Source organism: Bidens hawaiensis, unplaced genomic scaffold, assembly GCF_021521415.1.
Source record: "Bidens hawaiensis isolate Kalapana, Puna unplaced genomic scaffold, B.hawaiensis_p1.1 tig00000190_1, whole genome shotgun sequence".
Lineage (NCBI taxonomy): Eukaryota > Viridiplantae > Streptophyta > Magnoliopsida > Asterales > Asteraceae > Bidens > Bidens hawaiensis.
The window spans coordinates 7,661,323-7,733,411 of NW_027491020.1; the positions used below are offsets into that span (position 1 = coordinate 7,661,323).

Sequence of the window (72,089 nt, forward strand, 5' to 3'; positions counted from 1 at the left end):
CTCACTATCACTATCAACCTCACTCTATAGCACAACATCCTCATCCTCACCCTCTGGCCCAATATCACCATCTTGCCCACTATCACCCACTGGCCCAATAACCTACGGCCCAACATTTGCATAAACATCTAGCCCATAATTACCCTCTGGCCCAATATCACCATCTACTCCACCATCACCCTCTAGCCCAACAGCCTGTAGCCCAACATCTACGTCAATATCTAGCCCAATATCACCATCTAGCCCAACAACATGTGGCCCAACATCTACATCAACATCTAGTCCACTATCACATTCTACCCTATAATCAACATCTAGCCTATCATCACCTTTTAACCCAACATCCACCTCTAGTCCAACACCAGTTGACTGCCCAAAATCAATTGACCTCCCAACACCACTTGACTGCATAACAGGGACAATAGCATAAGGTCCAGGCTCATCAATTTCTTCAATAGACAATGATTTTCCTATTTTTGTCTTAGGTGAAGACCAAAACTCTTTAATATCTTTAACCCCATGTTGAGTATAGACATTAATGAGCTTATGCTCTTCCACATGTGTAGCTAACCTCGGCACATCTTGGTTGCTACACATGTCTTCAAGACCATCATCTAATCCTTTTCCAGGATGTAAAAACTGATATAAGATTACATCAACACTGGAATACCCTAACTCACCCATCATTTCACTAACTTCGTGAACTGAGAACATATCAATGTCAATCATGTCCACGAAATGAAAAGTACCTCCTACATATGTGCGATTCAGAGGACTAGTCAACTGACCACCGTGATGAATCTTTAAGCTAAAAATATTTGGATAACTAGCTGCAAAATACCATAATTTTGTAAGTTAAATGCCCAAAATAAAAAACCTAAATATCAAAGAAAAAACTTAAATTTAAGTATGCCATTACCGTATAATAGGTCGGCATCCTCATCTTCCCAACTTTCCCGTATTTGCTGGGTCATTTTTATAGCTTATAATTAAAGATCGTGGAAGAGGATTGTGGGAGAAGACGATGAAGTGAAGAAGATGAAGGATTATAACTGAGACTGAAACGACGGGGGAGGGTTATAAAAGGGGGGAAATGAGCTGGATAATGAAATTACGTATTTACCCTCACGTGCAGGTCATGTGATCAGAGTTAACAAAAAAATCTAACTGGATTAGTGTAAAAGGACGTAACGTGAAACATTTTGGAAACACAGAATATGATTTGAGTCATTAAGTTTTCCAAAGGACGACTATTGAAAAACCATGAAAACATAAATGACCTGTTTTGCCATTTTGTCAATATTATATTACTAACTACTACTGCTAATAACAATTTTGTGCATAGCTCGTGTTTTGAACGAATGTGATATTTAAGTTAAAATAAAAGCAAATCAAAAGCTTATAAATAAATAATTATCCAAAATATTTGAAACATCCTAATCCTATTCTTGCTGGATATATGTTTTTCTTTTGACCCTTATCCCCACCAACTCCATATAATACATAAGTTACAATAAACTCATGGATTCATCGTGATTTATCTTATCAATCACGTTTCTTTTCGGTAATTTATACCCTTTCAAACCCATGATTCTTGAAAACCATGCATAAGCTCGCTAGTCTTGGAGAAATCACCATCGCAAAAGAAGCCTTTGTTCGTTACAGTTTGTAAAGCCATCAAGAATACTAGAGCCGCCGTCAACTACGCGAGGTTAGTTTCTTCTAGCCGTAGCTATCTGTGTTACCCGCCGCGCTACCTCGAGTTTATTTGTGTTCGACCGCTGTCGCAAGGTAAGAATTCAGATCCTACGTTAATCACTCGTGTTCGGTTCTGTTCTGGCAATGCGAATCTTGTTAAATTAGAATTTAATTGTTACCATACTAATAGTTTTGTATAGTGGGAATCTACTCCGACAATCTTTTACTGATAATATTTGTTTATAAGTACCTACACATGCATGCATTCATGGCTTCACTATCTTTTCTAGTAGTTGTTTAGAACACACATATATATATATATATAAGAAGTTTAACAAGCAACCAAGTATTTACTTCTCACTAAATAATCAGTGTCATCTTCGTATACATACAATTGCCTATTTAGCTAACACTTATTTGTTAAATATGCAGTCTATTTTTCAAACGTAATTTTATAAGAATAGATAAAGTAACTAGGAGGTTAGTTGATTTGTAGAATGAAATTAATGATTTTTGTTCGTTTAGGCATTAACCAATGTCTAAACGGTTACGCTAAATAAAAATAATAATAATAACCTTCCGTCGCCGGAATGACGAAGTTAATTAATCTCGATATTTAAGGAAGAAATTAAATTGTAGGTTCTCCTTGTTATTAACGACGAATTGAGTTGTTTTGCCTACTTGTCGGCTATTAAGGTACGGTTTCGGGTTTCTTTCACTCATTGTATAGTGTATTCCGTTACTTTGTAGTACGGTTTCTGGTTTCTTTTACTCATAGTATAATGTATATTTTGTTACTTTGTAGTACGGTTTATGGTTTCTTTCACTCATAGTATAAAATATTCCGTTACTTCGCGGTTTCTGTTTCTGTGTACTCGTAGTATTAATTATATTCCATTTATATTTGGTGTCAGTCACTTTGTAGTGCGGAGGTTTCATTATCTTTTAGTTATAGTTTGAGTTCGGTTTAATTCACATATTATATCTTATAATGATTTTTGTAGCATGCAATAGATTATGTATTTTGTACTCATTATTGCATTTCCCATTAGTAGCATTTTCGTTTCATAATTATATGAAATTAGCTTTTGTACTCTGTCACCCGAGCATGTCTGAAATGTCGTATAGGCGTCAACGGCATGCACTTATCGTGACAGCGCGTAATAAAAGTTCACGGCGTCTCTAGCTTGTGCTTGCGTAGCACTTTGCCCCTAGAGACGAATAGATCGATCTTAGCTCTGAGTTTGCGTTTGTTTTGGGGAGGTGGAATAATGGGTGTACGCCAGACTCACCGTCTCATAGGTGCATGGACTAGCTAGCTGTGTACCAATTTGTTCTGTTTAGGCTCGTGGGTGCTTCCGTTTCACGTGACTTTGAGTTCTTGAAATGTGTAGTCATGTGGTTTGATGTGTGTATATGTTATGACATGTTTCTGATATGCTTCTGTATGCGTTTGATTATGTTCTGACCAAATGTCGGATCATACCTCAGAATTTTATTCAGATTATATGTTTCAGTAAAAAGGTTGGCTTCGAGTTTGAATAAAAGTTCTTAGACTTACTTTTCCTTCGTTTGTCCTTACCTATACTATTGTTCTTTCCGTTACTGGGCAATTTTTTGCTCAGCCATATTTTCTTTGTTGTGTTTTTTTTATTTGTTTACGGTATGCGGGACTCGGGGAAGTTAGTGATGAGAGAGACTAATGAAGTTCAAGCTTTTTAAAAGATTAATTCATTATGGTTTAATAATATAACTTAGGTTGTGTTGACGTTTGTTGTAATTTGGGTTGTGGTTTTGATTTGATATCTGTAATAGTGACATGTCAGCCTGTTCTGGGTTGAGGTGTTACAACAATAGTGAACCGAGTGGCATTCGTTCAGCTATAGATTGAAGCGTATCTAGCGGAGAACAGACGTGACTTTCTACATAAATGAATCCGCCACACAAAAAGGATGGCATCAACATGGAATGGATGAATGATATGCACATTGTAGCCAAGCAACAACCCATCTTTTGTATAGAACCTTTATCTGACAACTTGATGCTACATGTATAATCCGATGTATATGACTAATTTTTTTCACATACACTAGCACTATAAATAACCCACTCACGGCAACATGCGGGTTATAAATCTTGTTGCCATTAATTAGGTCTTATCGGTTGTTTCCATTAAACCATTGTGTGTGTTAATCTCTAATATTTATTCAGTCAATTGCATATCTGATTTTCGACATAGACACACAATCTAATACTCATATATACTTAAATATTATCCTCCGTCTATGGCCTAATAATAAGAGGCTTGGGTTCTCCATCTCTTAAGTTCGAATCTCATTTGTGTCACTTTCGGATGGATATTGGCGATGAAGGATTTGAACAAGGACTTGTGCAAAGGTTGTCAGTTCGAACCTTGAGCCTACCGGGCTTTTTGTCCCACCTTGTGTTACGCAGAGAGTTCTGCTCTTGTGGTTTCACAACAATTATCAAGTGGCAGTCGACAATATATGGTTTCCTGAGGGAACGCCCAAGCCAAACTCTAAAGCCAGCGTGAGCCCAGTTAAAACAACATAGTCTAGCCAGAATGATGCATCGGGGCTCTCCAAATTTGAAGAGTGCAATAGCCTAAATATAAGAAAGTCACCGTTATAAAAAAATTATATATACTTCAATATCATAACTTTACAATGCATAAGAAATAAATAATGCATAAGAAATAAATGTTTTTCTGTCTATAAATCTAATATACAAAAGTTTTTTGTTTTTGTTACTCAGTAATCTCCCTTATTTGATGATAGAAAAACAAAACTACAACCCGGGAAAACTACAACCCGGCTGGCCAGTGATTCCTTTTAATTTAAACTTAAGGGTCTGTTTGGTATGGGGTAATGGAATGGGCTTTGGAATAGAATGAGCGAAGGAATGGAATGGGCAAGGTAAGGGAATGATATATTACCATTCCATTGACATGTTTGGTTACCATGTGGGAATAAAATGAATTATTAGTTTTTTTTTTTGGTAAGCTAGAAAAAACCGGAATAAAACAAACATGGTAGTGAGTGGCGGTGGGATGGTGGTGGTGGGCGGCGAGTAGTAATGGTGGTGGCGGGCGGTGGTGGTGCTGGGCGGCGGTGGCTGTAAGGCCCCGTTCCCGGTAGCCATACTTTAGCGTCGGATTTACTCATAAACACAGTTCTACAAATCAGAGTTTATTAAAACTTTTCACGGAATATAAAACAACAATCATTCGTTACAAAACATTAAATCTTTTCTTTGATACCATAACACAAAACATTATATTTAAAACATCGTTTCTTTCATCTTCAGGTGCCAGCCACTTAATCCATGCCATGTGTCATCCTCATGCTAGCTCTTTAGTTTCCTCACCTGCGTGCATACTAAAAGTCAGCTACGCCGAGTTAGTTCTAGTTAATGAAGCAACTTATCATACAAACACTACATGCATTATATACGTATCCGAACACACATAGTCCACTATCCAACCTGCTCACCTTACCACTTAACCTCTTATTTACCCCTACAGCTTAGTCACTTTAATAACGAATAACGTTATGCCACCTTGCCACTTTAATAACGAATCACGTTATGCCACTTTAATAACGAATAACATTATGCCACTTTGCGACTTTAATAACGAAGTCACACATAGGCTTACCCTACCACGTACTATCGTCATGCCACTAACACCCTTACTAGTTCCTTGCTACTTCTATCACGCCCTACCTCTACTTGTCTACAACACACTTACATCATTACATCATTTACATAATAACCAAGTCACATCACCACATTTACACACACTAATAACCACTTGGGGATCATTCCCGAATGACGGTACGCGCAATATCCGAAGATCGTTCGCACACCGACTAACGTTGCCTTCCCTGTCTACGCGTGCAATATCCGAAGATCGTTCACGCACTAACAGACATCCATTCATAACATATATAAATATATCACACATTATAGCATACACTTACCACTTAAGGTAAGTGTATTCACACTTCACATCGAGTATGCACACAGCCCCGAAAACATAACAAGGAAGTGGGGCTAGAAACTCACCTGAACTCAGTTACGTTCACTGTTTATGGTTATTCCCTTCTTGAGTTGTGCACGGCTAACTGTATATAATTACATGTATCAATTAACTATCACTACTCACCGAATAGTTGAATTATATCCCTCAATGGATGGGGGTCCGGGGGCAGTGCCCTTGGCAGCGGGGTCTAGGGGCGGCAGCCCCTAGCAGGGTCCAAGGGGCAGAGCCCCTGGCTGGGGTCGAGCTGGAAAAATTTTATTTCTATTAACTGTCTTAACACATTTTCCATTAAGATTTAAAATTATTATTTTATTCACCATCACATTTTCTATAATGAATTAAACCTAATTCGTTATCAGATCACAGTCTAATTCGTTATCTAGCACATGATCTGATTCGTTATCCTTCCTTAGCTGATTCGTTATACTAGTTCGTCACTTTTCATAATGAATTGGACCTTTATAACGAACTGGTACTTTAACAAACTGAACCTTTAACGAACTGAACCCCTAACGAACCGGGGGTTCATTCGTCAGTTCTCCCTTAACAAACTTTTTAACGAATTGGGCTAGTTCGTCATCCTTTCCTTAACAAATTGACATAACGAACTAAGGCTAGTTCGTTAAACTTCCGCTAACGAATCAAGACCCATTCATTAAGATCCCGCTAACGAATTAGGTTTAGGTCAGAGAATGTAGAACATTCTCTGATATGAACCCTAACCTCGTACCATCCGACTAAGGCGGCGCCGCCTTCGCCGGAAAAGCGGGATCTCGCCGGAAAAGCGAGATCTCGCTCGTTTCACCACCGTTTACACCGTTTTTCGTCCCGTTCGATCCAGATCTGAGCTAGGGTGATCCCTAAGCTCATCTTAGGTTCGTATTATAACCGATTCCACCCAGATCTTGTGACTTCAACGGTTTAACGGTGTTGGCTCGTCGTTTCGTGACTAAATCTAATGGGTTTGGATCTCTACAATATCATACTATCATTACCTTGGGTCGGGATCGATTCTTCTTCTTGGTTTCGGCTAGAGAGAGAAAGTAGGATGAGAGAGAGCTAAGTGTGTGTTTTGGTGGTGTATGGAATATGTGTGAAATGAATGAAAATAGGAATTTAAGGTTTATATAATTATGGATCATGGGCTGAGGCCCATGGTCTCTTCCTTCTTTCCTAAGTCCATAACCCATATCCATTACCCAACACTAGCCCGACTCATACTAACTCCTACTTATTTAATTATTTCCCGCTAACCCGAGTAAACTTCCTCACTGATAATAAATAATATAATTAATATTATTTTAGAAATTTCGGGATGTTACAGTGGCGATGGGTGGGAAACGGGAGCGATTGTTGGTAGTGGTAGGTTGTGGTGATAGTGGGTGGTGGGGGGCGGTGATGGTCGGTTGGTGGTGGTAGTATGCAGCGCTGATAGGTGGTGTAGGGTGGTTGGTGGTGGCGGCGGAAGTGGGTGATGGTGGTGTAAGCAGCGGTGGCAGTTGGTGGTGGTGGCGGGGTGGTGGTGGTCGGCGGAGGCAGTTGATGGTGGTTGCGGGCGGTGGAGGCGGGGTGGTGGTTGTAACATCCCATTTTCTTGTTTCGGTTAATAAAATAAAAGGTGAGTTATTATGAGTCGAGCCTGTGTTGGGTTGAGTAATATGGGTAATGGACTTGGGTTAATAAGAATAGGAGGAAAAGACCGTGGGCTTAAGCCCATGACCCATGGTATAAATCACATAATTACCATTAATTAATTCATTCTCCTCCATTCCATACACCACTCAAAACACACACTTAAGCTCTTTTTCTTATTCTCTCTTTCTCTAGCCGAAACAGAGGGGAAGAACCGATCCCGACCCGAGGTAATGATAGTATGATATTGTATGGATCCAAACCCGCTAGATCTAGTCGCGAAACGACGATCCGACACCCTAAACCGTTAAAGTCACGAGATCTGGATGGAATCGGGTATGAACCGGTCAAAAGATGAGCTTAGGGGTCACCCTAGCTTATGTCTGGATCAAACTGAACAAAAAACGGTGTGAAAATACGCTTTTCCGGCCACTGCCCGTTTTTCCGGCACGGCGGCGCCGGAAAGACGGTGCCGAAAAGGCGACGTACGAGAATAAGGGAATGTCAGAGAATGTTGCTGACATTCTCTGACCTAACCCTAGTTCGTTAGCGGAAACATAACGAATTAACAAGCAATTCGTTATGCACATTCGTTAAGAAGAGATAACGAATTATAGGCAGTTCGTTAAGTAATTCGTTAACGGATATATAGCGAATGAACCCTCATTCATTACAGAGGGGTCATTCGTTATACAGTCCAATTCGTTATAAGAGTCAGTTCGTTATAAAGGCCGGTTCGTTATAAAGACCTGTTCGTTATAGGATCCACACTCGTTAAAGAACTGAATAACGAACTAGAATTTGAGAACTGGATAACGAATTAGACTATGAAGGAATGACATAAAGGTCCCTGGACTTACAATAAAATGGATTAATTACAAAGAAGCCCTCGAACTTTATGAGTTAGCAAATAAAATAATAAATTAGAATTCTAATGAAAAAATTTGTTAAGAGAGTTAATGGAAATAATTCTTTTCCAAGCTGACCTGGCAGCTCGACCCCAGCCAGGGGCTCTGCCCCTTGGACCCTGCTAGGGGCTTCCGCCCCTAGAACCACGCTGCCAGAGGCGCTACCCCCGGACCCCCGTTCGTTGAGGGTTATAAAAAGACTACAAACGCGATATGGGTAGTAATAGTTAATTGATATGTGTAATTGTTATACAGTTAGTCGTGCGCAGCTAAAGAAGGGAATAACCATTAACGGTGCACGTAACAGGACTCAGGTGAGTTTCTAGCCCCACTCCCTTGTTATGTTTTCGGGGCTGTGTGCATACTCGATGTGAAGTGTGAATACACTTACCTTTAGTGGTAAGTGTATGCTATAATGTTTGATGTGGTGTGTGTGTGTGTATATATATAGGGGATGGATCTTGCGAGAAGTAATATTACAGCGAGAAGTGCGAGAAGTGAAGGTATAACTCCATTAATCCATAATTTCACTCCATTTCATATGATGTTACATACATATATGTAGGTTGGTTGTATTTATGTCTTAATTACACATTCAAACCTACCTACAAACATATAAATGTACCGAGACACATTCAAACCTATGTACCTACACATATACAAACATACTTACACATATACAAACATACGTACACATATACCAACATACGTACCTACACACATACATATGCACCTACACAACACACTTACACATAAGAAAGAGAGTGAAAATTAGGGATTAATGGAGTTACACCTTCACTTCTCGCACTTCTCGCTATAAAAAAACTTCTGAAATGATCCAATACCTATATATATATATAGATGTTATCAATGGATGTCTGTCGATGCGTGAACGATCTTCGGATATTGCACGTATCGCCAAAGAGAATGATTTAGGGTTCTTTTCACCTTTCCCTCACGGTACTTGTACGCTATCGGTCATTGAGGAATACTTAGGCTTAGAGGGTGGTCCCCCTTTCTCGCGTAAAAGCGATCAGAATTCAAACACGCCGCGTTTTACTGGGAAGGATCGAACCATGGGAACGAATCTACAGGGCTATCACCTTCTTTGGCCAGATCTTCCAACCTTTTCACAATTACAGTTCACAGCGCCCTTGACTAAACTAATCTAATAGAAAGTCAAGGGGCTTGAAAGCTTACCTGATTATTAGAGAAAGGTTGGTAATAAGCAGTGTGTATGAATGTTATGTTGTGACTTGTTTATTTTAAGAAGCGTGTTGTAGGCACGTCGAGTTAGAGTGTGGTAGAAGTGGTAACAAGTTGGTAAGGGTGTAAGTGGCATGACAATAGTACGTGGTATGGTAAGCCTATACATGTCTTCGTTATTAAGTGGCACAACGATAATACGTGGTAGGGTAAGCCTATACGTGTCTTCGTTAAATAAGTGGCAATACGTAAGTACGTGGGAGGGAAAGCCTCTACGTGCTTTCGTTAAATAAGTGGCAATACGTAAGTATGTGGGAGGGCAAGCCTCAATGTGCTTCCGTAATTAAGTGGCTAATATGTAGGGGGCAGTAAAGATGTTAGCGGTGAGGTGAGCAGGTTAAATGAACGACTATGTGTCTTCAAACACATATGTCTATATAAATGTATGAAATGATTGTATGGTAAGTTGCCTGATTAACTAGAACTCACTTAGCGTAGCTGACTTTTAGTATGCACGCAGGTAAATATGTATAAGGAGCTAGAATGAGGATGACATATGGCAAGGATTGAACGACTTGCATCTGAATATGGAAGAAATGATGTGTTAAATGTGATGTATTATGATACGTTTTTAAAGACAAGTTGTATGTTTCTAACGAATGATTGAAGTTAACATTTCCGCGAAAAGTTTTAATTAACTATGATTTGTATAACTGTGTTCATGAGTAAATCCGACATGAAATGTAGGGCACCGGTAACGTGGCCTTACAGTGGTGGTCGGCGGCGGAGGTGGGTGGTGGTGGTGGTGACAGGCGGCAGAGGCGGGGTGGTGGTCGGCGGCGGAGGTGGTGGTGGTGAGAGTGCAATGAGTAGTGGTAGTGGGAGGGTGGTGGAGATGATATAGTGTGAAAGATGGATGGAATGAAAAAAAAACATGAGGGTGGATGAAATGAATTTGGGGTGTTTTAGGAGAAATGGAATGGACATGGTAATGGGTGATTCCATTCCATCGACCAACCAAACACATCTTTTTTCATTCCATCGTAATGGTCAATTCTATTCCGTCTCTTATTCATGCATACCAAACACTACCTAAGATTACAAAAGAAGCAAATAATAACAAATTTGAAAATGCATCTAGATGGAGTCTTTTTAATTAAGATTGTGTACGTGTACTTAATTAGTTATGCGTACGCGTATACTCCTCTCCCAAGCCATGCATGTGTTGTGCTATGGTAGCAAATAATACAAATTGTACCTACGCACGCATGCTAATTAATCTACATCGTACAGTAACATATATATCCTTGTATATATGTATGAAACAAAATTATGATACTGGTATATGAACACATAATATATATTATATATTGTCATCATTGGGTCCAAAGGGAACTTTAAACAAAACGTAGTACGTGGTTGAAGACAGACTAGCTTGGTGGTCTATCTTTCTTCTGACATGTCACCGGTTAGTTTGTAGCAAACTTAAATGTTAATTTGCTGTCATCACGTGGTACGGTGTCAACGTTAAACAAAACAGCATGACATTACAGTTGGTTATATATAGTCGTAGTTTTGTGTTTTGATCAAGTCATCAAAACCATGACTGAACGTACGTATAGCCATATTAGTTACACGTAGAGACGTGAATAGGTTAAGTTTCCGTAATATTATAATTTATATAGAATAGGCCGGTGTGATAGATACGCTGATTTGGAAGGAAGGGATCGGAAGGGGCCTCCAGAAGATACCAATTAATTAATCATATCATATCATGCATATATATATATGTATATGTATATATATATGTGTGTGAGTAAATGGTAGAAAAACGACAGGTGGTGGTGATCAACAGCTAGCCATTTAATTAATAATTATAACATAATCAATCCGTGTAGCTAGCTAGGTCAAAAGTAATTGATTTGTCAAATGCTTACGCATCGTGTCTGGTCGGCCGCCGGGAAATCTGTCGTCTCATCACGGGCCACGTGCTCAGATGACGCCTCATATCTCATCTCTCATTTCTCCGACAGCCGGAATCAGTTTCTGTAATAATAATATTATACATAAAAATAAGGTTTCACTAGAAGAAGAGGAGATAAATCAAAGAGTGTAAAACAAACACTCTACCATATCCATATCGTATTTTAGATTTTCATCATGCGTCTAATAATTAAGCTAGGAATATTTACCTGGATTGAAGGCAAAAACTTACTCGCTTTATTATTACGCACGGAATACAATAATTACGCAACTTACAGAGGTATAGGCAATCACGAATAACCGTTACGCAACATGTAAAATAGTTACAAAACAATAAGCTAGTTACGCAATCTATGTTAATATATAGTTACGCAACGTAAAGGCTAATTCCCTCTCTTTTGTTGTCAAATAAAGCTTAGCCCCCGCTTGTACATGCCGGTTAAGGCTTAGCCTCACTTATTGCCGTCGACTAAGGGTTAGTGCCCCTACTTTTTCCTAACGGCTAAGACTTAGCCTCCACTTTTTCCGTCAGCCTTATCCCCTCCACTTTACACATACATTATTTTGATTGGTTGTTTTTGTGAACAGTATTGTAGTTTCAAGTTTTTTTTTTTTTTGTGTTGGCTAACTTTTAGCCTTCTTAGACGCCAACGTCTTATTTGTGTCATCTCCTAGGCCACTTTGAACATGTCATTTATAGTGGAGGTAAAAGGTAAATGTTTATTTTACTAATTTTGTTGATCAAAGTGTCTATTTTATTATTTTCTCAGTAGTTGATGTTATTTACTAACGGACCCATATATATATCGATAAAGTACGAAGTTAAATCGCCCATGTAACTTTCAAGGTCGCTCTACACTTAGAAAACATTTTGATCCTTAATCATATCAAAATGATTTGAAGAAGGAAGAAGAATTAAGGAATGCACGGAAACATTTTCTCACAACTGGTAGAAGATCTAACAACCCTACCCACCATATTTTTGCATTTTTCACAAGGTCAACATAACAAAAAGTCAGTCCCTTTAATCATCCAGCATGTGTCAAAACAATCCAATGGCCTTCAACTTTACGTGGCTAGCAAAAAAACATATATAAATAGAGGCCTAATTTCAACGTTTCACTTATGTACAAGAAAAGAAGAGGAAGAGAGACAACAACAAGGTTGCCAACTCGAGTTGACTTAACTATCACAAACGTGGTTTAACTCAACTATATATGTGGAAGTAGTGATCTTCTCTTTTGGGCCTACAACTCCTTAACACTTTTTCTAGCAAAAAGCACATCTCAATCAATCTTTAATTGTATTTCCCTAGTACTCTTTGGGCATCTAGCTTGTTCTTTAAGGTCATCTAAAACGTTATGGGTAGATCACCATCTAGTGATAAAACCGGACTCAAGAAAGGGCCATGGACGCAAGAAGAGGATCTTAAACTCACAATACATCAGAATACATGGACCTGGCAATTGGCGAACCCTTCCCAACAACGCGGGTACGTACTTTTCCTTCCCAACAACGTTGTATAGCTTAGTTGCTTCTATTGTTTTTAAATTTCACCTAGTAATGGTTATATTGTAATATATAGGGCTTCAAAAAGTTGTCGTCTAAGATGGACAAACTACCTAAGGCCTGATATCAAGAGAGGAAGGTTCTCAACTGAAGAAGAAGAGACTATTATCCAACTACATAGTGTTCTTGGGAATAAGTATGTTTAACTCTCAAATAAGATTACATTTTCTTATAATTTGAATTGCTATAACTATATTTGATATAAACTGTTTAACCAATTTGGATCATATAGTAGTGTTGGATTGGAGCAAGTGTTGACTAGCTAGTTGGATAGTATATAAAAGAAATGCTTAGTGTGTGTTTTTCTTTATTTCTTTTGCTTCACAATCCTTGATTATATCTTATTTAAATTTCCTTTACAAGGATTGACATTATAATTACAAAAACAATTATATATATATATATATATATATGTATGTATATATATTTGGCATTTGGCACATGGCATAGTAAATTAAATCATCTCATGATACTAATTTGGCCAATTAAACATAGGTGGTCATCTATTGCTACTTGCTTGCCTGGAAGGGAAGAACTGACAACGAAATCAAGAACTACTGGAACACACACATCCGGAAAAAGTTACTGCGGAATGGAATTGATCCCGTGACTCATGCTCCACGTCTCGACCTCTTAGATCTTTCAAATATACTCAACTCGGCTCAGTTTAATCTCTCAAACCTTATTAGCCTCCAAACACTTGTTAACCCGGATGTTTTAAGGCTTGTTAGCCTCTTGGCTTCACCATTATCTAATCAAGATAACCAAGAGATGTTATTGAATAATAGCCACATGAACCAAATCCCTAATCAACAAGCCCAAAATTGCAATTCAATGGATTTAAGTCCTCAAAGCCGTCAACTTTTGGATAAAGCAAACCTCAATCATGAATATGATGGGTTATACTTTTCCAAACACTTGGCAAACTTTAGTGGCCAAACTATTCAAGAAAATGTGGTACATCCATTCTCAAATGGTGATCACAATCAGCAACTGACAGAGCAAGCTTCAGACAACATGAGCTTTCTACCATCCAACTTAGAAGATAAAGTCCTTGCTAGCCAGAATTTCGACTTTGATTCTATTTTATCATCACCGATGTCAAGCGTTTCACACGTGAATTCATCGTCAAAGTTCTATCAGTAGCTCTGAAGATGAGCCAGAAAGTTTGGTGATTTAATGTAGACATCGTTGTAATTAAAGTAAACTATTATCTTGTTGTCTTCTAGCATAACCTATTTTGGGCTTTCAGTCTTATTGGAAACATTTAGCATGTATACAACATACATGACCAGTGTGCATAATGCAACTTTGCATTATAAATGTTACTAATTAATTTTTACCATCCATTTTGCTATATTATTTTTATTCTCATGCGTGGCCTTTGAATTTAGCAAATGGCCATCCGGAATTCGACAAAAAAGAGGTACGAATCAAAAGGGACCGTTTTAGAATCCCACGGTAAATTTCCAACGATCGTAATAAAAATTATCTAAGCTATAATTAAACCAATAACAAATTAAGAAATACATATATGGGAAAACATATGGTTGTGGGTTTAGAAAACATCAATGAGAAGAAACTAAAAGACATAACTCCGTTACTTCCAGTCCATGGGTCGGTAAAGCCGAACACATGACAGACTTTCTAAGTCTCGTTTGATGGCCGTGCCAACTGTGAAATTCACAGTCACCGGCTTGGCGACTTACTATCCCGGAGAAGAGTCAAAGCCATAAACTTGACTATATTAAATCCAACCCAATAGAGTCTCAAATCTTCACCCAAATGGAATATCAAATCAACCATACTGCTCATTAAAGAAGGAAAAGGAAGGAGATGAGTTGAATCTTTGTGGCCTAATGGCAACCAAAGTTCAAAGATTTGTTGTTTGAACACAACTTTTTGATGAAATGCCAAATAGAGTTTGGTAACTAAATTGAATCTTCAAATTATGGATGCCGAAATAATATAAAAATTAAACCCAAATGCAAGAATCTACTGATTGTATTTAGCCTTGGTACTTGTACATGATCACTGCTTGAACTTGGACTTAATTTGAATTTAATGACGCAAATTTTTATTGAATAGGGACTCGCACTTAGTTCTTGAGTTGTAACTTTGTATGTTTGTGCTTCAATGCTTATAACTATTTGGATTTGCTTAGTTAGACTAACAAGAACCATTTACTCTTCATTCACACAGATGGATAATAAAAAGAAAATGTTAAATTACCTGAGCAATAGGACTACATGCACCACAAATACACCTTACAATTGGAAACCTCAAGAAACTGTTAACATGCTATAATCATTATTACTGGTCTTTAAGGTCCACATTGTAACAATTAGAAGAAGAAGAAAAAAAAAGACAAATCCTTTCAAGAAGATTCATCTTTGACTAGGAATCACCACTTAAATTGCTATGTACTTGTGAACTCCCGATTAGGAAGACCCGTTGAAGATTGAGGAAGACACGTTGAAGAATGGAACATCCTCCGCGCCATCAACAAAAAACTTTAAAGATTGCGGGAATGGAGGCATGCTCACATCCACAACCCCTTCAAGAATATGTTCCACCTCACTCATTGATGGCCTGCTTTCTTCTTCATCTTGAATACACCAATATGCAACTTTGCAAATTTTTGTGACTTCTTCAACATTAGCTTCCCTATTTAACCTACCGTCTAGAAGACTAAGGATATTGCCTCCCTCCATAACAGCATTTGCAGCCAAACTAGGGAAGAATGTAAAACTCAAACCTTCACAAGATTGTTCAAAATTTCTTTTACCGTGTACAAGTTCAAAAAGCAGCATTCCATAGCTATAAACATCGGCTTTGGGAGTGAGGCACCCCAGATAACCATTCTGGAGCTAGATACCCCCGTGTCCCTCTCATAGTTGTCAAAACCCTACTAAAGTCTCGGCCCACGAGCTTAGCTAGACCAAAATCAGCAACTTTTGGGCAGAAATCAGCATCCAAAAGAATGTTTTCTGGCTTTATGTCACAATGAATTATACAATCTCTGCACTTCTCATGAAGATAAACCAACCCTCTTGCGGTTCCAAGTGCAATCTGATACCTAGTTTTCCAGTCTAAAACATTATCTTGTTTCATATGGAAAAGATGGAAATCTAGAGAACCATTTGGCATGTAATCATACACCAACAATTTATGGTTCCGCCTCCACAAAACCCACGAAGACGTACTAGATTAACATGTTGGATAGTCCTAGTTGTGCTGACTTTGCTTCTGAATTGCTTCTCTCCTTGGCTAACACTTTCAAGTTTTTTCACTGCCACAATAGACGAATCACGCAGTACCCCCTTGAAAACCGAACCAAAACCACCGCCCCCTAGTTTCTCTATGAAATTTTTAGTCTCTATTTGTAAATCTCTGTACACAAACACTACCAACGGTCCCTCCACTATTGTTTTCCTAACTAGTTTACTCTTATGTCTATAGATTATAGATATTATTAAGCCCAACACAAAAACCACGCCTGCAATGAACCCGATAGTAACGCCAACCTTATTCTTTTTATTAAGCCTAGGTGGAAGATCTTTAGCAGCAACTTTGATGTAGATTGTTTTCCCATTAACATCGCCTTCTGAAAGATTCAACAGCTCTACATCCCAAACTGAGCACTTATTGTCTGAAAAAGTGTAAGCATTACACTGACAACTGTTTAAACACGTGGTACGACATTCTTCGCCACTCCCAACCGCCACAGATAAAGGATTTGGAGGGATATTAGCGACTTTAACCGTCAAAATGGAGGTTTCCTTGTTATTCTCACATTCCAAATCTGTTTTTCGGATACACCCACTAGAGAAATCACTCTGATTCCAGTCGTTTTCTGACGTGGGTTTGAAACCAGTCAAGCAGTTACAGAATGGCAATCCAGTCTGTCTGCAAGAACCAAAAGCGCCACACAAAGCATATACCGTACACTTGCTTCTAGGTTGAGCCCAAAACAAATTCATTTCTGTCGTTAGTTGCTGCATTTGACCAGAAACATCGATTGCAAATCCAGGTATAACGGAAGAATTATACACTGAGTAAGTGAAGTAAGTCTCGTTTTCATTTGAAAACAAGCTGAAATCATAAATGTAGTTTATGTTATTTAACCGCATTTCAGGTACTGAGCTAAACATTTGTCCATTCCATGGCCCACTTGTCCAGTATTGTTGGGTCCCATTCCACTTGCTTACATATTCTTTACTAGTAGGGATAAGCTCAAAAGAGAAGAGTCCTACACCGGGATCTTCATCGCTTCTCCATGAAGTAAGAAGTTGGCTTTTATTTGTTCTTTTATCATAACCAAATTTAGCCCCGGGTAACCAGGTATGAACCGGGTGGTCAAAACTTTGCCAAACAGGTTCAACTCTGTCTCTCAAAACTAAGTTAGCACCGTCAAGAAGAACAGCAGTTACAGGATTCAAGCCGGTGGTGGTTACATTTGTGGACCAAATAGGTACCTTGGACTCATTTAAGAGCACTAAGTTACCATTTACGATTTTTAGTTCTGAGGCGAATCTATCAGAGATGGGTGTTTCTCTATTTGCTACCCAAACTACGGTAGGTGGATTGGAAGATACCTTTTTATACCATACGCCTATGTAATAGCTAGAAGAATTACCTGCTCTGAAGAACCCCAGCTCAAAGTTTCCACCTGTGGATATGATTGTTTGGTCCCCAGATAAAGACCGGTCTGCGGATATGGTGTCAGCTCCAGATGAGAGAGAGACACAAAAGGAGCAAAAACCTCATCATAGTACCTAGCTCTTGCCTTGCTGATTATTTTAAGCTCTTACTTTTTGTGACTGATACAAGTATTGTATTACCTGCAGATCCTATTGGAACAACAATTAATAAAGAAGTCAAGCCATGTACAAACTTATTTCAACATGACGTCAGGCAAGTCACATCCTTCTAGCAAAATTGGTATCAAACACATTCCTTGGTCCCACTTTGAATATTTGAGTCTATGTTGTGACCCACTATATTAATTTTCAAATAACCTGCCCTTTATTTCAACTGTCACAATAGATGTTTTTAGACTTGAAATTTTGTTAAAAGAAACATACAATTAAATTTCATGAGCTTACGACTCAGGTTTATATATCTCAGCTCTAGTACAAACTCGAATTCCAGCCACTGTAAGAAACATTAAACAACGTAGTGTGTAAAATCAGTTTTCTTGTTAATGAATGTTAGTAGCTAACCACATGCACTCTTACTTGCCATATTAAGTTAAAAGTGCATATCTTCTCTTAAACTTGATACAAACCCATAAACCACATACTTTACAAACCCATAAACCACACTAAAGAGAGGAGTTGAAAATTGGAGAAACATAAATTTAAACTCTATTGAATAGCTTTGCATTGGCGGAGGTTTTTGGTGGTCATATACAACCATCCAACTATAATATATGGACTTAAGACACGAAACCTTTTGGTATGACATTTAATCTTTGATGCTTCTAAAAATTTGATGTTTCTTGTTTAGTATTAATAGTGAATGTAAATAATCTAAACTGCTGTCCCAAAACAGTTACGAAAAATTAGTCTGAAGAAACAACCACCAAAATTATAAGAGACTATCTAGAAAACTATAGTTTTGACGATCTAAAATACATAAAATAATAATTGTCTTTTTTTAATTCAGAGACATCAAATGTGATGAAGAGTGAAATACTGAAATGTGTACTCTACCAAAACCACATGATGTGACCATAGAAATGTGACCATAAAAACTTCGTTTCCGTCTTAAAAAGAAAATGTAAACATGAAACAAAAAATGCATAATCCAATCACAATCTCCTTTTTATTTTTATAATATTATATAAATAACTCACAAAATATTATATCTAAAGCACATCCTATAATATGTCTAAACGAAGATTAAAACACATGACAACGTAAGATTAAGAAAAGAAAACGTATTCAGAGCATATATTAAACAGATTATCATTACACATGTTTATATAACAACCTAATACTTGAAAACCCCAAGAAAAATCAACAATTATAATATTTGAGCATAAGCTTTAACAACAAATGCTCTAACATAATCCAAATTATTCCTAATTGGATCTCAAATATCAAATACAAGTTAAGCACATATACTTAACCAACATCATTGCTTGTGACCTTTGGTATCTTGGACTCATTTAAGAGCAGTAAGTTACCATTTACAATTTTTTAATTCTGACATGAATCTATCAGAGATAGGTGTTTCTCGGTTTGCTACCCAGGCTACTGTAGGAGGATTGGAAGATACCTTCTTATACCATATGCCTATATAATAGTTGAAAGAATTACCTGCTTTGAAGAAGCCCAGCTCAAAGTTTCCACCTTTTGATATGATTGTTCGGTTTCCAGATAAAGACTGATTTGCAGATATGGTATCGGCTCCAGATGAGAAAGATACGATGAGAGGCAAACACAAAAGAAGCAAAAAATACATTAGTGATCAAATTGTTACTCTTTGTGAACCACTTGACTGATACAGATATTGCATTGCCAGCATTGGGTTTTACAGAACTGGCATTTGAACAGCAAGTATACTAACAGATGAACTATAGAACTCGCTGTTAGAAAATTATAAAAGGAAAAAAATATAATGGGATCATCCTCCTTTTTTCTCCAATTTCACCAACTAATTCACAGCAAGCATGGACCATTGGGCTACAATCAAGATTATACTTTCCTTTTATTTCATATTGCCTTGCAAAGGTTAAACCTTCTTTTTTGTATTTATTGTCTTCAATTGTACAAGAAAAAATATACAGAATTATATCAATAACAATTTTTCTTTGAATATTCATTGAGAAAACATGGTATCAAAGCAGAGTTCTTGGTTCTAGGACCAACCTGCCATCATCTTCCATCCCTACCATTTTATTTCTTGTACGATTTCCAAACAAAAAAGGGCTGCCATGTCCGAGGACGGTAACCCGGGTTTGGATATATCGATCCAACTTGCCGATAGCCTTAATTTCCAACCTCAAAAACTAAAATTTTCCACCTACCGAACCAGCAAACCAAATACAGGAGACACAACCGCCGCCATGGGTGGCACTACTGTCACCATCATTGACGGGCGAATCGAGAAGAAGGATCCGACGGGACTACTGCCACCATCATCTTCAACGACGAGCAAAGAAAAGAACCGATGAGAACAGACAAAGTCGTCGCTGGAGCAACATCGGAAAAAACGTCGTCGCCGCCATGGACAGTGATAACACCACCATCAACAACAAATATGACCAGCTTGGTGGAGGTTTATGTTGCACGGCCACCGGAAATCAGAGTAGTAATGGATCGTCGATAGGTAACGGGTTTGGGGGAAACTCCTCCAACCCTTTTCTCTTGAAACACAATTTTGATTGTTTTATTAAAGAAAGTTTCAGTAATTACAAAACAGTCCTTCAACATAATGGAAGGGCAAATATGGCTCAAACTTTTAATAGAACACAAGATAAATCATGGATATTCGATTGCGGTGCAACTGACACCATGACTTATGAACTATCGGATCTTATCTCATCATCCAAACCCACAAAAACTTATATACGTACAGCAAACGACGGGATAATGGATGTGAAAAAAGGGGGTACAATTGAGATTTCATCCACTTTAAAACTCTCAAATTGCCTCTATGTTCCATCATTGTTACACAAACTATTATTCATTAGCCATGTAACAAAAGAACTAAATTGTACAGTTCTAATGCACCCTACCTTTTGTATCTTACAAGACATCAGAACGGGAGTGATTATTGGGCGTGGTACTGAGCACCAAGGATTGTACTATGTGGACGAAGTGACTCAAGGAGGTACTGTGATGCTTGCTCACGAAACTACTGATAGGGAAGCTTGGTTGTGGCATAGACGTTTGGGGCACCCATCTATCGGGTATTTAAATCTTTTATTTCCTAAACTACATCCTACAAATAAAGTATTTACGTGTGAAGTTTGCACCTTGGCTAAAAGCCATATACACTCATTTAGCCCAAATAACACGAAAGTCGATTTACCCTTTTCCGTGATTCATTCAGATGTTTGGGGACCTGCAGAGGTCATTGGGGGGCAAAAATTTCGTTTCTTTTTACTCTTTGTTGACGATTGTACACGAATGACATGGATTTACTTCTTAAAACACAAGTCTGAAGTCCCTGATAAATTTAAAATGTTTTATACCATGATTCAAACTCAATTCAATAAGAATATCCAAATCCTTCGATCTGATAATGGGGGTGAATTTGTTAATACCTCAATGAAGGTTTTTGGTCAAGAAAAAGGATTAATCCATCAGACTTCATGTTCACACACGCCTGAACAAAATGGTACCGTCGAGCAGAAAAATCGTATTCTTTTAGAAATAACTCGTGCCCTCCTAATTGAATCTCAAGTTCCTACATCATTTTGGCTTGAAGCCGTTGCTACCGCTACTTACCTTATCAATCGTCTACCAACCAAAGCCCTTAACCTAAAAACCCCTATTCAAGCCCTATCTGAATTCACTAAACTACCTGCCCCTCTCACTTTAAAACCACAAATCTTTGGTTGCTCCGTTTTAGTTCACATACCCAAAACTAACCGAACCAAACTTTGACCGTGTGCTGAAAAATGTGTTTTTGTGGGATATGGGATCAATCAGAAAGGCTACAGATGTTATAGTCCAAAGAGGTATCATATGTATACAACAATGAATTGTGACTTCCTTGAAACTGAATTTTTCTATAACTCCCAACACAATGGGGAGAAAGAGTATGACACACTGAATTGGTTACAATGGGTACCATCATCAGAAGAAGTTGATCATAGTACTCAACATGAGTCACCAATCTGGTGGTCCAAGTGCTACAATCCCAAATCCTCCCGACCTAACGTCTGAAGTAAGTAATTCTCAAACATTTGAAAATATAATAAATGAAGGATCTCATGATACTCGTGAAAAAGCATTTGAAAATATAATAATTGAAGGATCTCACGATACTCGTGAAAATATAACTGACAACCATGAGATAGAATTAGAAAAACAATGCAGGTGGAACAAGAAGCATCAGTACAAGAAGAAAAAAGACAAGAAACAATACAAGAAGATGATAGGCAAAAAAAAACCGTCGAAAGATATGTTCTTCCACCAAGAGTCAATAGGGGTATTCCGGCAAAACGATACTCTCCAGACTAACAGTCCAAATCTTCTAAATATCCCATAGCAAACATAGCTAAGGGAACCTTTCAAATGAAGCCAAAGCCTTTAACTCCTCACGTTACACTGAACAAATTTCAAATACTGTGGAAAAAGCACTGGAATCAAAGAATTGGGAGGATGCAATGGATACAGAGATGAAGGCATTAATAAAAAACAACACATGGGAGAAATGTGACATTCCTACGGGAAAGAAACTAGTGGGTTGTCGCTGGGTCTTTACAATCAAACACAAACCAGATGGAACTATTGAAAGATATAAAGCACGATTAGTGGCTAAAGGCTACACTCAGATACGGGATTGACTACTCAGAAACATTCTTTCCGGTAGCCAAGTTTGACACAATCCGGGTTCTTTTTCGATTGCTGCAAATGAAGGATGGCCTCTTCATCAATTTGATGTTAAGAATGTCTTCCTTCATGGTGAATTAGAAGAAGAAGTTTATATGGAGGCTCCACCCGGGTTCACAAAAACCTTCAAACAAAAAGAAGTATGTTGGTTAAAAAAATCTTTGTACGGGCTTAAACAATCACCTCGAGCATGGTTTGGCAAATTCACTCTAGCAATGAAGACATATGGTTATCAACAAAGCAACTCCGATCATACGTTGTTTCTTGAACGAAGGGGTAAACTTGTTACTTGTTTAATTATATATGTTGATGACATGATCATTACAGGGAACGATGAAGAAGAGGTGAAGAAATTGAAGACAAACTTGTTCACCGAATTTGAAATGAAGGATTTGGGAAGGCATAAGTATTTTTTAGGAATTGAGGTGCTGGGATCTAAAAAGGGGATCTTTATATGCCAGAAAAAATACATTCTCGACCTGCTAGCCGAAACATGAATGATTGACTGTAAGCCGGACAACACACCAATGTGGGTGAACCATCAACTCTATATGGAAGAAGAAGCGGAATTAACAAACAAAGAAAGATATCAACTCTTGGTAGGTAAACTAATATATCTTTCACATACTCGTCCTGATATTGCATATGCAGTTGGAGTAGTTAGCAAGTTTATGCACCAACCTCAAGTTACCCACATGGAGGCAGTATTGAGGATTATAAGATATCTCAAAGGGACGGTGGGCCATGGAGTTCTTTTTCAGCAAAACAAACATTTGAAAGTCCAGCTATATACTGATGCAGACTGGGCAGGAGATCAAGACGACCGTAGATCTACATCAGGTTACTTCACTCTGGTTGGCGGAAACTTGGTAACATTGAGAGGCAAGAAACAAAAGGTTGTAGCCTTATCTAGTGCTGAAGCCGAATTCCGAGGAATTGCACGAGGACTGGCAGAAGTTATATGGATCCGTAAACTTCTTACTGAGATAGGGTTCCCTCCCACTGAAGAAAGCAAGATTATGTCTGACAACAAAGCAGCTATACAAATTTCAGAGAATCCTATTCAACATGACCGTACAAAGCACATAGAAGTCGACCGAAACATCATCAAAGAAAAGCTTGATGCCGGGATTATTGAATTTCCGTATGTAAGATCCGAAGACCAATTAGCAAATATATTAACAAAGGCAGTGAACGAAAGAATATTCAGCTATTGTCTTGACAAGTTGAGCATCGGAAACCCCACTACTCCAACTTGAGGGTGAGTGTTAAAAAATTATAAAAGGAAAAAAATATAATGGGATCATCCTCCTTTTTTCCCCTTTCACCAACTAATTCACAGCAAGCATGGACCATTGGGCTACAATCAAGGATTATACTTTCCTTTTATTTTATATTTCCTTGCAAATGTTAAACCTTATTTTTTGTATTTATTGTCTTCAATTGTACAAGAAAAAATATACAGAATTATATCAATAACAATTTTTCTTTGAATATTCATTGAGAAAACAGTCGCTATCATGGAAGACTTGTGGACTATATTCAGCTTGGAAAAAGAAGCACAATTTGATAGTGTAAATGGTTCATAACCCATTTATATTCCACACTACGTTAGACAAGTCACATACCTTATTACTCCAACGCAGAACATTGAATGAGTGTCATAACCCACTGTAATAACAATGGATTTAAGAAAACATCTATATTCTAGAACACTGTCATAGGATAAGATATGTGACAGTAGAATTCTTTTGTTTTAAATTTTGTTATAACACAAAAACAAACACTCGGTTTCGGAGATAACCCGTCTCAACTCTCTTATTAATCCATAAACTCGATACATCCAAAAGGTTTTTACAATGATCTCCCATTTAAAATAAACAATTACTAATCCTAATATAACTCTTGACTTAGTTAAATAAACTAAGAAATCATACTTGATAAACGTAATCTATTTAATTCACACTTTAAACTAATTTCTTTGGTTTATCCTTATCTTCTTACCAGCTTCTTATTTAGTGGCTCAGATGATCCATGTGAACTTGCTCGACTCCGTGTTATTTGGTTCAAAGAGCATACAAGTGACACCATCTTTATAGAACTCAAAGAATTTCATGCTTCTCTCATTCAAACTGACGGATCCTTTTTCTCTTTAACCTCATCAGAGCAATCTTCAGTCGTTAGCTTCGCACCACGGTTCAATTGTCTTAACAAAGTAACTCTGGTTTTATGAACACACAATCTATACTGTTTGATCCTTTTTCTCCTTAACTTCACCTCAGTAAAACTATTACAAGCAACGGTAGAGTTACAATCACCTTCAACCGGTGCCCTTTCTTCCTTGATCGCATGTTTTTGGCATAAGCTCGATGTTCCATAAATGTTGCGAAGATGGTAACACGGATCAACATAAGACACTGATGAAGACACAATACCTTTGATGTTTTTCGAGCATAGAAACTTAACAAACTCCACTATCTCTGAAAAGCAGGAGTGATCAGAATACGGAACCGTGTAGATATAGTGATGGTGTTTTTCTATGTTATTTGTATATCTATTTCGCATATTCATATCAAAATCGTTATCCGTCTCTTTCTTCAATGAAAAAAACACCGCACGATTTATCCTTGCATCCGGCTTTCTTTAGCTTCCTGGGAAGTCCATATGGCATGATCCCAATGGTTGGGCGCATGGTATTTAATCCTTCTAGTGTTTCAAAAGAGAAACTATAGCGAGGAACAGCTCGTACTCTGGTCAAAGTTGTTTTGGTTGTGAAATTGTCATGTAGCCCAAGAAGATGCATGTTTGTAAGTGCTCAGGCCATACCCAGATCTGTAATAAAAATAATAAACAGAACATCAATGATGAAGTTAACAGAGAAAGCGGTTGGTAGTGAATTACCTTTACTTTGAGCATCTTTGAGATGTAGAGTAACAAATCCTCTTTTCCGGGTGTCTATGCCAATGATGATGTCATGCTCAGGATGGGAATTGATGATATTAACTACCAGGTAAAGGGTGATTTATTAAAGTAAAAGATAAGAATTTCCCTACTTGGTTACATTATAAAGCCTGAATAAACTGAACCACCTGTAGAGCAGCAACTTCCCTTGAAGGAAATGAGTAGGACGGGTTGCAGTAAATGTTGTCAATGTAAAGGGGTCAACTCTATCTTTCCGGAGAGCATTAAGAAGCATGTTTTTGACCATTTGTGTAACTTCGCTTGCTACTTCCCAACGGAAATCCCCCGTGTAAAGTGTGACGCCAAACGCACCCCGGAAGAGATACATAACAGCCCCTACCACAAAAACAAAGGAAAGATAAGATAGAATAATAGAGCTTGTTTGAAATGAATGAAAATGATACTAGGGCCGTGGTTGGCTTCAATGGGCATAACTTGAAGCTTAGTTTGTGACAGAAGAGGTAAGTGGTGCCATTTTCCGATGCGGAGAGTTCGAATCAAGGAGGTGTCGAAGCCGGGGAACTTGTGGTGGAAGAGCCTGGCGGTGAGGTGAAAGCACAAGAGAGGGCCTCTGCTCTAACGAGGGGATAGACCCACGGTGTGATTAGCGTGAAGATGAGTGTTAGCTAAGAAATTAGAATAGAAGCAATTAGAGAGAGAATTCGTTAATCATAGCTGCTCTCATTAGCGATACAATCTGTTACATATAACGACTAACAATTTCAACCACTAAATGACTTCACAACTATAGCAATTGACACAAACAGTACCTAGACTTATTACATTTACATTCTTAGTCCCTCTATTTACAATTATATCTAACAAAACCCCCATCTTCAAAACATTCTTGTCCTCAAGAATGAAAGGAGGGAAGCCTGAGTTTAAACTCGTCTTCAAATTCCCAGGTAGCATCTGTTAGAGTGAGACCCTGTCAATGAACCAAAAGCTGCATCACTTGTTTATTACCTTTACGAACTAACCTGCGATCAACCACTGCACGAGGTTGAAGCATAAAACGTGGACCGGTGGGCAATGGAATACTCGGTTGATGCTGGCCATAAGCTCGTTTGAGCAATGAAACATGAAATACAGGGTGTATTTGAGCATCCTATGGAAGATCCAATTTATAAGCCATAGTACCAATTTTGTCTAAAATCAAAAAAGGACCAAAATACTTAGGTCCCAATTTAGTGTGTTTCTATGTTCTGAGTGAAGTCTGTACAAAAGGTCTCAACTTTAAGTAGACCCACTCACCCACATCAAATACTCGTTCACTTCTGGACTTGTCTCCATATTGCTTCATCCTGTTACGAGCAAGATTCAAAGAATCTTTAAGTGTGACGACCATTGCCTCCCTGTCTCTATGCAATAACTCCACCGCATCCACAGAAGTGTCATGAGGAATATAATGAATGTGTAATGGTGGTGGGAAGCCGTACAAAGCTTGAAAAGGGGACATTTTAATTGCAGAATGGTGGGTAGTGTTATACCACCATTCAGCTAAGCTCAGCCACTTTACCCATTGATCAAGCTTTTGCATACATATACACCTCAAATAGGTCTCCAAACATCTATTCAAAACTTCAGTTTGTCCATCACTTTGAGGGTGATAGGATGTAGAATAAGCCAACTGAATTCCTTGTAACCTCATAAATTCTTTCCAAAAGTGACTTAAAAATATTGGTTCTCTATCAGAAACAATGGTCACTGGATTACCATGCAACTTGAAAACGGTATCTATGAATATTTGAGCTACTTGTTGAGCAGTGTAAGGATGAGCCAATGGAACAAAGTGACCATACTTAGACATTCTATCAATGATGACTAAAATACAACCTTTACCTTGAATTTTAGGGAGACCTGAGATAAAGTTCATAGAGATATCCATAAAGATATGCGCAGGAACTGGTAAAGGCTGCAATAAGCCAGGGGTAGCCACAGTCTCATATTTAGCTTGTTGACATTGATGACATTCTTTCACATAGTTGTAGACCTGCTTAGAACAACCCTTCCAATAACAAAAATCTTTCACCTTTTTTAGTGTAGGTAAATAACCAGAATGTCCCCCAACTGCAGATGAGTGAAAAATGGCTAAAATATCTTGCTTTAGCTGCACATCATTTCCCACCCACAATTTATTCTTCTTTCTTAATAATCCATCAATCCATGTAACGTTATGCACCTGCTGTCCTTGTTGCAGAGTCTGAATGATGCCCTGTAAATGAGCATCTCCAAACCATGATGCTTTGATCCTTTCTAACAAAAGAGGATCAATAGAACTCATGCCTAGTTCAAACAAAGCTAAACCAGGAACTCTAGACAACCCATCAGCTACCAAATTTTCAGATCCTTTTTTATAGGCTATTTCATAAGTGTAACCCATCAATTTAACCAACCATGTTTGTTGCAAGGGTGTTGTGATCTTTTGTGAAAGTAAAAACTTTAAGCTTTTATGATCTGTTTTGATCAAAAACTTTATAGTGATAAGATAATGATGGCATTGTTTTACAACCATCATTATTGCCAAAAGTTCTTTTTCATATACCGATAAAGCTTGTTGTTTGACGGATAAAGCTTTACTAATGAAGGAAATTGGGTGACCCTCTTGCATAAGGACTGCACCCAATCCTTTAGAAGATGCATCAGTTTCAACTATGAAATTTTTGTTAAAATCAGGTAAAGCCAGAACTGGAGCAGTGATTAAAGCATGTTTCAGCATACCAAAGGCTTCTTGTGCAGACTCATTCCATGTAAACCCTTCTTTCTTTAACAAATCAGTTAAAGGTCTTGCCAACACCCCAAATGACTTAATAAAACGTCTATAATAGCCTGCCAATCCTAGAAAACCCCTAAGTTGTTTGAGATTTTGAGGAATAGGCCATTGTTGAATGGCTACAATTTTATTAGGATCAGTTTGAACTCTTTTTCCGGTAATAATATGTCCCAAATACTCCACAGAAGCCCCTTCAAATATACATTTAGACCGTTTTGCTACCAATGAATTCTGCCTAAATAGTAGCAGGACTTGTTCTAAATCATGAAGATGTTGTTCCATAGTTGAACTATATACAAGTATGTCATAAAAAAAAACAAGTGTAGTTTTCCTTAGCTGATCTTTAAAAATAGAATTCATCAAGGATTGAAATGTGGTCGGGGCATTAATCAACCCAAAAGGCATGACCACAAATTCAAATAGACCTTGGTGAGTTCTAAATGTTGTTTTATGTATATCTGCTTCATCCATCCGAACTTGATGATAACCAGCTCTCAAATCAAGTTTGGAAAAAACAGTAGCACCCCCAAGCTCATCTAGTAGCTCCTCTATCAAAGGAATAGGAAACCTATTTTTAATAGTAGCATCATTGAGCTGCCTATAATCAACACAAAAACGCTAAGTTCCATCTTTCTTCTTTACCAATACAACAGGAGATGCAAAAGCACTCCTGCTATTTCTGACAACTCCAGTCTCTACTAGTTCCTTGGTAAGTTTTTCTAACACATCCTTTTGATTCGAAGGATACCTATATGCCTTCTGATTAATTGTAACATTTTCATCATTTAACATGATTCTATGATCACAATCTCTCTTAGGTGGTAAGGTATTAGGAACTACAAATATATCTTCATAAGTGGCAAGTAGAGTATCTAAGGCTGCAGAGGTGCCAAACTCAAATATAATGGTTTCATGTTGAAAAAAACCAATTCCCATAGTTTGCAAGCTAAACAACTGAACGTTAGCCATACCTCTAGTATTATGCAACATATACTCCAATTTCTCAGAAGAACATAGAGCTATACTATTTGAATCTATGCCTTGAAGCTCAAAAATTTGATTTCCAACTTTAAACTTCATAGTCATTGCCTTAAAATTCCACATTATATCATTCAAAGTGTGCAACCATTATACACCCAGCACCATATCATAGTTGCTCAAAGGAATGAGCATAACATCAGTAGTAAACCAATTTCCCTGCATGACCCATTGAAAGTTCTAATATAACTGTGTGCAGGTTAATCTATTACCATCAGCTATGGTAATCTTCAGTTCACTAATGTCTTTCACAGGGCACTTCATCTTTAAAGCCAACTCCAAATTAAGGAAATTATGTGTTGAACCAGAGTCAATCAAAATATGTAACGGTTTAGTGCCAATTGACCCTTTAACCCTCATAGTAGAAAATAAGGCCACCCCATAATAGCATTCAATGAAATGCAAGGATCTTGCATCTCATGACAAAAAATTTCTTGAGGCTCATTCATATCACTTTCATCAACTTCTACTATCTCAATGGAGAATAATTGCTTATTTTTACAATTATGAGTTGGAGTGTACTTCTCATTACAACCAAAACACTCACCCCTAGCTCTTTTTTCCTCAATTTCTTTATGGGACAATCTTCTAGAGTTAAAATTTTTTTGGTTTAATGGAAGGAGCAGGTAACAAAGAAAGATTGGAAGAATTAGGTATGGTTGTAGGTTTACTGTGGAATGTTGAAGGATAAGAATTCTTGAAGTTTTTATTTAAACTATTTAGTGTATTTGCTAATGTATCTTCTTTAACCCTAGCCAACTGATATGCCTCAGGCAAACTTTTAGGTCTGAGTAATCTTAGGGCATTACCCACCTCAGGCCTAACTGCTATAAGGAACAAACTCACTGCATACTCATCACACAAGGTCACCCTTGTTAGTTCCAAATCAAACTCTTTACACAAATCTTGTAATGAATGACCATTTTGCCTTAAAGAAGCTAAGGCACCCATGGCATCTAGGTTAGCAGTTAAACCAAATCTTGCATTAACAAAGATTTTATATTCAGACCAAGGCATACCTTCAATAGAACTACCTCTCGATTTGACAAACGACTTATGCCATAGTAAAGCTGCATCATCCATATGAACAATAGCATATCTCACCTTCAAATGACCAGGAGTTGCATCAATTGCGAAGAAGTGTTCAACCTTACAAAGCCATCCTTCTACATTCTCACCATTAAACTTTGGAAAATCCATTTTGTGAGTATGTTGTTATAACTATTGTAAGAATCTTCAACAAAATGACTATATCCACCATTGTTGACTGGACCTTCATGATTCATTGAACCACCATTATTTGTTTGAGTGTTACCAATTGCTTGTATACTTTTGAGAATCTCCGTCATCTGTGACTCCACTTGTGTCTTCATAGCATCCATGTTCTCCGCCATTTTTACAGTAAATGACTTCAATCTCTGTCAAATTCTTACTTACTGCCGATTCAACTCGTAGCAGCGATACATCGTGGTCTTGGACCCTCTGCTCCAATGTCTGATTGCGGGTCGTCATGGAATTAGGGATTTGGTGCAATTGATCGAGCAATCGATCAATTTAGTGTAAAACAAAACAAAATTGAATGGAATGAGCGAATTTGAGGAAGAATTGATCAAGCAATCGATCAATCCAGGCTAAAATGAAACGAATGGAACGAATTAGGGTTGAATCAATTAGGGTTGAATCAAGAGCGAACCGAGAATCGATTACTCTGATACCAGTTGTTAGCTAAGAAATTGGAATAGAAGCAATTAGAGAGAGAATTCGTCAATCATAGCTGCTCTCATTAGCGATACAATCTGTTACATATAACGACTAACAACTTCAACCACTAACTGACTTCACAACTATAGCAATTGACACAAACAGTACCTAGACTTATTACATTTACATTCTTAGTCCCTCTATTTACAATTATATCTAACAATGAGTCAGCAGGTACACCTCGCTACCTGAACCCCAACGGTCCACCGATATCATCCTTCCCACATCTTGCTCCATTTTTCAATTCTGATTTATTTGGGGATTTTTCTAGGGTTTAGTTGCTTACGCGGGTTTTCACCTTCAAAATTCAAATCTTTGGTTCAATTTGGTGTTTAAAATTACTATTACTCTATTCCTTTCCTTCATATATCGGTTCACACTCTCAACCAGTTTTAACTCAATTGACATTGTCAAGATTTGGGTTGGAAATCACATAGTCTAAAGTTCAAATCCAATCCAAACCGGGTTTTACTGTAGTGGGCATTCAGAAGACGGGTTTTCCCCCGAAACAAAAGATGGTGGGCTTAGGCTACCAAGCAATGTCTGCGATTACAAGCGTATAAGGCCACCTTTTGACATTGGGTTACCACGAATTATCAAACTTTATTCGGTAGTCATTCAAAAACAAGGATTTTCATAGTGAATTTACATTTGATAACCTTAGTTTACACATTTTATATATAAGCTTTTTTTTTATTTATTATTAAGTGAATGGTAAATTCAAATATATGGCACAATGAATATTATATTTGTTTTTGGACTTTCTCAACCATTTTTAAGAAAAGAATTGGAAACAAAAATTTATAAAAAAAAAATCTCTCTTCATCCAACTTCTTTTTATTTAAAAAATAATAAAAAATGAGAACTCAAATAATTTCCATTATTTTCTACTTCTCTCTTTAAGGACTGATGCAGAGCATATGAGCTGCAATTAGCACTATGAAGTGCTATGAAGAGGAGAGAAAACCCATAAAAATAATGAGTACGTTAAATGTAAAAGCATAATAATTGACTCATATTCACCGCTTACATAAAGACTTTGACAAGCTTGTTCTTTTTTTTTTTAATAATAATAAAGTATATGACTCAATGATTTCTTTCAAAATGGGAGGCATACAAGAAGGGCTTGGCCAAAAATCAACATTTAAATAGTTTTAAATAGAAAAGGTAATTAATTGCACATTGGCACTGCATTAACACAAATGGGCATTTTCATTTTTCAACACACAGTTTTTTCATGAGGAATAACCAAAATTACCAACCATCATTGTCTCTTAAAACACACAGAAAGCTTAGAATCCCAAACAAGACAACAATGTCTTCCCAAACAAAAATCATCAGTTCATACCAAACAAACATAATCCCAAATCACAAATAAGGTTTTCTTTATTCTTCCATCTCAAACAGCTTTCAATAATCCTTCACTGTGAGTTCTTCGCATACCAAGATCCGGCCTGAAGCTCACAAGTTTGCTACTCACATCTTGAAACTGATACTTGTCACCCGTCACCACCTTAACCCCACTTGGTGGCAGCCTCACGTGCCGCCCACGACTACCTGTCCCTTGACTTTTCCTACCGTGTGTTAATTTTTTCGATTCTGACCTTACCCCACGGTCAATCTGATGTGCAGAGATCCCAAGGCGGGCAGCTCGGTCAGCCGAGTCTTTCATGCCACCAGATTTGATTGACTGTCGGTTGTAGTAAGCAAGATGTGGAAGAAGACCAAGAAGAAACTTCTTCAGTTGTTCATCTCCTATGTTCTTCTGTGCGGGGTTTCCTTCTAAGCTGATAGCTTGTAGCGAGTTGTAGTTGGCCGCAAGCTGTCCCAGGTTCTTTGTGGTGGACAGCTTATTGAAACGCAGATCCAACACGTTCAGTTTTAGGAGACGGTGCAGACCCTCCACCTCACTTATTTTGTTTCCTGCTAGATACAGTTCTTTCAATGATGAACACGATGCCAGACCTTCAAAAACATTTCACAATTCAATTTTAATTAAAAACACAAAACAGAAGAAAGAAAATATAAATCACATACCATGCCCAATTCTGAGAATCCGATTGTAGCTAACATCAAGTACACGCAACCTCGTGAGCTCTCGAAGCCCTTCAATGACAGAAATACTGTTCTTTGATAGATTCAAAATATGGAGACCTCGAGGTAGAGCACCCGCGGTAATTCTCACTGATAAAGCATACAAGTGTATCAATAAAGAAAACAATATGATATCAAAATCAAGAAACCAACAGAAGATAAAAAGATATCAAACCTATTGAATTTCCCGACAAATTAAGCGCCCTGAGGCTGGAGAACGCGCTCAGAAACGGGATCACAACTAGCCCATGGTTTGCAAGTTGAGCTGTGGTGGCTGAAGCATTCAAAGAAGAAATGTATTTTTTAGCAGCATCCATGCCGAGAATACTCTTTGCATCGTTTTTGGAAGCAGCCGAGGGATCCATAATGGTGCTTTTATCGTTTTGCCCTTGGTGATCAAGGTTGGGAAGCATGTTGGTTTCTTCAAGTGAAGAAGTATGCTTGAGATCCATAACCCATTTCTCGATACGCCTTATCTTGAAATCCTCGTTAGGCAATTCCTCCCACTGGCATATCGAATCATCTTCGAGGACACTTTTGCCCTTGTCAACTTCTTCCACCACGGGGACGATCCAGTCTTTTGACAAACCCGCATAATCATATCCATCATCACCATTACCATCATCACAATCACCATCAACTTTGTCTACTACATGATCTGCACTGTCATTTTCTAATTTATGTTCAGGTGAAACTTCATCGCCATTGTTTTCATCACCTGACTTATTGTTCCATCTCGAGTCTAAACCCTTTAAATCCTCAGAAGATCGAGACTGATGAATCGCATCACCATGAGCCAAATGCAAATATGGCAAAGAGTTTGACTTCATAATAGTGTGTAAAGTTCTAGGTGCAGAAAACCGAGTCTCAGAATTATCACTAACTTCTTTGTCAGACTGTTGGTTATCGGGTGACAAGTCGGATGCAAGATTGACCATGTTGGAACTTATTTGAGGAGACATAGAAGCCTGGGCTTTATGATGCTCGTCTCCGCTATGAATACCAGAAGACAAATCTTCGCCAGATGTCATGTCCTGATAGGCTGCGAGACCACTTCCTAAAGACACACTCTTCCTCATTCCCCTGACTTGATGGCCACGCTCACTGTCTGTGTCATTCATGCTTTTAAGTCCTTCAGATTTCCAATCTTGACCCGTTAAAGACGGAGACCTGTTAGCACTCTTGCCTTCGTTAACTTCTCTCGACAATTCGGGATTTTTCCTAGGTTTATTTGTGGTGTAATCTTCCAATGCTTTTTGCATTGCTTCGGTTGGTAAGTGGACGGTTTTCTGCATTTCAGAAACTAAAATTATCAAAGACGAGGAGTTGATACGTAAGTGAACAGGCCAAAAAGTTAAAGAGAGCTAAAAAAGAACAGATTAAATGGATCAAACAGGGTATCAAAGAAAGCTATAAAAACTAAAAACAGTTTTTTTTCTTATGCGTACATCCTCTTCTAATATCGATTTATTAAAGAAGGTATAAATCTGCACCATCATGTTTAAACGCACAAACTTTTTTTTAAAAATGTCAGAATTTGGGAGCTAAAAAGTTCCATATCAAATTAAACCAACTCGGCCCGTATCAAAAAAGTTATCAGTTTTCACTTAAAATCCAATTTCACAGTTACACAACCAGCACGACCCGTCCAATTTGCTACCTCTGGTGAACCACAAAATAAAATCACATTGCTCACCTTGGGTTTCTGGGTATGAGTAGGAGAATGGAAGCACGAGAACCTAAACATCTTAGTCAAACTGTTGTGTTTTACAGACTTTGAAATGTAACAAGAACAAACTCGCTGATCAACTACATCTAGAAGATTGAAATTTTGAAAATACTTGAAGCAAAACGTCTATATCGCGATAATAAAACTTGTAGAACGAATACGGTGACGTTAGCCGTAGTCAAGCGACAAGCCGACAGACACACGGCGTAGTCTCCATATATGTGATGATCTTGATCTTCTCAAAACACAAAGGAGAATCACTCCTTCATTATTATCACCCACCACCGGTTTAGTGGTGCGATAGCCGTTTATATGTGTTGTATCTGCCAGACTGAAACAACTCTTTCTGGTTCTATTGGATCCCAGTTTTTGACATGCGTAAGAGACAAATGCCTGAAAAAAAAACCAATCGGATTGAATTTTAGGGTTCAAAAAAGATCAATTTAACTTACATTCAACATCAAAAACAGACAATTCTCAATCAAATTTAGAACAATAATCCAACCGAAGAAACTAAAAGTCTCTATAAAAGCATCAAGTTGTATACTCAGAACAAAACACGCAGACGCTAGCCGAATGATGTGTAACCATAGAATCAACTAATCAGCATCAAAAACATATTATTCTCTATCAGAATTACAGCAATAATAATAATTTAACAAAAGAAATTAAATCTCTATGCAAGATCATATTCATGTAATCTTTTCACAATTCTAATCATCAATAAGCACAAACCATTGCGGAAAATGATAAACAAACAATAATTCACACAGAATTCAAATCAATTGCAACAAAATAAACCAAAAATAATAAAAAGTCAAATTAATCACATGAAATACAATAAAAATTAACAAATTAATCAAAACACACAGTTCATAAACAATAAGGTATTAATCAATTACAACAAAATCAACCAAAAAAAGTCAAACTAATACCATGGCAGGTTATGAATTCACACAAGTGTAATCATCAGAAAAGAAAATTAAGCAGAAAAGATAGTTAAAAAGTAAAAAGCCACATAAAAACCTAACGTAGAAACACGTAATTCAAATCAATTACCACAAAAGAGAAACTAAACAGAGATCTAACCTCTTTATAGCCAGATTTGATGTAAAAACTGTAGTTTAATTGGGTAAAAAAGGAGCCGCGTGGTGTTGTTGGTTATATAGTATAATATTGGATGGATAGAATAAAATAGAATTGAATATGAGTTTGAATAGAATAGATGAAATTAGGGTGTGAAATTGGGGGAGGCGAAAACAGATAGAATATAATATTCTGCTGTTGCTGCTTCACCGGTGATGACTGAGTTTTGATTACGGAAGGAAGGAAGATAGGGTTTAGAGATTAAATAAAATGGTTGGCTGAGATTTGCACAACATGTTATGTTAGTATATATTATTATGCAGATTCGTCGGTATGTCATTTCAACAAACTCATTAATCTAGGATGATATTTGCGCTTTTTTTGCAAATCCTTTTTATTATTATTATTATTATTATTAGTTTTTCCTGAAATCGTATAGGTTTTATCAACGGTGGATTTTCGGACGAGTGACTTTCCTCGGAATTGAAGATAACCTTGATCGCGTTAGGCATCGGGTTTTCCTCGAAACAAGAGTTGGTGATCTTAGAATACTCAACGATATATGCGAATCGTGAGCATATGGAGTTTTATTTATTGGTAGTTCGAAACAAATAACACAGAGATCTTTATGGTATGTTCATGCTGAAAGTTTGGTCTTTAACTTTGAGAAATTACATATATGGTTCACAATAGTTTCACATAATTCGTGGAAATTCAAAGAAATTGGAATTCAAATTTCATGACATGATGTGTTCGTTTCCTTGAAATTATAATCTTAATTCTATTTTGGTATGTTTGGTTCAAAGAATTGGAATTAAAATTCTAAATCTTTCCAAAATATGGAGAAATTCAAGTAAATTCATTGGAATCTTTTCTTGAGAGTTTTCTTTTTTTTTTTTGAATGAGGACAACGAATAAAACATTTTAGTTTTTTTAGTTTTTTTTGTTTTTTATTTATATTTTGAGTTATGAAATTTTTATCATTATTTTTGAATATTTTTAGGGGTTTTTGATCTTAATAGAAAACCCCTAAAAAATTCAAAAAAATAATTAAAAAATCATAACACAAAAAATAAATAAATAAACAAAAAAATTTAAAAAGGTAAAATGTTTCCGTTGTTATTCTCGTGTTTTTTTAAAAAAATCCCGATTTCAGTTCTTTTTGGTGATAGATTACAATTCATTTGTCAAACGAACACATAAAGAATAAAATTAGATTTCAATTCCTTCCGATTTCAATTTCTATTGGAATGTTCATATTTCAAATCCAATTCTTTTCAATTTCAAATCATATGCAAATTTCAATTCCATTTCATTATGCGAAACGAACGCGCCCTAAAAGTTTTATCTTTGACCACCCCATTGGTTAATTATTATTATTATTATTATTATTATTATTGCTAATGGTAACAATAATAATTAAGAAAGGAATAATTTGCTTTAATTTGTTACCTTCCAAAATAGAGTGGCTTTTCATTGTGATATATCACATGTGTCTTTTACAAAGAATATATTCGTACTTAAATCAATGTAATACATCTCAACCTTTGGAGCGTTTATCATGATCTTTATGTTTAATAGACGTATAAATTCCTTCCTTAATCATAGTTATTTAATGGAAAAGTAACGAATTGTCGAATGTTTCTCAGACTTCAAAAGGATTTTTGCTTTCCTTTAAAGCAAAACATGTAACCCTAAAAAAGATATTAAAGATACAACATATTGTGGTTTGACAAAGTTTAGTGGAGGTGTTTGGTCAAAAACTTAATGTTGAGTCTCGATCAAGCTATAATTATAACTAGAGACAAAACATGTCGTAATGTGTTAAACAGATTATGTTTCAGATAATTAGTGAAGCTGAATATGACATGTGTAGTTAAACATGTCATTTTTCTTAAACGCTACTACAAACATCTTACTATACTATTAAGTGTCACACCCCGACCAAAGACGGTGGAACATGCCGGGATGTAACGACATGAGGCCCTATTCTACTGGCACAACCATTGTAAATGTAAAGTATATAATTGTGGCACTTTTCTATTTGGTAACAACCAAAATACTTCGAGAATGAGGCCCTATTCTACTAGCACAAAGCTAAAGTAGTTAGGGGTGTGTATGATCATACTTATTGAGACTCAACAACATATAAATAAACACTCACATAATCAATTTGAGGCATAAACAAAGATCGAGCAAATATTCGTACAAACACATAATGTTGAATTGTGGATTTGATAATGAGATCATAAAACAAGTAAGTTTGAATATGGTATGCATGTCACCTCCAAAAGTATAAAAGCGTAAAGAGGGGGAGTGTGATTACTCAGAAGAAATAGGTAACTTGAAGGATTAGTTTGCGGTAAAACGGAAATGTAAGTTCAACTAGCAAGACCTAGATTGAGAGGATCTTGAGTTAGTAGATGGTCTTAAAAGCTTTAAAGTAAAATATCATGACAAGTAAGATAAATAATTAAAGTTTGAGGGTTAAAGTATAAATACATAAAAAATTAAAGTAATGATTTTTGAAAAGTAAATTGTAACATCCTAAATTTATAAATAAATAAAAGAAAGTTTATTATTCGAATCGTGTGTTAATATCTAATTAATATTAAATATAGAAAGAAGTATGGATTTGGATAATTAAAATGGATTAAGGTGGTGGGATGGGTCTTAGGTCCATGGACTTTAAGGAGTATAAATACTCCCTTAAACCACCCTAAAACCCTAAATTCTCATTCCACCTTTCCATATTCTCTACACACTCAAAACACACACACACCTACACTTGCTATTTGCGGCCGAGAGAAAGAAAGAAAAGAGAACCGGGATCAAACGTTGAATATTAATAGATCTTCCATACGCAAGATATATACAAGGTTTAAGGTTCATAATCAAGCTAACCAATACCAAACGAACATATAAATGTATGTTCTTCATATTAAAGTTTACGTTTTTATGAACGGTTAGCCTTGAAACTTAAACGTAGAGTAGATAGGGTAGAAACGAACCATAAAGTAGCAAACTTGATGTTAGAAACGAACTTAACAAACCTATGGCTATGTACATCAATCTAGTATTGAACGTTTTTGAGCTTAAATGTCCAAACTTTATGATCTCCCCGGGTTAAGTCTTATCCGAAATTGACCATGGGAACGTTTACGGGAATTGTTAATATCATATCAAGGGGTTACAGGTTGTTAAAACCAAACCGTAGTTGCTGATGTTATGTTCGCTGACACATAAGTTCGCCTGACGTTATGTTCGCTGATAGGGGTGTGCATCTTGGTCGGATCAACCCGAACCGTGAAATAACCGACCCGGACCGATACCCGAAAATCATATATACAAGAACCAAAGACCGGCCCGCTTAGCTCACTTCGGGTATCGGGTACCCTCGGTTTTGGCGCTCCGGGTAGACCAAAAAGGACCGACCCGAAGGTGGGAATCATCTTCAAGCAGCTAGCTGTAATGGAGTTAGAGGTAGAAGATGGGGTGGAACAATACGACCTTATCGTCTTCATGATATATGGACTACTAAGTTAAATAGAGATAGAGTTTATTGGGAACATAACTTTTAGTATAGATAAAAGACTCTTTTTCACCATCTATTAAAGTTACATGCATACATCTTTGTTATTCCCAAAGCACTCTTTATTTTCATTACCAATTATATTTGACTTTAATTTTATGGGTAATGAAATGCTACTAAATTCACTTTCTCTTTCTTTATTAATGTTCATAATATATAATATATTTTATCTTTCACTTTTCAAAACAAAAAACCAGATCTTCTTCTCCGTTCATGCATTCATACACCATGGAACAAAGTTGACAATTGAAAACTGGAAGCTTGTGATTTTGCATCTCAGGTCATCATGTTGTCCTTGTAAGATGAAAGTATGAACTCATCGGAGTAAAACCTCACCAACGCCGTCACCGAGAGCCATGTAACCAGATCCAACTTTCTAATATCGGTCTCTCTCGGTTAGTCGGGTTTTCATCGGTTCTGGGCCCAAACACGACCCGAGACCGAGTACCTGCAAATATCAAGATCGAAAAAAAAACAGGGAAGTGTAGGGTTGGTTCGGGTTCGGTTATTTTTGGGTCAGTTATATCGGGTTTTTCGGTCCGGGCCTAAATCTGCACACCCTATTCGCTGACACATAAGTTCGCCTGATGATTATGTTCCCTTACATATACGTTCGCGGCTGATATGTTCGCTTACATATAAGTTCGCTGCTATTATGTTCGCTTACATATAAGTTCGCTTACATTCAAGTTTGGATACATTGAGACCTGGATACATGGTGACCCGTATATGTATACATATATATGTATACACTTAATGTATGCATTGTAGGGACCCAAGAGATAAAATACTAGAATGTTAAAATAAAGGAAAACCATAAAAATGCAAAGTAAAAGTAATCTAATACTCAGCCATTAGATTAGATCCGATGAGTATTGATACGTATAACTTATATACAGTTAGTCGAGCTCAATTAAAGAAGGGATTAACGAATAACGGAGAAAGAAACAGAGTTTAGGTGAGTTTCTAGCCCCATTTCCTTGTTATGTTTTCGGGTCTGTGTGCATACTCAACGTGAATGTTAATACACTTACCTTAAATGGTAAGTGTATGCCTTAACGATGAATGCGATATGTTTATGTTATATGATGAATGAATGTTTATCAGTACGTGAACGACCTTCGGGTATTGCACGTATTGTTAAGGGAGGTAAATGTAGTAAGTATGGAACAAGTATACGAGATAAAGTATGCATGGATAATGATCTGTATGTATATATATGTATGAATGTATAATGGTGTATGGTTGTATGGTAACGAAGAGGGAACCGGGCCCTAATAATACTCGAGGAAAGAGGGAACCGAACCCTTATAATATTCGAGGCAAGAGGGAACCAGGGAACCGAACCCTAATAATATTCGAGATAAGAGGGAACCGGGCCTTAATAATACTCGAGGAAAGTAGGGCGTAATGCTCTTTATAATGTAAGTTATGAAGGTAAGTAGGTGTATGATAAAAGTATGAAAAGTATGAACGAAAGTATGTAAATATTAATGTATTGTATGTTGTATGATTAACTAGAACTCACTCAGCGTAGCTGACTTTTAGTATGCACGCAGGTGAGTAGGATGAGACAGCTAGCTTGAGCGGGGCACGTGACAAATGAATAAGACGCTGGCATATGAAGACTCAAGACGTTTTATAATTAATGTTTTGATTTGAAAGACAATGTGTTTGATAAGACAAAGTTTTGGATTAATATGTAATGTTTTATGAAAGTTTTAATATTCTGCGAATGTTTTTATTAACTCTGATATTTAGAACTGTGTTTATGAGTAAATTCAAATGTAGGGCACCGGCAACGGGGCCTTAAAAGTTGGTATCAGAGCAAAGTTCGAGAGATTTAAGCATCCTAGATGCTTAGACACGAACAAAGAATGGGATTTAAGTAAGAAAAGAAAGAAGATGCCAGTTCAAGAATGCCATGTGTCACTCAAGCAAGCTCAGTAAAGGTAAAGTGTATGATTGAATAATGAATGCTAATGTTAGCTTAATTGTTAAAGAAAGGATATGTGAATAATAGGGATATGATTAATTGATTACTTGATTTGATTGACTGTTTGAAAATAGAACCAGCACAAATAGACTCATAAAGGGAAGTGTCTAGGACATGGAACAGCTGGCCACTGTTATTACCTGTTAGCCTTACTATACTTGTACTAAATAGTTCCTTGAGTGATGACGTTTGTGTTTTCCCTTTAGAATACGATGGATGAAGCAAGAGAGATTGTTGGCACTGGAGGTCGCACTGGGCGTCGAGGCAGGCCACGTACTGTCCGACCACCTTCTGTAGAGACAACTTCCAACACAGGAGATGAAGGAAACGCATCTTGACGAAACCCAAGCAACAACGAAGGGGTTCAACTGGATCCTACAATTCAAGCAGCTATTGTTCAAGCTGTAGCCACTGCTGTGAGGAATTTGACTCTGGAAGGGACTACTAGAAGCCAGGAAAGAGTTGAGAAGTCTGGGGAGAAGTGTAAGAAAGATGATGAATGAGAGAAGGAGGCCTCGAGTGTGATTAAGTCAGTAAAGGTTGATGATAGGAAACGGGGACGAGGTGGGTGCAACTACAAGTCATATAAAGGTTGTGACCAGACGAAGCTGACTGGTTTGGGAGACGCAATCGCTACTCTCCAATGGATAACCACTATGGACAAGGTTATCCGCATTAGCGAGTGCCGTCCCGACCAAGCTTTTGGTTATGCCACCCAATCGTTTGGTAATGAGGCGATGTATTGGTGGGAATCGATTGAGCAGAGGAAGAGTCAATATGAGATTAAGGCTATGAGGTGGGAGGATCTGAAAGAGTTGGTTATGAAAAGATTCTGTGCTGACGCCGAGGTTGAGAGGGCGGAGATGAAGTTTCTAAATTTGAAGGCTAGAATGATGACACATCGTGAGTATACCACAGGGTTCAACTGAATGTCTAGGTTGGTACCCGATAGGGTCAACACCGAGGATAAAAGAATTAAGTGCTATGTGAGAGGATTGCCACAGAATGTTCGCATACTAGTCAGGGCGAATAAACCTCGTCCTTTTGACTCTGCTGTCGAACTCGTAGAGATGGTTTATGAGGACCTGGCTGTGGATGGTGTTGTGGTGGGAGAAGAGAAGAAGGATAAGAAGTGGGTCGCTCCTGTTAAACGACCCGGTACTCAATTGTGGAACTCCAAGGACAAGAAGTAGAGGGTATGGGAGAAGAAGTCGTGTAAGACTTGTGGTAAGATGCACGGTGGAGAGTGTAGGGAGGGTATTGGTTCCAATACGTGTCATAAGTGCGGGAAGATGCATGCTAGGGAGTTTAGAGTTGGATCAAATGTTTGCTACAAGTATGGAAAAGCAGGCCATTATGCTCATGAATGTAGCGCAAAGCTCGCATGTTACAAGTGCGGATAGACAGGTCACTTTGCTAGGGAATGCACCGATGGTGGAGCAGGGGGAAGCGGGAAGAAGGATGTTGAGTAAGCAAGGCCAAAGACTAGAGCCTACATGCTAACTCAAGAACAAGCCAAGCAGATCCCGGATGTCGTCAAAGATACGTTTACACTAAACGGTGTTTCCGCTTCGGTATTATTTGATTCGGGTGCGAACAAAAGTTTCGTAGCCACGCCATTTAGTAAATTAGCTAAAATGAAATGTTGTCGAGCGTCTGAAACTTTTATAGTAGAAACTGCTAGTGACACTTCGGTTAAAATAATGAAAATGGTTCAGGGCTGTAAGATAGAGTTAGAGGGACACGAGTTCCCTGTTACTTTGTATGTTATGATCTTAGGAGGGTTCAATGTGGTTTTGGGAATGGATTGGTTGTTTGAGTACGAGGCTCAGATAGTGTGTAAGAGTAGGATGATAAGCTTAAAGTCCTTGGATATGGGTGTCCAAAATACCCGAACCCGATTAACCTGACTCGAACCCGAATAAGCAAATTCGGGTTGGGTTAAATCGGGTCAAAAAGTATTAATCGGGTTATTCGGGTCAACCCGAATATCCCAAATTGTTAATAGGGTTGGGTTTCAGGTTCATTTTTGGGAAAAAGTCGGGTTTTGGGTTAACCCGAATAACCCGATTAGTGGCGATACTTAACTTTATATACAATGATTAAAATGTGAAATAAGCACTATAAAGGCAATAATGTTTCATTTATTTTGTGTTCATTTAAATAAACGAACAAGCATGAACACATATTTCACTCGTTCATCTATGTTTGTGAATGTTTGTTTATGATCGCTCATTTAAGTTTGTTTACGTTCGTTCATGTTCGTTTACATATTAATAGAAAATTATTATATGTTATTTGCATTTAGTTATTATATCACCCTAATATGTTTTATATTTGTTTGTTTGTGTTTATTTAAATGCATTCATTTATGTTTTTTTAATGTATGTTTGTGTTCGTTAATGTATGTACATATATGTTCCTTCATGTTCGTTTATCTTTGTTTAATTATGTTCATTTATGTTCGTGAATTCTTTGTTTAGATTTTATATGAATGATCATGAACACAAATATTTGTTCGATTAAGTTTTTGTGTTCGTTAAAAGTTAAATGAAAGAATACGGACGCCTTTGTTCATGTTCGTTCAGTTCATTTACAGGTTTGTATGTGAAATTATAAGATAATTACCTGTAAAAGAAATTGAAAATTAAGTGAAATGAGAAATTTTGCAACCTACAAGTTACAAACACATAAAACAACTTCAAATTATAAAGCAACATGGTTAACCCGATTAACCCGACTAACCCGACCCGACAAACTCGAAACCCGAATAACCCAAACCCGACTAACTCGAACCTTAATAGGGTCGGGTTGCGGGTTAGATATTTTTTAAGGAAAACCCGACTAACCCGACCCGATTAACCCGAAAACCAATCGGGTTGACCCAATTAACACCCCTATCCTTTGATGGTAGTGTGGTGACAGTTTATGGTGATAAGGAAAGTTCTGGGCTTAGAGTCATTTCGATGATAAAAGTCGAGGGATTGTTAAGGCGAGGGTGCGGTGCCTACCTGACGTATGTTGTCAACGCTACGACCGAGACGAAAGAAATGAAAGGTGTTCCTATCGTGCGCGACTACCCAGAAGTATTCCCTGAGGATCTTCTGGGGGTGCCACCGGAGCGAGAGATAGAATTCTAGATAGATTTAGTACCAGGAGCCCAACCTGTCGTGAAAGCACCTTACCGTCTAGCGCCGTCTGAGATGAAAGAGCTAATGTCCCAATTGCAAGAACTCCTCGACAATGGTTTTATAAGGCCGAGTGTTTCTCCGTGGGGCGCACCGGTGTTTTTTGTGAAGAAGATGGATGGAAGTATGAGAATGTGCATAGACTATCGCGAGTTGAATAAGCTTACAATAAAGAATAGATATCCTTTGCCAAGGATTGATGATCTATTTTACCAACTGAGAGAACCCACCAAGGATCTAGCCGCGTCGATACATCGATTAAACAATACGAAATGAATACTTTAAATACGGTTTATTGATAAATATGTGATGAATACATTATGGTGAGTAAATACATAATAAGTTATGGAAAGGATAATTTAGATCTATGTACAAGTTCTCTTCTAAATTATGAGCATGAGCTCCCTATATATAGCCTATTTTACAATACACATTAAATACACATACTAGACAACCTATAACTTATTCTATCGCTACGGACACCGAAACCGTGCACTAATAGACTCCCCCTTTTCCTTAGCTATCGAATACTTTATCCTTGAATACATTAGCTGCAAATCACCAGTCACAAACCGTGCACTAACAGACTCACCCTTGACTGATGATTTTCGGGCTTGTGCAGACAAACAATCATTAAATCTTTTACAGGAAACCAATAACTTGTAGCTTCTCATGTTAGATCTCCCCCTCAAAGTGAGCAACTCTTAGAGATCATCCCGATCATCCACTGGCGTATGATATGGTTCAATCTTTTAACAATCAGAAACAAGTCATCAGCTATCTGTAAGCACCGGTAAAGAAAACATATCTTTACGTTTAACCTCGTCACACATCTTCATGAACAACTTGATCATTCAACATCTTTCGTTTCAGTTTTCCCTCTCTTGATAACGTTTATCCCAAATAACTCTTTGAAGCTCTTCCACGTCTCGTTGGCGAAGATGCACTAATGTTTGGGCATATGATTCAGAGTTCCAACCTCCATTAATAAACCCCAAATGATCAAATTCTTCAATCAAATGACAAGAATCGTATATTCTTCAATAAGATCAACCCATTCGAGAATCGTCCCCCTCAACAGATGTAATCCGCCATTTACTCGTAGCCAACATAGTTAGGATCAAAGTCCCTCAGAAAGAAGTAAACAGACAGACAATCGTATCCCACATAGTCAGGTTTCAATCTTTGAATAAACCAATCACCAATCGAAGAACATTTGCAGTCTTGAACTCAGTCAAACGTAGGTTTGCAAGCATGAATTACCTACCCGAATTGCAGTAATTTTTCAAGAAACCTTGCAAACGTAGGAAGAGACATGCTTAAATAAACTAAAATGAAATTTTTTATCTCCCCATTTTCTTGACAAATTCAGCAAGGTCTTGAATAATCTTCAAAGTTCACTAACAATCTCCTCTTTAAATTACTTGCGGGCTCCCCCTCGGCCAGTCGAACAAGTAAAAAGTGGGCCGGAAAATATATTACCGAAAGTTACACGAAGAGTCCCCAATACATTAGGAACATCCCAGAAAAATTTCGATTAAGAAATTTTTTCTCGATTTTCCCGCCAAAAATTCACCGAAAATTTTCGAAAAATAATATTTTCGCCAAAATTTTCAAGAATGAAATCTCAATCACGAGAAGTATTCAGGAAAAATTTCGCGCAAGAAAAGTTTTCCCGCCATTTTACTTTTTTTTAACGAATCAACTATCCATTCGTTATAAATATCCAATCTTAGTTCTTGTTCGCCATTCGTTAACTTAATCTCCGGTTCGTTACACACTTAACGAATTAACTCAATTCGTTATAAATTACCAACTCCAATTCGTTATAACAGTTACACGAATGGCCTCCCATTCGTTAAGATTTCACTTCGTTATACACATAACGAATCACCTTAATTCGTAACCTTTAACTTAACGACTTAACGAATTGCCTTAATTCGTTACAAATACCTTAACGAATTAACTTAACGAATTCCCTTAATTCGTTACAAATACCTTAACGAATTAACTTCATGAATCACCTTAATTCGTTACATTTACCTTAACGAATTACCTTGATTTGTTATCATTACATTAACGAATTACCTTAACGAATTAACTTAATTCGATAAATTTTTCATAACGAATTGCTACAGTAATTCGTTAGATTTCTGTAACGAATCATCTACAGTAATATAACGAATTAGTTTGCTGTATTTGAACTGCTCGCCGGAAAAACGTGATTCGCCGGAAAAATCAGTTACATGGCCGGAAAAAGTAGATCTGGCCGGAATCTGGATTTTTTGAACTTCATCAATGGTGAAATCTTCAAAACACCATCATAAATCATGAAATTCTACCCGAACACCCGGATTTTCATCACGATTCCGAATCCATAATCAGTTTAACGTAACACTCATTTATTCAACATCAATTAAATCAACCCATAACCATGCTCTTTCATGGCAAAACCTTCAATATACCATAATTAATCACCAAAATCCACAGAACATGCGGATTTCAATCATAAACACAAATCTATCATCCAATTAACTTAACAATCACTAAATCATCATAAACCGAATCAAAAGTTAACATGCTCTTCCATGGTGAATTCTTCAATACACCATAACATAACACCAAATTACACAGGAAGCTTCATTTTCCATCAATAAACACGAATTCACCATCAAATCCACCAATAACACACTAATTTACTCCAGATCTGACCAAAAACCGAAGAACACGAAGAACATGAAAAACTCATATTCAATACCTTATTACTGATGCATCGAGAGCAGCCACGCGCTCTGATACCAATTGAGAGTACCCGCCAAGGATCTAGCCGCGTCGATACATCGTTTAAACAATACGAAATGAATAATATAAATACGGTTTATTGATAAATATGTGATGAATACATTATGGAGAGTAAATACATAATAATTTATGGAGAGGATAATTTAGATCTATGCACAAGTTCTCTTCTTAATTATGAGCATGAGCTCCCTATTTATAGCCTATTTTACAATATACATTAAATACACATACTAGACAACCTATAACTTATTCGATCGCTACGGAAACCAAAACCGTGCACTAACAGACTCCCCCTTTTCCGTAGCTATCGAATACTTTATCCTTGAATACATTAACTGCAAATCACCAGTCACAAACCATGCACTAACAGCAACTGCAAGGTTCAAGTTGGTTTTCACGAATAGATTTCAGATCAGGCTATCATCAGCTGAAGGTGATAGAGGCAGACATCCCTAAAACAACGTTTCGAACGCGATATGGACACTACGAGTTTCTCATGATGTCCTTCGGTCTAACGAATGCTCCCGCAACATTTATGGACATGATGAATAGGGTATGTCGGCCGATGTTGGATAAGTCAGTTATCGTCTTTATCGATGATATATTGATTTATTCAAAGAGTGAGTCTGATCATGCTGAGCATTTGAGAGAGGTATTGGAGACTCTGAAGAAAGAAAAGTTATACGCTAAGTTTTCGAAGTGCGCATGCTGGTTACGAGAAGTGCAATTCCTAGGTCACGTGATAAATCCTGAAGATATTCCCGTAGACCCAGCTAAGATTGAGGCGATAACGAATTGGAAGACTTCACAGAATCTGACTGATATATGAAGATTCTTAGGGTTAGCTGGCTATTATAGGAGATTCATCGAAGGCTTCTCCAAGATAGCCACACCGTTGACCGGTATGACCCGAATGTCGGTACTATTCAGTTGTGGAACGTTCCAAGAAGAAGCTTTTGAGGAATCAAAGAAAAGACTCACGCAAGCTCCAATCCTTGCTTTACCCGACGGTGACGAGGATTTGGTTGTTTTTACTGATGGTTCGTATCGTGGGTTAGGTTGCGTGCTAATGCAACGAGGGAGAGTGATAGCTTAAGCGTCTAGACAGTTGAAAGTCCATGAGAGTACTTATCCGACACATGATTTAGAGCTAGCAGCAGTAGTGCATGCTCTCAAGATATGGAGGCAATATCTGTATGGTACTAAGTGTACCATTTACACAGATCATAAGAGTTTAAAGTACTTCTTCGAACAGAAGGAATTGAACATGAGACAGAGGAGATGGTTGGAGTTGATTAAAGATTATGACTGCGACATCAAGTACTATCCTGGTAAAGATAATGTGGTCGCCGATGAGCTAAGTCGCAAGAATGAGGAAGTCATTGCAACAGTGAAGTCATACCAGCTGATTATGAATTCAAGTCTTTTTGAAGAAATCATCAAAGTGCAGTCAGAGGTGTTAGTAGATGAAGGGTTAGTGAAGAAATAAAGAATTCACGTCCAACATGATGAGTTGATGGAAAACATTCATGGTGTTAAGACTAGGTTTGACCGTATGTGGATTCCACGTCATGGGAATCTTAGAGGTCAAATCTTAGATGAAGCTCATAAGTCAAGGTACTCAATTCATCCAGGAGCTACAAAGATGTACCAAGATTTGAAAAGAGATTACCGGTGGCCAGGAATGAAAAGTTATGAAGTGGGTTATGTTAGTAAGTGCTTAACTTGTTTACAAGTCAAAGCCGACCATCAGAAACCTTATGGGAAAATGCAACCGCTTGAGATACCTGAATGAAAATGGGAACACATCACCATGGACTTCATAACTAAGCTACCTCGTACAGCTAAGCATCATGATACCATCTGGGTGATTGTGGACCATTTGACCAAGAGTGCTCACTTTTGCCTATACGAGAGGCTATATCGTCAGAAACGTTAACAAGCTTGTTCATAAAAGAGGTTTTGACTAAGCATGGAGTACCGCTATCGATCGTGTCTGATAGAGATACACGTTTTACTTCGAGGTTTTGGAAGAAGTTCCATGAAGCTATGGGAACGATATTGAACATCAGTACAACATATCATCATCAAACGGATGGGCGGTCTAAAAGGACGATCCAAACCCTTGAGGATATGCTACGTGCTTGTGTTTTAGATTTTGGTGGAAGTTGGGATGATCATCTGCATCTGGCTGAGTTCTCCTATAACAACAGTTAACATTCGAGTATTGGTATGTCACCGTTTGAAATGTTGTATGGTAGACGATGTAGAACCCCGGTATGTTGGGGTGAGATTGGTCAGAAAGAGATGGGAAGTTTAGAAGTTGTGCAAGAAACTTCTTCAAAGTTTGATCAAATCAAGGCAAGAATGAAAGCTGCTCAAGACAAACAAAAGTCGTATGCTGATAAGTGGCCGCGACCGATTGAGTTCAATGTTTGTGCCAGTGTGATGCTCAAGGTCTCGCCTTGGAAAGGAATCATTCGTTTCAGGAAGAGGGGAAAGTTGAGTCCGATGTACATTGGACCATTTAAGATTATGGATCGTGTGGGTGAAGTTCCTTATAAGCTGGATTTACCTGAAGAGTTAGAAGGAATTCATCCAACCTTCCATGTTTCTCATCTAAGAAAGTGTCTAGCTGATGACACGTCTCACGTGCCATTGATGGACATTGAGGTTGATGAACAACTGAACTACATTGAACAACCGATAAAGATTGTCGATCGCAAGGAGAAGCAGCTTCGTCACAAGGTTACACCTTTAGTAAAAGTGATAGGGAAACATCGCAAAGGATCAGATGCTACTTGGGAAGCTGAGGATGAGATGCGCAAGTTTTACCTTAATCTGTTTAAGTAATAGTTAGGTTTCGGGGACGAAACCTCATTAAGGAGGGAAGACTTGTAGCATCCTAAATTTATAAATAAATAAAAGAAAGTTTATGATTCGAATTGTGTGTTAATATTTAATTAATATTAAATATAGAAATAAGTATGGATTTGGATAATTAAAATGGATTAAGGTGGTGGGATGGGTCTTAGGTCCATGGACTTTAAGGAGTATAAATACTCCCTTAAACCACCCTAAAACCCTAAATTCTCATTCCACCTTTCCATATTCTCTACACACTCAAAACACACACACACCTACACTTTCTATTTGCGGCCGAGAGAAAGAAAGAAAAGAGAAGCGGGATCGAACGCTGAATATTAATAGATCTTCCATACGCAAGATAGATACAAGGTTTAAGGCTCATAATCAAGCTAACCAAGACCAAACGAACACATAAAGGTATGTTCTTCATATTAAAGTTTACGTTTTTATGAACGGTTAGCCTTGAAACTTAAACGTAGAGTAGATCGGGTAGAAACAAACCATAAAGTAGCAAACTTAATGTTAGAAACGAACTTAACAAACCTATGGCTATGTACGACGATCTAGTGTTGAACGTTTTTTAGCTTAAAGGTCCAAACTTTATGATTTCCCCGGGTCAAGTCTTATCCGAAAATGACCATGGGAACGTTTACGGAAATTGTTAATATCATATCAAGGGGTTACGGCTGTTAGAACCAAACCGTAGTTGCTGATGTTATGTTCGCTGACACATAAGTTCGCCTGACGTTATGTTCGCTGACACATAAGTTCGACTGATGATTATTTTTGCTTACATATAAGTTCGCCGCTGATATGTTCTCTTACATATAGTTTCGCCGCTATTATGTTCGCTTACATATAAGTTCGCTTACATTCAAGTTCGGATACATTGAGACCTGGATACATGGTGACCCGTATATGTATACATATACATGTATACACTTGATGTATGCATTTTAGGGACCCAAGAGATAAAATACTAGAATGTTAAAATAAAGGAAAACCAGAAAAATGCAAAGTAAAAGTAATCTAATACTCGGCCATTAGATTAAATCAGATAAGTATTGATACGTGTAACTTATATACAGTTAGCCGAGCTCAATTAAAGAAGGGATTAACGATTAACGGAGAAAGAAACAGAGTTCAGGTGAGTTTCTAGCCCCATTTCCTTTTTATGTTTTCGGGGCTGTGTGCATACTCAACGTGAATGTTAATACACTTACCTAAATTGGTAAGTGTATGCCTTAACGATGAATGTGATATGTTTATGTTATATGATGAATGAATGCTTATCAATACGTGAACGACCTTATTGCACGTATTGTTAAGGGAGGTAAATGTAGTAAGTATGGAACAAGTATATGAGATAAAGTATGCATGGATAATGATCAGTATGTATATATTGTATGAATGTAAAATGGTGTATGGTTGTATGGTAACGAAAAGGGAACTGGACCATAATAATACTCGAGGCAAGAGTGAACCGAACCCTAATAATATTCGAGGCAAGAGGGAACCGAACCCTAATAATATTCGAGGCAAGAGGGAACCGGGCCCTAATAATACTCGAGGCAAGAGGGAACCGAACCCTAATAATATTCGAGGTAAGAGGGAACCGGGCCCTAATAATACTCGAGGCAAGTAGGGCGTAATGCTCTTTTTAATGTAAGTTATGAAGCTAAGTAGGTGTATGATAAAACTATGAAAAGTAGAATGAAAGTATGTAAATATGAATGTATTGTATGTTGTATGATTAACTAGAACTCACTCAACGTAGCTGACTTTTAGTATGCTCACAGGTGAGTAGAATGAGACAGCTAGCTTGAGCGGGGCACGTAGCAAATGAATAAGAAGTTGGCTTCTGAACACTCAAGACGTTTTATAATTAATTTTTTGATTTAAAAGACAATGTGTTTGATAAGACAAAGTTATGGATTAATATGTGATGTTTTATGAAAGTTTTAATATTCCGCGAATGTTTTTGTTAACTCTAATATTTAGAACTGTGTTTATGAGTAAATCCAACGACCACATGTATGGCACTGGCAACGGGGCCTTACATAAGTTTACTCAAAATCGGGTCTCGGTATTCTATTCATTAGTTTTACTTAACATTTGTTAAGTAAATGTATGGGGAAAGGTTTAGTGCAATAGTGCACGACCCCTTGATAGATAATTACCAAAATAGGATTTTAATGAGTGTTTGGTTTAGTCGGTTCGGGTCTTGATAAATTGTCAAGTCCGAACTTGACATTCCAAAGTGATAAATATCAGGAGATAAATTATAAAAAACAGAAACTTAACTAATGTTTGATGTTCTATTAAATAAAACTCCAAACACCAATGTTAAGCGAGTGTTCGGTTTTATCGGTCCAAGATTGTTATAAGATCAAGTTAGATCCAACATACCAAGTACGTTAAGAAAACCTTTATAATTAGTTTGTAAAAGATCTTAAAAAGAAAATGTGAGTTTGGTGGCCCGAAACACAACTAGTGTGTTTTAAGCGAATGAACTCGGTTTAGTTCGGTTTGTTTGGTTTGGTTGGTTCAAGTTTGCGTCCAACAAATCCACATTATAATAACAAATACAAAAATATAAATAAAGAACTTAAACACTTAAATCTTACATACAACTTGTTTTAAAACAATTAAATAAAGAGTTAAATGAGAGTTCGGTCTCGGTTCGGTCCTTGACTCGGTATGAGACCCGGGAGGGTTGCCACATACCCAATACTATTGAACTATTAAAATAAACTTAGAAATGATAATATTAAAGTCTTACATACAACATACTAATAATAAAGCATTTAAACAAGAGTTCGGTTTTGGTTCGGACATTAACTCGGAATGAAAACGAAGATGGTAACCACATACCCAAATACTATTGAACTATTAAAATGATTTGGAAACTACAAGAATTAAGAGCTAAGCAATATTAACAAGCTTGCATAAATTAAAGTGTTAACAAGGACTATAATAGTACTCCATGAAGCCTTGCCTAGCAATACACCTATACGGACCATGGCCGGAGAAGGGAAAGCCGAGGTAACAAGGGTAGTATGTTTTAGACAAACTATAATAACAAGCTATAAGTAACAAGAATTAGTTAGAAACAAGATTAGCATTAGTTTGACCTTGAGAAGTCAAACTATCAAGAGTTTGAAAGATGAGTTAAGAACTTAGATGGGGAGAGTGTTTGAGGTCAATGAGCAACCAAAGATGAGGATAGTGGTCTTGTTTATTTAGGGAAAGAGTAAAGGTTTGGGTATAATGTTACTTTTATGGTTTACATGCATTTGGATATGTTTAAAAGGTCAAACAATGCACAAAACAACAAGAAAAACGAGCTGGTGGCCTGCAGACACGGCTAGGCACTGCGCGGCGCCCCTAGGGGGGTGGGGTTGTTTCCAGCTTTTGATATTTGGCAAATTTATTCTCTTAAATTTTTTTAACTCCTTTTTAGCCATAAAAGGGTGTTTTAAGGTACCGAAAAGGACATTTCGCGATCCAACAAGTGTGAAACAAATCTGTAACATAAAAACCACTATTTTTATTAATATCAAAGAATTCAGAAGATAAAATGGGTCGGTTTTACCATAAAAAAGTAAATACGAGTTAAACCGAAAACGATGAATGTCATAGTCTTCCCCACTTCAAGAAATTCCGTCCCGAAATTAAAATAAACTTAGAAAAAAAGAGATAATTACTAACGGGTGTTGTTTTTAGAATACTAAGAAGAAAAAATTTTAGTGAGAAAAATAACGTCAAATCCTTGCATGACTCGAAAAACGCCACAATATGAAACATAATAAGGGCACTTATATATAGGATGTACCAGCGGCGTATCTACCATGCCTTTATCATCTTGCATTTATACCGTTTTTCTGATATAAATCTCGGGTCCGAGTTATCGCACACAACCGCACTTACTATGACTTCCGTATGAGGATTTCGATAATTAAGTGTGCACCCATAATTATTTATCATCGTGTAGTCCACATGGTTCGTTCCATCGTGCGGTTTTGAAAGACATATTTTTTTTGAAATTATAAATATTTGTAACTTAAATAAAAATCTGTTGAATTTTACCAATACTGACAAACCAATACTAGCGGTTGAAAATTTTGAGGCTGACTTTTATATAAGTAGGAAAAAAATGAGGTAAATAATTGAAACAACTAAAAAAAATTAAGGAGTCACATGATATGGCCCGTGGTTAAAATAACAATTTGGTTAAATAAGTATAGACGGTTGAATAAATAGGGTTATAGGGTAAACAATATGAAATGAGACTTGGAATCAAAGGTCATCAAAAAAAGAAAAATCAATGGTTGCTAGTCGAGACACTAAATCACTATAAAATTAGTAAATGAAACATGATAATGAGAACTCCAATAAGTGAAAACGAGAAATCCGATAAGTGAAAATGAGAAATCTGATAATTGAATACATACGGTTGGGATAAACAACGATAGAATTAATAATAACATCGTACGATGAGTTTCATACGTGAAACAAACTTAAGATTATATGCATTTGAGGGTATGATTGCGTGAAATACGATTAATTATCACAAGGATGGGGTGTGTTTTATGGGGTAGCGTAACCATATATCAAACATGAAATGCCAATCGTTTAACTAAACAAACCATCGAAGAAATGTGAAAAAATGCGCATACGGCTTCTATTGTGAAACACTTCATATAATTATGATTATAGAAACAGTTTCCAATAGCGCCAAAGCTTATGGGCAGCGATGCGTAGACCGTTAATTGCGTAAATAAAATCATGCTACGAAATGCATAAAATATCGTTTAAAGTGAACAATATTAGCATGATAGAAATATCGTTTAAAATGAAACAAAATCATAGTGAGACTGAACTTTGAAGTAGTGCATACTAAACACACAAATTGTTGTCGAATAATCTGGACCCGGTCATGAATAATCGAAGCAAAATAATGAAATCTAGAGTACATAGAGTTGTTATGGAAATATCATTAGAATGTAAATAACATCATAAGAAATGAGACTTGGGATAATGGTGAAGTATATAAATTGCATATCGTAAATCATCAAAAAATAAAATTTAAAACAAAACTTCGAGTAAAGTGGTTATATCCATCCAACAAACGAAATATAATAACTGAGCATCGTGGTAATGTGAGGTAATGAAACACATAAAGTATTATTGAATAATCCAGGAAAAACAAATTTAATACTGAAATATCGAGTATATAAGGTTGTCGTGGGAACATCAAAAAAGTAATTCGCAAGATGAAAAGGAACATTGAGGCAACGCGAAATAATGAAATTTGTAAATTGTTATCGAATAAATCTCGAAACAACATTCGAGTTTAAACTTTGTGTGTATAAGTCATTATGGTATTATTACTTTAAGTAAAAATGAATCATAAGTGTAATAAGTATTGTGGCAAGACGATATCGCGAAACGCGTAAAATAGTTGTTGAAATTTTTTGAAAACAAGACCTGTTATTAAATTTCGAGTGTGTCTAGTTGTTATAACAATATCACTTTTAAATGGAAGGGATTTACATAGAATGAGTATTATGATTAAGCGGAATACGTAAATTGTTATCTTGAAAACAAAAATTTATATAAAAAAATGAAAATTTGAGTACGAGGAGTCGTTATAAATACATTACTTTAAAATAATTAATAAGGGAAATGGAGCTTGCGTGTGTATGTAGAGGTTTAGGCTTTATTGGTGGATGGTTTGGGTACCTTTTGAGGAATGAGTGGGTTCTCGAGTGTCTTGGTTTACTTGGGTTTGGTAATTGTGGTGTTTGTTTAAGCTTGACGGGTTGGGTAAGTTGAGATTGATTAGCTTGGGCTTGGATATGGTTCGTATATGCATTTTGCGAAGATGTTTCAGATGGTTATTGTGGTACTAAAACTTGAAGGTTGGGTGGTAATGGTATGACTACATGGTTTATAGCTCGACATAGTATGGGTCAAAGGTTTGAATCATAATTGGGCAAACTTTGGTTAGTGTGGGTCCAAGGAATGAGTTAATGTGATGCTTGTCGGCGTTTCGTAGTAGTAGGATAGTGAAATGGGTAGGTGTTATTTAGGGTAAATGTGTCGGTATTGGGGCTCTTTGTTGGATTGATTTTGTACATCTTGGTTTTGCATGGAGTTTGAGTTGGTGCTGGCATAACTTAGGTTAGTTAGGTTTCGTTTCTCTTCGAGGTGGGGGAAAAATCGATAGCGTGTGAAGATACGGTAGTGGAAGGAGGGATTTGTAGTGATGATAATAGTGGTAACGACAGGTTGATTGTAGTGATGGTTTGAGTGAGGATGTTCGGTGACTTGCGGTTGCGTTTTTATAGGAACTTGACCAACATTACGTTTGAAATTGAAAGTATTATAATTCATGAACCACTAAATTTAAATTGAAAAGGTAAAAACATTTATGAAATTTAGTGGACCAAAGTACAAATTAAATTTTTTTATGCGAAACCGGAAAGTCTTTGTGAATCACCATAGATTGTTCGCATTTCAATAACAACGTGAATATTTCGATATAAATGTTATAGACAAGGGAATATACATACATACATACATGCATGCATGCATGCATGCATGCATGCATACATACATGCATACATACATATATATACATACATATATATATATCGATAAAAAATTTAAAACTTAAGGTTTTATAGGAAGATTGAGAAACAAGTTAGTGAACCACCACAATTTCCTTGCTTCAACAATTCACACTAATATAAGTATTGCCAAATGTCGGGTCGTGGTTGCCTTGTCTTAAATAATTTTATAAGAGAAAATTTGAATTAAACGAATCCTTTTAATGTAAATAGTCCATGAATTTGATAAAATTATGTGGGAGAAATTTATCATAAAATTAAAACTAGAAAAAATGAACAAAATTGTATATTGAATATTACCATAAAGAATAAAACAAATTATGTTATGAGAAATCAACAAAAATCTTTATGGGAATAAAATTTACTATGGGAGTTCAAAATAAATATATCGTGCATTATGATTTGTTATGAGTGTTTCCGTAAAAATTAACAAAGTAACTTTTGATCAAATTAGTATGTGAGGTAGAGTGCTTGATTGAAAAATGAGTGAACACAACGATTTGATTACGAGGGAAAAAGCCCTTGATTGTGAGAATCTCCGGCACAAAAAACCCCCCCGGAAGGTGAAAACTATCACCGTCAATTTTATTAATAACAAAAAGGTGGTTACAAGTGGTGGAGCTGATAATAAATCGGTTGCTAAGTGTTACAATGAGTGCTAGTAGCTAAAGCAGTGAAGTGTGTGTTCTAATCGATCTTATCAGCTCGTTTAAATAAGCAAAGAGTACAACTGAAATTCCGAGAAATCCTGAATAAACCCTAGACTAAGTCTTCCATGATCCGTTGTTGCCCACGTTTGAGTTGATGAAGTTTTAGCACTAGCCGTTGCAAACCCACGTTCATATTAGCATATTAAACACGTGGTCTTATCTACAAAACAAACAAAAATAATATAAGACAATTGAATTAGTCAAATATCATCCTCAGAATATTTGCATTGGTAGGATAGCTCGGAATCCCTGAATTATAACAATCCTGAGGATAAAAAATCTGCACCCAACAATTGCCCCCAATTTTTACAGATAGCGCGTGACAGCTGTAAAAATTTCAAATTTCGAAAAAATAAAAATATCATTTGTTACTTGAAAGGACGTGCATGCGGATTGAGGACACCCTATAACAATTCCTTTAGGTTATAATCAAGTCATTTCCAAATCTCAAAAATAATAATCTTTCCACCGCTTCATAATCAGGCCAGTTCCTCTTTCTCTCGTTTCTTAATTTTTCTGAAGCTTTTAATTCGAACAACAATGACGAAAAGAACCCCTCGATCGTCCAATCCTTACTCATTCGTAACCTCGGAAGATTTCACCGATCAGGGCCACATCCCTGCCACAGATGAGTATCAGTGTCTTTTTAAAGATCTCGACATTAGGTTTCTGAAAGATTCAGGCTTGTTACCCGCTGAGGCCATCGTTAGACCATATGACCCCAAAGTCAAAGCTGACTTCTCGTCTAAAACCTGGGTTTGCTTTTTTCCATTACCCCTTTTCGATTGGCCTTTCGTATCCATTTTCTCCGTTCATTAAGGAGTTCTTTGACATCACCGGGTTCTCTTACTCCCAAGTCATGCCAATGGTGTGGAGAGTCTTGTCTACGATAGATCGCTTGAATAGAACCCATGAACTGTCCATAGGTATACCTGAAATAGCCGCAACCTATAACCTTCGTACACACGGATCTCTCCGTTACTGCCTTCAATCCAAATCCAGCCGCCTTTACATGGTCCCCAAGGTGTTCGGTAACGATCACGATTGGAAAAAGAAATTCTTTTTCGTTCGCCGTGACTCTATTCCCGACTGAGTAAACTTGCCTGTTAAATGGGTTCACAAGGGTAGGAAATTCTTATGATAGAATTTATTTTTGCAAACAGTTTGTATTAATACGGCTTCTTTTTTGCAGTTGTGTTTGAGGATATAATAAGGTACATGAAAGATATGAATCGAAGGCTCAAGGCGTTATTCAAAATTCCGGCACAAGATAGGGAATTCTAGTTAGAAGAAGAAACAGGGGAAACAAGCGTGACCACTGCGAAGTCTCTTGAAAGTATGTCTTTTGGTAAGTATCTTGGGTATTTCATAAAATTCTTAGGATTTCACTTTCTTGAGAATAACTTGATAAATCATTGTGCAGAGATGCCAAAGCCAAAATCTTCCTTCAGCTTAGTTGACCTGGACGATCTCATCGAGGACAGGACCGTGGTGAAACAGGAACACTCCAAGACCCTCTCCCCGAAAGTAAGGGTTCCAACGACTCGTCAAAAGAGTGTTGCCCAGAAGAAAAGGAAGGCCATCACTTCAGCTGAAACTGAGCCCTTTGCCGACATGAGCACTACCGATGCTGTAGAGAAGTTTCAAGCTCTCGCCAACTTTCTTGGAATAGTAAGTATCTTTGTTTATCCTGAAAATAGTAATCTGCAGAAAAACTTATGTTAATTTGAGGATAACAGAGAACTGAAGGTTACCATCAGAGATCCCAAGATGCTGAATTGGCTCTGAAAGAGGCTGAGGTCAAGATTGCCGATCTTCTACATGCAGCTGACATAAAGAACAAGCTTCTCAAAAAGAAGGACAAAGAGATTGTGGACCTCAGAACTTCATTTGAGTTGGAGAAGACTGAGTATATTGAAGAGGCCAAGAAATCTGCAGCCACCAGTATCCTGGAGTCAATGCTCAAGATGTCAGAGGAGGTGCAAGCGAAGGGCTATGTGATGGATTCCTGGAATTCTATGGCTTGGAGGAAGAAGCTGAAGATGCTGATGGGTGAGAAGGTTGAAGAGGTTGATGTGGCAGGTACCTCTGAGGTGATTAAGGAGACGGGTTCTAGTGAGGAGATGAAGGAGACGAAGGCTAGTGAGGTGACATAATCAGAGAAGAAGGAGGGTGATCATGGTGATGGTATCAAGGTTTGAACCTGGTGTTCAGGTTGTTTTGATATGTTTCTGATGGTTGTTTGAACAATTTTTATTTTGGTTGTGTTAGGATAATATAACATGCTTAGGATAATAGTTTGGGTGGAGGGATCCTGGTTCAGGACGAAGCCCAAACTGACTTTTTTTTCATGCTTTTGAACAATCTGATGGTTCAGGTGGATGGGCTCCTTTTTGAGTGAAACCTGAATCATTTTTTCCTGCACTATGATATTAGTATAACAACTCTTTATGACTTATGTTGGTATTTTATCTTCGATCTTGTTATTAAATCTTCAAAATAAAATTGATTTCATTAGGATTTAGAAATCTAGGTGAAGTTTCTTAACAAATTAGTTTTAATTTAATAAACCAACACTAAGTCATAAAATTCATCTTATAAATAGGGCAAGTAATATGAAATATAAGATAATTACAAATATGAAATCATACCAGAATCATGTAACAACTAACTCTAATAATGTATAGACCATTTCATCCTTGTAATAAGATTACCTTTCAGGATGTTCCTCCAATCATAAGGATATTCTGATAGACCTACAATATTAACATTATCCTGAAAATAATTTCAGAAATTCTGGCGACAAGGCCCAAATAAACTGGCGACAAGGCCTAAACAAACTGGCGACAAGGCCCAAACAAACTGGCGACAAGACCTAAACAAACTGGCGACAAGGCCCTTAGAAGAGGTGAAAACCCCTTAAACCTTAGGAATAAACTGGCGACAAGGCCCTTAGAAGAGGTGAAAACCCCTTAAACATTAGGAAATGGTACGTCTACCATAAACTTGAGATTCAAACCAATAGGTGAGGATAACGAGGTAACAAGTCACTATATTTCATGTGTTGGCCCCGTCTCTCGAACTACGGCTGAATAAACGTGCGCTACAGGCGATCTTAAGAAGAGGTGAAAACCCCTTAAACCTTATAAGGCATTGAATAATACCTTAACTGGCGGCAAGGCCCAAAGAAACTGGCGACAAGGCCCAAATTAACTTCATTCCATGTGGGGATACCACATGTCTTCAGGCTACAAAACACTCAAATCTAGGTGAGGGGTAGGTATTAGCCTTGCTAACACCCCTTCGATGCTTAAGTCAGTATCATGATAAAAGAATAATAATATTGAAAATGAAAAATATAAATTAGAATACATACCTCAGTTGTTTAACATCACCGTTAAATTTGTCAGGATAGCAATTATCTTCGGGATAGAAGTCTTACAAAAAATATTTTTTGAGGTGGCTAGCGTTCCAAGCCCCTGGTAATAAGTCACAATCCAAAGTAGACAATCTGTATGCCCCCTTTCCTGCTTCTGACTCAATCAAGTAAGGACCTTCCCACTTTGGTGCAAGCTTTCCATCCGCAGGATTTGTAGTATTTTAAAAGGCATTTAGGAGAACCAAGTCCCATTCTTGAAATCTACGAACCCTGATATTCTTGTTGTAGGACTTTGCTATATTTTGCTGATAAGAGGCCATTCTGATCTTTGCTAAATCCCTAAGTTCTTCTACTTCATCTAGATCTTCAAGTAGACTTTGGGTATTATCTTCAGGATTCTGATGACTGACTCTAGCTGTAGGGATAACCATCTCTGTCGGGATAACTACTTCGGCTCCAAATACCAATGAAAAAGGAGTCTGACCAGTAGCATTCTTTGAAGTGGTTCTATCCGCCCAAAGAACAAAAGGTAGTTCCTCGGCCCACTTTCCTTTCTTAGACCCCAACTTTTTCCTCAGGTTATTGATAATGATTTTGTTGCTTGATTCGGCCTGACCGTTAGCCTGAGGATGAACAGGTGTTGAGGTGATCATCTTGATTCCCCAACTGGCACAGAAGTTGGTGGTTGTCTTGCCAATGAACTGCGAGCCATTGTCACACACTATCTCTTCCGGGATTCCAAATCTTGTCAGGATATTGCGCTTGATGAATGAGATAACTTCTTTCTCTCTGACTTGAACAAAAGCGTCCGCTTCATTCCACTTCGAGAAATAATCCGTCATGGCCAGCATAAAGACTTTTTCTCCTGGAGCTGTTGGTAGTTTCCCTACAATATCCATACCCCACTTCATGAAAGACCAATGGGATATAATAGGATACAAGGGTTCTGCTGGCTGGTGCAAAATGTTTCTATGTCTCTGGCATGCATCACATTTCTAGGAATAATTCATAGCATCCTTCTTCATCATTGGCCAAAAGAATCCGGTCCTCAGGATTTTGGAGAATAGTGCTCTGCCCCCAGTGTGATTCCCACAGTCTCTTTCATGGATATCCTGAAGAACTTCTTGAGCTTCTGCCTTCTCCAAGCACCTAAGATATGGTCCTGCAAGAGATTTTCTGTATAATATATCATTCATTATAGTATATGGGATTACCTTTGTGCGAAAAGCCTTCGGGTTTTCATCCTTGGGGATAATTCCATCCTGAATATATCTCCTGATTGGGATAATCCAAGAATTTTCGTTATCTTCAGGATTTTTGACTCTCATATCTTCATCATCTTCTGATAATTCATTGACATCTTGCTCCCCTATTTCTGGGCTCAGGATATGTATGATAGGAATCTTGACACCTTCTGGTATCCTGAAGGATGAAGATAAATACGCTAGGGCATCTGCTTCGACGTTCTCTTCTCTAGGTACCTGTGAAATATCAAATATATCGTAACACTTTGCTAGTTTTTTTACTAGCTCTAAATATTTCATTAGTTTTTCTCCTCTAACAGTATACGAACCATTAAAATGATTAGTTAATAATAATGAATCAACATGTACTTGAATAAACCTGATTTTCATATCGATTGCTAGTTGTAATCCTGCTATCAAAGCTTCATATTCTGCCTCATTATTTGTGGCTTGATCCGTAGGATATGGATTGAGGTATAATGTCCCCCTGTGGCGATTTCAGAAGGATCCCGAGACCTGTTCCTCTAACATTTGAAGCACCATCAGTGTATAGAGTCCACTTATCTTTGGTTTCTTCAAGTTGTTGGACTTCCAAGTCTGCCTTTTTCTTAAGTTCACTAGTGAAATCAGCCACAAAGTCTGCCAATGCCTGGGTTTTGATGGAAGTCCTAGGTTCATATGTTATATCATATGCACTTAGTTTCACAGCCCATTTTGCCATTCTACCTGACATTTCTGGTTTTCTCAAAACATACTTAATAGGGTAATTAGTTTTAACATGAATAGGGTGAGTTTCAAAATAGTGTCTAAGTTTAGTGGATGCCATAATAAGTGCTAAAATTAATTTCTCAAGATAAGAATACCTGGTTTCGGCATCCAATAGACTTTTACTTACATAACAGATGGGATGTTGTTGACCTTCGAGATCCTTGGCAAAAACTGCACTTACAGCATTATTTGATACAGCTAGATATAGAGATGGGGGTTCACCTTCTTCGGGTTTTACCAGTAGAGGAGCAGAAGAAAGATAAGGTTTTAAGGACATCAAAGCTTCTGCATGCTTACTGGTCCATTCAAACTTCTTATTTTTCCTAAGGATATCATAAAATTCTTTGCACTTTTCTGAGGATTTGGATATGAATCTGTTGAGTGCCACTATCCTGCCAGTTAGCCTTTGAACGTCCTTGACCGATGCTGAGGATTTCAGATTAAGGATACCTTGTATCTGCTCTGGACTCACCTCTATCCCCCTTTTGGTGACCATGTATCCCAAGAATTTGCCAGCCTTCACTCCGAAATGGCACTTTGCAGGGTTCAGATTCATGTTATATTTGTCGAGGATATCAAATGCAGTCTTGAGATCCTGGAGGTGATCCTCAGCTTTCTTGGACTTCACCACCATATCATCGATATAAACTTCCATCGTTTCCCCCAATTTCTATTTGAGAATCATATTAACTAACCTCTGATAGGTTGCACCTGCATTTCTGAGTCCAAAGGGCATAGAAATATAACAATAAATACCTATGGGGGTCATGAAGGCTGTGTCTTATTGATCTGAGGGCTCCATTTGGATTTGCTGAAATCCTGAGGATGCATCCATAAATGTCAGCATTTCGTGGCTAGCTGTAGCGTCTACCATTGAATCATGTGTGGTAGAGGGAATGGATCCTTAGGGCATGCCTTATTCAAGTGTGTGAAATCCACACAAACTCTCCATTTTCCATTCTTTTTTTGCACAACCACCACATTTGCTAACCATCGGGGATATTGGACTTCCCTTATCATATTTGCCTTCAAGAGTCTTTCAACTTCTTCTTGGATGATTATGTTTCTCTCAGGTGCAAACTTTCTTCTTTTTTGATGGATTGGCCTGAAAGAATTATCAATTCCAAGTTTATGTGTTATAATATCTTTGGAAATACCTGTCATATCTTCGTGTTTCCATGCAAATGTTGACAGTCTCGACTTGAGGAAATCGAGCAACTTCGACTCAATATCCTCAGGAATGCACGTTCCTATCAGCACTTTGACTTCAGGATCCTTAGGATAAGGAAGTACTTCTTTAATTTCTTGTTCCCTGGCCTCCATTACGTCTCGTGCTTGGTCCTGTATTTGCTACGCCTGATGGGGTTTGGGAGTACACTTCATAGAAGAGGTGCAGCAATTCTTTGCATCTTGTTGATCGCTGATGATTTTGATAACTCCCCACGGACTTGGGAGTTTCACACATTGGTGATAAGTGGAGGGGACTGCTTCCATGTCGTGTATCTAGGGCCTGCCTAATATAATATTGCAACAAAACAAACAGTCAATAACACAAAACTTTTGCATTTTATTTACCCCTTCGACATATACTGGGAGCTTGATATCCCCAATAGTATTCTTAGTTTCTCCACTGAATCCAACTAATACTGAGGAACTGGGGATAATCTCATCCTCAGGAATATTCATCTTTTTCGGCACATCTAGTTGAATAATGTTGACAGAGCTTCCACCATCTATGAGGATCCTGCGCACATAATGGTTAGCTACATATAATGTTATTACCAAACTATCATGGTGAGGATCCTGAATATTAACTCTATCGCTTTCATCAAAGGATATGGTCTTTGCTTGAGTGAGAATGGATGTCTTTGTTGGTCTGTAAACCACTTCTAACTTTCAGGAACTTTTTCAGGATTTTGCTCTCTTCCTTTTTTCTTGCCAAATAGCTCTTTCAAGTGGCCCCTGCTGAGAAGATAGCTGATCTCCTATCTGAGTGCAATGCAATCATCGGTCAAGTGCCCAAAGTCTTCGTGGAAGGCATACCACTTTGATTTTTCTTTCCAGGCTCCTTGTTTTTCCATCTTCTTTGGCCACCTGGCTTTCTCACCTAAATCCTGCATGGCACACATTAATCCACCAATATAAACAGAGAAACAATATTCAGAGACCTTAGGATATTCTTCATCATCTTTATCATCTACTGCATTGTTCCTAGGGTTATCAGGCTTATAGTAAGGCTTTGATCAATATGATTTTCCTGGGGATTCGGCCTTCCTGTTCATCTGGTCATACTTCGGTATATCGATCTTTTTAAAGTTTTTCTTATCGTCTTCTAGCATGATAAACCTTAGGGCTCTGCTTCTTGCTTCATCTAACGACCTGCATGGAGTCATAACAAGATCATCATAGAAAGAGGAGTCTTTCTCTAACCCCAAGTTAAGAGCTTCCACTGCCGAAGCAGGATTTAGATTTGGAATCTCCAATGACTCCTTGCTAAACCTGGTAATAAAATCTCTCAAGGATTCCCCAGGATTCTGGGTAACCATGTAAAGATCACCTGTCATTTTCTCAAATGTTCTACTGCAAGAAAACTGGTTATTGAACAAGTTAATTAAATGAGAAAAGGAAGTGACAGTATTAGGAGGAATACTCAGTAGCCATTTCATGGCTGCTCCATTCAAGGTAGACCCAAACCCCTTGCAAAGACATGCTTCCTTGATTTCCATAGGGATTGGGTTGATTTCCATGCGTTCTCTATACTGTGCAACGTGTTCCTCGGGGTCCGTCGAACCATAATATAGCTTCATATTTGGGGTTTGAAACCGTTTAGGGATCTGTACGTCACCGATTAATGGTACAAATCGGGATATTCTGTGACTACCAGTGGGAACTTCAGCTATGGGACAGATTACACCAGCAATATTTGATATCATGTCCTTAAGCTTCTGTAATTCCCGGGCTAAACTTAAACTTATGCCTGCATCCTGAAAAAATCCTTGATTAGCATTAAATGGAATTGTATTGATAGTGTTACCCTGATAAATATTCTGAGGAGTGGTCTGGGTGTTGTAGCTTGCATTCCCAAACGTAATGTTTCCTGGGGTGACAAATGGGGTTGCCGAAGTGTTAGCCTGCATCGGGATGAAGTCTCCCTAGTGCACCTTAGAGGACCCTGCAAACTGCTGAGTCTGAGCAAATGGCTGCTGAGGATTGAAGGACCCTGATGGAGGTACTCCTGAGGATCCTGGCTGTTGCTGAGACCCTGAGGATACCGCCTGCTGATAAGGACCTGACGATCCTGTCTGGTGGAATAAACCTGAGGATCCGGACTGTTGTAACAATCATGAGGATCCTCCCTGTTGGGATAATCCTGAGGATCCTGCATGTTGAAACGGTCCACCAGAGGATGCATACAAGTATCCTTGGGATCCAGATGAGTGAAATCCCGCAGACCCTGGGTTCTAGAAAGATGAGGATCCAGAGTTGTATGTCATGGTAGACTCTGGACGCACCAATCCTGAAGATCCTGGAGGAGTGAAATCCAGAGATCTCGGGACTAGTGGTGTGAATTCTTTTGCCGGCTTCTTGGCTTTCTTGAGATCTTCCAGTTCCCTCACGAGCATATGGTTGGTCTTGTTCTAGCGTTCCATCTGTTCTTGTATCCGTCTATACATAGACAGAAGGTCATTGTTGGATACCATGACGGGATCCTGGGGAGACGGTCTTGAATCTGAAAACACTGGAGTAGCAGGTTTCTTCTGAGTGTTGTCAGGTTTCTTCGGGATACCACCAGCAGGAGGAGGAGGCATAGAAGGCCTCACAGAGGAGTCTGAAGCTGTGGCAGAAGAGGAAACATTTTTCGGTTGGGAAGACATGTTGTGGATATTGAAAGTAGGGTTTAAATTGAGGGTTAATAATGATCAAAGCACCGTTTGCCCCACGGTGGGCGCCAAATTGTTTTGGTCAAAAATTAACAAAGTAACTTTTGATCAAATTAGTACGTGAGGTAGAGTGCTTGATTGAAGAATGAGTGAACACAAAGATTTGATTACGAGGGAAAAAGCCCTTAATTGTGAGAATCTCCGGCACAAAAAACCCCCGGACGGTGAAAACTATCACCGTCAATTTTATTAATAACAAAAAGGTGGTTACAGGTGGTGGAGCTGATAATAAATCGAATGCTAAGTGTTACAATGAGTGCTAGTAGCTAAAGCAGTGAAGTGTGTGTTCTAATCGATCTTATCAGCTCGTTTAAATAAGCAAAGAGTACAACTGAAATTCCGAGAAATCCTGAATAAACCCTAGACTAAGTCTTCCATGATTCGTTGCTGCCCACGTTTGAGTTGACGAAGTTTCAGCACTAGCCGTTGCAAACCCACGTTCATATTAGCATATTAAACACGTGGTCTTATCTGCAAAATAAACCAAAATAATATAGGACAATTGAATTAGTCAAATATCATCCTCAGAATATTTGCATTGGTAGGATAGCTCGGAATCCCTGAATCATAACAAATCCTGAGGATAAAAAATCTGCACCCAACAATGAGGTATCAAGATATATAATGAAAATCCTTATGTGAACAAAATTTTGTAAAAAAAACTTTACCATAATGGTTATATAATATTTTGTGTATTAATAAATGATTTTGAGGATTTAAAATTAACAATTTTGTTAAACGAGAAATCAAGATTAATAAGATTGTCATCAAACTAGAATTTTAATGAAAATGTTGTATGAGAAAAAAAAAATCAAACAATTAAAAATTATACAATGAGAATTACTTCATAAATCTAAGTAAAATTGTCATCAGAAAATTTAAAATGATTGAAATTGTATGATGAAAATATTTTTGTTGTGAGAAATCATAATGAACAAAAATTATATAATGGAAGTTATCATGAGAATTCAGATTGTACAAAATAAAATTAAAGAAATCCAAATAGGCGAAATTATGTAATAAATTTATATGAATGAGAAATTCGTAATGAGAAATCAATATAAAGGAAATGACTAAATATATACTTTGAATAAATAAGCCCTTCAAACATATATAAAAAAATTTAAAATTTAACACTGAGAACGTTCATGTACCGCCATGAATCTTGTTCAAATCATAAAATCTTAAATATAACTGTAATAAAACGGGGAGTTGAACATGTGTACGTTTCAACGTGTTTTACACGTTTTGTCCCAAATATCGTAATAATAACAATAACAAGTAAACAATGAAGCTATTTGGGGTGTTGAAAACATTAGTCTATGTATCACCGTGGCTCTTATGCTTCCAACAAAAATATGAGGCAACCGAAACTCTTGCATTCGACAACTTAAAGTTGTTAACATGTATAACATGGTTTGTTGGCCTAGGGGAAAAACACTTCAATTCAATCATCCCAGGTAAGTAAATCACCTTCGATTCTTGGAATCTTTTTGTCAAATGATCGTTTCTTAGTGTTTCGCCCCCGATGGTGGCTACAAACCCATTATAGAGTCAAGCTTTAAGGTGATGATAAATAACGGGATCCAAATTTAGTTTGTTATCCATAAAACATCATAAAGATAACTTTTTGTGGTAAGGTAAGGATACCTTAGTATAATATGAGAGTGTGTGCATGTGTATATATGAGATTAAATGAAGGTGAGTTAAGGATATCTTAGAATGTTTTGAGTGGTTGTGTATATGAGATTAAATGAAGTACACAAGTAGATAAGTAAATATGTTCAATGAACAATCAATTAGGGCAATCACGTATAAGCAACATGTATAAGGACCCTAAAGCAAGAACTATACTAAGCCGTTACGTCTAACCGCCTATCTTATAGTCATGGCTCTAATACCAATTTCTCACACCCCGACCAAAGGCGACAGAACATGCCAGGGTGCAACGGATTGCTCAAGAACATTATGACACTATTAAAGTGATAATATTTACTCAACTCTATTATTTCATTCAGTAATCACAAATACAACTTGTTCAAGATAAAACACAAACAATTTCATCAACAATAAATTTATTAAAGTATCCTAAAGGTTTAATCTAAGTGACGAGCAACATAAAAGTAAACCTATAGCATGCTAAAATAGATTTTAGCGACATGAAAGTTGGTGAGCAATACACTAGTGAGCAACACATGTGTAAATAGAATAATGCAACAACCATTGTAAATGAAATAAATAATTGTGGCACCTTTCTATTTGGTAACAACCAAAATACATTGAGAATGAGGCCATATTCTACTAGCACAAGGCAAAAGTAGTTAGGGGTGTGTATGATCATACTTATTGAGGCTCAACAACAACATATAAATAAACACTCGTGCACATAATCAATTTGAGGCATAAACAAAGATCGAGCAAATATTTATACAAGCACATAATGTTGAATTGTGGATTTGATAATGATATCATGAAACAAATAAGTGTGAATATGGTATGCATGCCACCCCCCAAAAGTATAAAAGCGTAAAAAGGGGGAGTGTGATTACTCATATGAAATAGGTAACCTGAAGGATTAGTTTGCGGTAAAAAATAAAAGGTAAGTTCAACGAGCAAGACCTAGATTGAGAGGGTCTTGAGTTAGTAGATGATCTTAAAAGCTTTAATGTAAAATATCATGACAAGGAAGATAAATAATTAAAGTTTGAGGGTTAAAGTGTAAATACATAAAAAAAAATTAAAGTAATGGTTTTTGAAAAGTAGGTTTACTCGAAATCGGGTCTCGGTATTCTATTCATTAGTTTTACTTAACCTTTGTTAAGTAAATGTGTGGGGAAAGGTTTAATGCAATAGTGCATGACCCCTTGATAGATAATTACCAAAATGGGATTTTAACGAGTGTTCGGTTTAGCCGGTTCGGGTCTTGATAAATTGTCAAGTTCGAAGTCGACATTCCAAAGTGATAAATATCAGGAGATAAATTATTTAAAACAAAAACTTAACTAGTGTTAGAAGTTCTATTAAAGAGAAACTCTAAACACCAATGTCAAGTGAGTGTTCGGTTTTATCGGTCCAAGCTTGTTATAAGATCAAGTTAGGTCCGACATACTAAGTACTTTAAGAAAACGTTTATAATTAGTCTGTAAAAGATCTTAAAAAGAAAATGTGAGATTCGGTGGCCCGAAACACAACTAGTGTGTTTTAAGCGAGTGAACTCGGTTTAGTTCGGTTTGGTTGGTTCAAGACTTGGTATGTGACCAAGTTTGGGTCCAACAAATCCACATTATAATAACAAATACAAAAATGTAAATAAAGATCTTAAACACTTAAATCTTACATACAACTTGTTTTATAACAATTAAATAAAGAGTTAAACGAGAGTTCGGTTTTGGTTTGGTCCTTGACTGGTATGAGACCGAGGATGGTTTCCACATACCCAATATCATTAAACTATTAAAATAAACTTAGAAATGATAATATTCAAGTCTTACATACAACATGTTAATAATAAAGCATTTAAACAAGAGTTCGGTTTTGGTTCGGTCCTTGACTCGGAATAAAACCGAAGATGGTAACTACATACCCAAATACCATTGAACTATTAAAATGATTTGGAAAGTAAAATAATTAAGAGCTAAGAAATATTAACAAGCTTGCATAAATTAAAGTGTTAACAAGGACTATAATAGTCCTCCATGAAGCTTTGCCTAGCAATACACCTAAACCGACCATGCTCGGAGAAGGGAAAGCCATGGAAACAAGTAGAGTATGTTTATATAGGGAAAGAGGAAGGGTTTGGGTATAATGTTGCTTTTAAGGTTTACATGCATTTGGATATGTTTAAAAGGTCAAACAATGCACAAAACAACAAGAAAAATGACCTGGTGACCTGCAGACACGGCTAGACGCTATGCGGCGCCCCTTGGAGGGGGGGGGGGTTGTTTCCAGCTTTTGATATTTGGCAAGTTTAGTCTCTTAAGTTTGTTTTAACTCGTTTTTAGCCATAAAAGGGTGTTTTAAGGTTCCGAAAAAGACGTTTCGCGATCCAACAAGTGTGAAACAAATTTGTAACATAAAAACCACTATTTTTATTAATTTCAAAGAATTCGAAACATAAAAAGGGTCGATTTTACCATACAAAAGCAAATACAAGTTAAACCGAAAATGACGAATGTCACATAAAGCAACACATCTTTTACACATGTCATTTAGCTAGGTTATCCACATATGATGCCAAGTATACAATTTTTATAAATAAATTATCCACCTAATAAACAATTTAATTTTGAACATTAACTCCTAAGTTGGAGAAGGTTCTCTAAATGAATTGTTATAGTCACGATTTATTGAGTAATAAAGGCAATTAATTGTCTTCATTATTATTTTTAAAATTTTAAGACTTTGTTTTTTGTTTTTATTTTTTTATTTTTGGATTTTGGGAAATTATTTATGAACGTTTGGACTGAGTGTATGAATGTTTGGATTGAAATGGTGGTTTAAGTCATTAAGTTTGGATTTTATTTTTGCTTTATTAAATGTTTTAATCAAAATTATAATTGTTATATCTCATTGTTATATACATATTTGTAGCATTTTTTATGTTGTATATTTATATGTTTTATAATTTCAATAAAAATAGTTTTTATAACACACAACTTATGTTACAACATCTACATGTTTACGCTTCATAATTTACAACATATCATTTCAGTAGATGATGAAGATCTAATTAAAATGTTTTTTTTATTTCATGGTATAAGTTAGAAATATGTTGTATAAATTAGAGATATGTTTTAAATTGTTATGTTTTTCTGTTGTCTTTGTATGTTAGATTTTTTTAATTAAAACAACAATGTGATACCTTGTATTAACAATGTAAGATAATCCGATGTT

General features: G+C 37.2%; 1 protein-coding gene and 4 pseudogenes across 1 annotated transcript; 2 read left to right on the forward strand and 3 right to left on the reverse strand.

The window, feature by feature from the left end:
* The first annotated feature begins 12,680 nt into the window (after positions 1-12,680).
* Positions 12,681-14,312, forward strand: LOC143595878 (transcription factor MYB41-like; annotated as a pseudogene).
* Positions 14,313-15,345: 1,033 nt separating this feature from the next.
* LOC143595787 (G-type lectin S-receptor-like serine/threonine-protein kinase At2g19130) lies at positions 15,346-22,552 on the reverse strand (annotated as a pseudogene).
* A 576-nt stretch (positions 22,553-23,128) lies between these two features.
* Positions 23,129-23,890, forward strand: LOC143592341 (secreted RxLR effector protein 161 pseudogene; annotated as a pseudogene).
* Positions 23,891-24,678: 788 nt separating this feature from the next.
* On the reverse strand, positions 24,679-31,401 carry LOC143589378 (uncharacterized; annotated as a pseudogene).
* Positions 31,402-32,392: 991 nt separating this feature from the next.
* LOC143595974 (uncharacterized) lies at positions 32,393-36,145 on the reverse strand. The gene is made up of 5 exons (XM_077074887.1): positions 36,077-36,145; positions 34,955-35,380; positions 33,434-34,547; positions 33,202-33,348; positions 32,393-33,129 (listed from the first exon to the last, which is right to left on the reverse strand). The coding sequence occupies exons 2-5, from the start codon at positions 35,003-35,005 to the stop codon at positions 32,564-32,566; spliced, it is 1,878 nt and encodes a 625-aa protein (XP_076931002.1). The 5' UTR covers positions 35,006-35,380; positions 36,077-36,145; the 3' UTR covers positions 32,393-32,563.
* Between the last annotated feature and the right edge of the window lie 35,944 nt (positions 36,146-72,089).

Excerpts from the sequence above, each read along its gene's own strand:
- LOC143595974 (XM_077074887.1), bottom strand. The coding sequence starts at position 35,005 with ATGTTTAGGTTCTCGTGCTTCCATTCTCCTACTCATACCCAGAAACCC. Across the intron at positions 33,349-33,433 it reads TTTGTCGGGAAATTCAATAG|TGAGAATTACCGCGGGTGCT; the intron begins GTTTGATATCTT and ends ATGCTTTATCAG. Across the intron at positions 33,130-33,201 it reads GATTCTCAGAATTGGGCATG|GTCTGGCATCGTGTTCATCA; the intron begins GTATGTGATTTA and ends ATGTTTTTGAAG.